At 48.6% G+C, this 70,204-nt stretch overlaps 3 protein-coding genes across 3 annotated transcripts; all 3 read right to left on the bottom strand.

Annotated features, from left to right (window-relative positions):
* Window positions 1-38,937: 38,937 nt before the first annotated feature.
* LOC149912299 (uncharacterized) lies at window positions 38,938-51,725 on the bottom strand. The gene is made up of 8 exons (XM_090130765.1): window positions 51,690-51,725; window positions 48,686-48,879; window positions 47,799-48,291; window positions 47,174-47,240; window positions 46,114-46,278; window positions 44,970-45,157; window positions 42,857-42,947; window positions 38,938-39,856 (listed from the first exon to the last, which is right to left on the bottom strand). Exons 1-6 carry the CDS (start codon window positions 51,723-51,725, stop codon window positions 45,144-45,146), a joined length of 969 nt encoding a protein of 322 aa, XP_089986891.1. The 3' UTR covers window positions 38,938-39,856; window positions 42,857-42,947; window positions 44,970-45,143.
* A 10,194-nt stretch (window positions 51,726-61,919) lies between these two features.
* Window positions 61,920-63,065, bottom strand: LOC149912298 (rho GTPase-activating protein 32-like). Its single transcript, XM_090132471.1, has 3 exons — window positions 62,883-63,065; window positions 62,563-62,708; window positions 61,920-62,374 (listed from the first exon to the last, which is right to left on the bottom strand). The coding sequence occupies exons 2-3, from the start codon at window positions 62,690-62,692 to the stop codon at window positions 61,947-61,949; spliced, it is 558 nt and encodes a 185-aa protein (XP_089988597.1). The 5' UTR covers window positions 62,693-62,708; window positions 62,883-63,065; the 3' UTR covers window positions 61,920-61,946.
* A 2,519-nt stretch (window positions 63,066-65,584) lies between these two features.
* On the bottom strand, window positions 65,585-66,559 carry LOC149912297 (uncharacterized). Its single transcript, XM_090130763.1, has 3 exons — window positions 66,441-66,559; window positions 66,182-66,259; window positions 65,585-65,863 (listed from the first exon to the last, which is right to left on the bottom strand). The coding sequence occupies exons 2-3, from the start codon at window positions 66,230-66,232 to the stop codon at window positions 65,585-65,587; spliced, it is 330 nt and encodes a 109-aa protein (XP_089986889.1). The 5' UTR covers window positions 66,233-66,259; window positions 66,441-66,559.
* Between the last annotated feature and the right edge of the window lie 3,645 nt (window positions 66,560-70,204).

Below are 70,204 nucleotides of genomic sequence, written 5' to 3'. Positions count from 1 at the left end.
TGCATGCCAAGAACCTAGCCATTGTGTGGGCTCCAAACCTCTTAAGGTAAACTTCTGGTTCTGTTTCAACACAACGCTTACATCTGTTCTCCATTTAAAAAAGAAAACAGTGCTCCCTTTTTCTCCATCAAATGTGCTCTTCTCCTGTAAAATCTGTGGCTGACAGAAGAGCAGGAGCCTGAGCTGTTCTCCATCCCCACGGGCACAATGTCTAGGTGACAATTTCTGCAGTCTTGTTGAGATGGGACTGACCTGTCCTTGATCATCCAGGGGAATTTCTGCAGTGGCATCACTGATTACCCACTGCGGAAGTCTCCAGAGCCTCAGCTGAAAGCTTTTGGCTGCAACAATTCAGACTCGGGGAAATGGTCTTGGAGAAATGACTTCTAAAATCTGCCTTTTCTACAGATCACAGCAGAACGAGTCTGCCTGCGCCAGCGGAAGAGCTGCCTGCATGGAGCTGCAGACGCAGTCGGATGTGGTGGAATTCATCATCAACCACACCGACGTCCTCTTCGGCTCCAAATCCGGAGCAGACATTGCAGATGCAGCAGGTGAGTGTCTTCCTCCATTAGCTTGATCTTGACCTGACACTTTGACCAAATGCAGGCCTTCTCTGGGACCTCTGAAAAATGCTTTTGCTTTCGAGGGGACAGCAGACCTCTGGGCTTCCATTAGAATCTGGCATCCTGTTGCTGGATGCTGAGAGTGTCCAAGCCCAAAATCACAAGGAGGAAACCGTCATTATTACGGTTTGCACGCAGGAAAAGCTTGATGCAAGTGTGGCAGCGAAGCTTTCTCAGTTCCCTGCCCCCATTTCCTTGGGTTTTTCCTTGCCTATTTTGATACAGTAAGCTGCTCTTCGTTATGACCGTGTCCTTTGCCATAAACACACCTCTGCCCACATGGTTATTTTGGGCTTCTCTTCTTCCAGTGGCTCGGATAAGCAAGCCTGAGAAAAATACAGCACCTCCCCCAGAACTGTGGTGGCTGTGCTGCTGCTTTCTGATCCTCGCTCTTACCTGTGGTTTTCCCTTACAGGACACAATTCTCTCCCAGGGCCCAAGTCTGTGGGGGTCTCTTCTGCTGCCACAAAGCTGCTCAGCCTGGAGGAGGCACAGGCACAGAGGCGAGGCCACAGCAGCTCTCCTGTTGTGACAGAGAGCAGCCGGGACATGGAAGTGGAAGAAAGCCCTGCAGCTGGACAGGGCAAATTCCACACCGTCATCGACTTTCCATCTGACAGGTAAAGAGGACTTTCTTTTCCAGCACCCAGCATCATTGTTTGGGTGGGTTTTTCTGTTTTTCTGCAGAAACCAGGCAGTGCTAGGAACAAGCAACTGCTGCCAAGAGCTCAGTGCTGCTCTTCCCTCACCCTGCACCACGCACGACTCACAGCATTGGCTGTTTTCTCTCTCCAGGCAAAATCCACCCAGCAAGAGTGAGGAATCACCAGCTAGCAGTTGGTGTTGCTGCTTCAGCCTCAGGAAGCCATCCTCTGGCAGCAAACGCCAACTGCAGCGCAATGCCAGGCAGCCCTCAGAAACAGCAGTGGTAGTCCTGGCAGGTAAGGGTGCAAATGCAGCTTCCAAATCCCTGCTTTTCAGGAACATCGAATTCAAGCTTGCTCTGCACTTCTATCTCCTTCTGGCATTCCAGCCCCTGCCTAGCATCTTCAGTTCACCCCTGATCAAGAACCACTGTCGTCATTCAGCTTGTGAAAGTTTGACACTAACCCCTGTGTATCCTTTCTAGGTGAATCAAGCCCTTGCCAAGCCATAAGATCCAGGGCAAGTAGCGAGGATGCTCTCTCTGCTTCCATCAGTGGAGAGCTCTTAGGAAGCACAAATTGCTGCAGTTCCAACAGCAGCCTTCCATCTAACAACATTAATGGAGAGAAGGAGCTCATCGAAGTCCATGCTCTCATCACACCTGGCTCTGCTGAAGTTGCTGACCTGGGCCTGCAAGACACCACAGTCACCAGCCTGGATTGTAACCAGGAGTCTTTGCAGTGCAGCCCATCCCAAGCACAGTGTGAGTGCCCTGACAGCAGCACCTCCATGCAGGAGCAGGTCAGCATCAGTGAGGAGGAGCAGAGCCTCTTGCAGGGGGACTTTCAATCAGGCCTCCAGTCCCAGGCACCGGACAGCAGCACTGAGAGCTCTGAGCCACTCTCTCCATGACAAGACAGGATGAGTCCCATCTTCACCGTGGACCTCTCACACCCTCCTGTCCTTTATATAATAATAAAAGCACACTCGTGCTCAATCAACGCCTTGACTGCCTCCAGAGTCTTCATTCACACGGACTGGGATGAATGCAGCACACAGCAAGGCACCTCAGCTTGCAATGCTGTGGCTGTGGGGTGCGTGCAGCTCAGCTCCGGGTTTGTTCCTGTTTTGTCTGGCTTTGGGATGTCTGCAGGGGGAGCTCTGCTACCATTTGGCATGGTAGCAAATAATCTCTCGCAGCCTGGATGCTGCTCATGATACTCCCAAGCTTCCTGGCTGTGGCTTTGTGATGCTTTTCAGGGCTTTCTGATGCATTTTGATGCCTTGGATGTTGCTTAACACCTCCCTCCTCCCATCATGTCCTTTCCTGGCTCCCACCTACGAGCTGGCCCTGCAGATCATCTCCAGACCTGTCATCAGCACACTGCAGCAGGAGAAGCTCCCCCTGGCCAACGTCAGGCAGTACTGCTTGGTCTGCAGCTCAGTGGCCATTTCCCTTTTAGGCGGCTCCTGCAGAAGAATCAAGCAGCAGAACCTTTTGCTCACCCTGCAGCACACAAATGCTACGAAAGCAGAAACAACCTGGGAATCTCTGGGTCTGCAAGACTTCACAGACACTCACTGACTGTGTCTGATGGCTCCCTCCCATCCTTGATTTCCTTCTCCCCTTCTCCTCGTCTGATCCCACTGCTGAGCCATGATCAAGCTGCCCAGTGTGGCAGAGCATCGTGCAGAGCCGTGCTGGCACCTCCTCCCCTTCCTCTCCTGCAGCTCAGCGTGCAACCTGAGCAAGTTTTTTTCTGAGAAAGTGACCAGCTCTTTTCCAACCCTTTGCCCCTACAAACAGTTGTCCAGAGGATCTCGTCCAAGAATTCCTGGAACAGCCTGCAGCTGGCTCTCCTGAAGTTCAGGCTCCTGCCTTTGCTTCCTGCCAGGCCCGCATTCCTTGAGATCACCAACTCAAGGAGGGCATGGTCACTGCAGCCCTGACCGCCTCCTGTCGTAACCCCTGGTGTGCACCATGTCCAGCAATGCTTCCCTTCTGCTTGCTGTGCCCAATGCCTGCACCACAGAGTGATTCTCACTGCACTCCAGGAGTCTGTCAGATTGCTTGCAGCCAGCCATGCTGATTTCCCAGACTGACTGGAATCCCCCATCAGGATGAGAGTCAGTGAGTGCGATGCTTCTGCTGGCTGCAGTAAGCAGCTCCCACCAACAGGCTCTCTTTCCAGGCGGCTGTAGCAGACCCTCACCTCCAGAAGCCCTGCACTGCTGCACTTCCTAATTTTACCCACAAGTTCACAACCTGCTCATGGCTCTTCTGAGTTCTTTGCAGTCAACTTCTCATCATAGGGGGCAAATCCCTTGCCTTCCAGAATTCCATAGTATCAATTGTGTCTGCTAATGTCAGGATTTTTTTTCTTTCTTTTCTTTTTCCATTTTCTAGGTAGGAAAATGAATTTCTGAGCCAGGAGAAGCAGAAGTGAAACAGTCTTCCTGGCACTGCTCAGGTTGCAGGAGTTGCCAAGTGCTCCTCAGGTAATGTGTGCTGAAGAGCTGACCTTGGTGGCAGGGGCTGTGGCTGCATTTTGTGCCTGTCATGCGGGAATCCAAGAAAGCCTATTGAGAGCAGGAGCTGCAGAGCGAGATAAACATCACGAGAAGGTAAGGCTGAGAAGCAAGGACACCTCCAGAAAGAAGAGAAAAACTGAGTCAAGTGAGCTGCGTGACGGCCGTGTGATGCTGACCATGATTGGAGGAAGAGCGCATGGCTGGGAATGACTGATGGCTCTGGTTGGATGGGTGCCTGTGTGCACAGAGTTAAGGAGTGTTTGTGGGATGTTTTGCTGGCATCTAACGGCTGTAAGGGGAAGTCAAGAGAGAAAACTTGTGAATGCATAGAAGGGATGTTAAAATCTGGAACAAACTGTTTGGATCATTCACAGCTGAGTCCGTGCCAGATTGCCACACTGCCAGAACCTGGGGCCTAGGATTTTCCTTTAAGAGTGCCAACTGCTCATTTTAAATGATAAAAAGTAACATTGATAGAAGCTTCCCTCCTTGCATTAGAATAAGGCATTGATATTTGATGTTTCTGTCTTTCCATTCCTTTAGCAGCCTGGGTGTTGATGCAGCTGCATGCATCTGCTGCCCTCCCCTTCTGTTTTGCGTAAAAGAACAGTAAAATATGCAATCAGTGTGAGATCTTTCTGAAGTATTTTACTTTATTTGCCCCTAGGCTGCAATGGCTGGGAAATGGCAGTGTCACCCAGGAGCCCACACGGCGACCTGATGTCTCATTGTTGGGGTCTATTGGAAACCACCACGATGACAAAAGAATGCCTGGGATTCCTCCGGCCCAAATGCCAAACCTTGCACTTGGCTGTGCTGAACCTCATGAGGTTCACCCAGGCCCACCTCTCAAGTCTGCTGAGCTCAAACAGATGTCATTTTTCTCGTGTCCTTCCATTCCGAGTCCATCTGTTCCCCAAAGCAAAAGAATTTGGAGGGAACCACCGACAGTTATGTGAGCGATTTCAGCGTCTATTTCTGATCATGGCAACAACTTCAGAGGTCACACTTAATTTACGGTGCCCGTTGTAATTCTGACCAAGGCTGCAGTTGCAGCTGACTTCCCAAGGCTGCAAGACGTGGTGGTGACACAGCCTTGTGCTTCTGCATTGGTGCTCATCCCACGTTTCCTTTCTCTGTCTCGCAGGTCAGCTCCTGCTGGAAGCAGATGGTATCCCAGTGTGAATGAAGGTCAGTGCAGGAGCAGCTGCTGATGGGAGGAAGGAAGTCCATGCTGAAGAGCTCTGAAGCATCTGCAGGTATGGTTCTGGAGGAGGCAGCAGTGATGTCGGAGGGCTCCCCAGCAGGAAGCTGTCTCATCCAAATGCTTGCTGAGTGGTTGGAAGGGAGCTTTCTGCATGACAGCAGCACCAGCTGCTTGCTTCAAATGCTGCAAAGACAAGGATTAGCACGAGTTCCAGTATCTACAGTATCATCACGAATCACGATAGGATTACAATGTGTCCTCATACAAACGCAGCCATTTCTCTCTGAGTCCAGAGGCTGTCCGGAAAGCATCTTTGAGGTCTCTCACACCAAACCACTGCTGTCCGTGAGGGATCTGACTCATTAGGGTATAGGGGTTAGGAACCACAGGCTGTCTTTTGAGAACGGGTTCAGTCATTTCCTTACATCTTGCACCAGCCGATACGTGCCGTCTGCCTTCCGTGCCGACAGGATTGGGGTGTTATAAGGCCACAGACAAGGTTCCAGAAGACCATCCTTAACCACTGTCTGTGTTACAGCTTTTAGACCCACTCTCCCTTCTAAGGCTATGGGATATTGTTGCTGTTTCACAGCTCCACTCCCTCCTTGGGCAGTTATTTGTAAGGGAAAATTGTGAGTCCACCCCAATTTCCTTCCCCTGCCCACATCTTCGGATTCATTTCTGCTCATCACCAGCTGTTAACACATTCATTGACACCTGATATCTGTTTCACAGACTTGCAGCTGTAATCCTCATTTAACTGTTAAATCTCTCCCCCATAAATCGGTCCCTGCTTCAGGCACAGAGAACAATTGCCCTGCAACTATTTTATCTTTCCATTTCAGTTCTGTGGTCTCCAAGAGTGGAGCTGTCATTTCTGATCCCTCAGCCCCAGTTATGCACAACAGCCATATCCAGATACACGTCTGGTACCTCTGAACTAGCTAATGCTGTAGGATGGAATGTTGTTTCTGCACTGGCTATCAAATGTGGGATTGCTCTGAAGCAGTACAGCACCATGTGTTTAGTAATTTGCCCTTAGAAACAGTTTGAAAAAGTAGAAATACTTTATTAGTATTAGTAAAAAGAAGTTATTTCATAACATATTTTAGAAATACAGTTGTTCAATCATGTGATCAATTCTCACTTACAGAACTGTAATAGTTACAAATTGCATGGGTATAGCATCAAGGACCAGAAAGCATGTTGTAAGGCCATTCTGTTTGGATAGGAGAAGCTCAGCAAAAGAAAAACAGACTCCAAAGAAGCCAGGGCCTCCACACAAGGCCGAACTGACTCACTCTGTGGGCAGGTTGGGATGCAACAGGCAGGCATCAAGAGACTCCCCTCTGTCCTCCTTCCAAACTTCTCTCTCTTCAGGGATGAGCAGGTGTCCAGAAATAGTGGCCAAGTGTTGATAAGCAGCTGTCAGGCGTTCAATAATTAGTAGTATACCTGCTGAGCTAGCAACAATTGGTGTTTAGCCAGTCACACACACACACACAGAATGGCACGGGTTGGAAGGAACCTCAAGGATCAGGAATCTCCAACTCCCTGCCACAGGGAGGGCCACCAACCTCTGTACCACTGCACATATGAACATTGCTGGACAGAAACAGCAGTGTGGGAAAAATCTGTATGCTGTGGATGAAAAGGGTGAATCAGAATGGCTTAACAGCTGTCACACAAGGAAAAGCAATCTGTTACCTGCTGTGCCATGCTCATGTCAGTAGTAATGCAGATGCCAGCAGCTGATGCCCACAAGGACTGCCAGCCTGGACTTATTTTCATTACATATCTTTGTCCTGATGTCCTTCCAGAAGCTGGGACATTTCTCCCTCTCAGCAGCAGAGGGCAGGAGAGTTGCAAGGTGAGGGCACACTCTCCCCTGTTTATCTGGCACTCAAAGAGAAAGAGAAAATGAAAACCAGATGTGTTTCCCTGCCCATGGCAAACACCAGCCTTTCCATCCTTACAGTCCTTCCTGACATCAGCACTAATTGAAACAACATCCCACTCACCTTTGCCATGTCTGGCAGAGGTTGCAGCTCTGTCTATTGCATCCCTCTAGCTGTCAAGTCAAGAGCTCCTGTGTCACACAAGGAAAAGCAATCTTTTACCTGCTGTGCCATGCTCATGTCAGCAGCAATGCAGATGCCAGCAGCTGATGCCCACAAGGACTGCCAGCCTGGACTTATTTTCATTACATATCTTTGTCCTGATGTCCTTCTAGAAGCTGGGACATTTCTCCCTCTCAGCAGCAGAGGGCAGGAGAGTTGCAAGGTGAGGGCACACTCTCCCCTGTTTATCTGGCACTCAAAGAGAAAGAGAAAATGAAAACCAGATGTGTTTCCCTGCCCATGGCAAACACCAGCCTTTCCATCCTTACAGTCCCTCCTGACATCAGCACTAATTGAAACAACATCCCACTCACCTTTGCCATGTCTGCCAGACGTTGCAGCTCTGTCTATTGCATCCCTCTAGCTGTCAAGTCAAAAGCTCCTGTGTCACACAAGGAAAAACAATCTGTTACCTGCTTTGCCATGCTCATGGCAGCAGCAATGCAGATGCCAGCAGCTGATGCCCACAAGGACTGCCAGCCTGGACTTATTTTCATTACATACCTTTGTCCTGATGTCCTTCCAGAAGCTGGGACATTTCTCCCTCTCAGCAGCAGAGGGCAGGAGAGTTGCAAGGTGAGGGCACACTCTCCCCTGTTTATCTGGCACTCAAAGAGAAAGAGAAAATGAAAACCAGATGTGTTTCCCTGCCCATGGCAAACACCAGCCTTTCCATCCTTACAGTCCTTCCTGACATCAGCACTAATTGAAACAACATCCCACTCACCTTTGCCATGTCTGGCAGAGGTTGCAGCTCTGTCTATTGCATCCCTCTAGCTGTCAAGTCAAGAGCTCCTGTGTCACACAAGGAAAAGCAATCTTTTACCTGCTTTGCCATGCTCATGGCAAATCCAATGCAGATGCCAGCAGCTGATGCCCACAAGGACAGCCAGCCTGGACTTATTTTCATTACATATCTATGTCCTGATATCCTTCTAGATGCTTGGACATTTCACCATCTCAGCAGAAGAGGGCAGGAGAGTTGCAAGGTGAGGGCACACTCTCCCCTGTTTATCTGGCACTCAAAGAGAAAGAGAAAATGAAAACCAGATGTGTTTCCCTGCCCATGGCAAACACCAGCCTTTTCATCCTTACAGTCCTTCCTGACATCAGCACTAATTGAAACAACATCCCACTCACCTTTGCCATGTCTGGCAGAGGTTGCAGCTCTGTCTATTGCATCCCTCTAGCTGTCAAGTCAAGAGCTCCTGTGTCACACAAGGAAAAGCAATCTGTTACCTGCTGTGCCATGCTCATGGCAGCAGCAATGCAGATGCCAGCAGCTGATGCCCACAAGGACTGCCAGCCTGGACTTATTTTTATAACATACCTTTGTCCTGATGTCCTTCTAGAAGCTGGGACATTTCTCCCTCTCAGCAGCAGAGGGCAGGAGAGTTGCAAGGTGAGGGCACACTCTCCCCTGTTTATCTGGCACTCAAAGAGAAAGAGAAAATGAAAAACAGATGTGTTTCCCTGCCCATGGCAAACACCAGCCTTTCCATCCTTACAGTCCCTCCTGACATCAGCACTAATTGAAACAACATCCCACTCACCTTTGCCATGTCTGGCAGAGGTTGCAGCTCTTTCTATTACATCCCTCTAGCTGTCAAGTCAAGAGCTCCTGTGTCACACAAGGAAAAGCAACCTTTTACCTGCTGTGCCATGCTCATGGCAGCAGCAATGCAGATGCCAGCAGCTGATGCCCACAAGGACAGCCAGCCTGGACTTATTTTCATTACATATCTTTGTCCTGATGTCCTTCTAGAAGCTGGGACATTTCACCATCTCAGCAGAAGAGGGCAGGGGAGTTACAAGGTGAGGGCACACTCTCCCCTGTTTATCTGGCACTCAAAGAGAAAGAGAAATTAAAAACAGATGTGTTTCCCTGCCCATGGCAAACACCAGCCTTTCCATCCTTACAGTCCTTCCTGACATCAGCACTAATTGAAACAACATCCCACTCACCTTTGCCATGTCTGGCAGAGGTTGCAGCTCTGTCTATTGCATCCCTCTAGCTGTCAAGTCAAGAGCTCCTGTGTCACACAAGGAAAAGCAATCTGTTACCTGCTGTGCCATGCTCATGGCAGCAGCAATGCAGATGCCAGCAGCTGATGCCCACAAGGACTGCCAGCCTGGACTTATTTTTATAACATACCTTTGTCCTGATGTCCTTCCAGAAGCTGGGACATTTCTCCCTCTCAGCAGCAGAGGGCAGGAGAGTTGCAAGGTGAGGGCACACTCTCCCCTGTTTATCTGGCACTCAAAGAGAAAGAGAAAATGAAAAACAGATGTGTTTCCCTGCCCATGGCAAACACCAGCCTTTCCATCCTTACAGTCCCTCCCGACATCAGCACTAATTGAAACAACATCCCACTCACCTTTGCCATGTCTGGCAGAGGTTGCAGCTCTTTCTATTGCATCCCTCTAGCTGTCAAGTCAAGAGCTCCTGTGTCACACAAGGAAAAGCAATCTGTTACCTGCTGTGCCATGCTCATGTCAGCAGCAATGCAGATGCCAGCAGCTGATGCCCACAAGGACTGCCAGCCTGGACTTATTTTCATTACATATCTTTGTCCTGATGTCCTTCTAGAAGCTGGGACATTTCACCATCTCAGCAGAAGAGGGCAGGAGAGTTACAAGGTGAGGGCACACTCTCCCCTGTTTATCTGGCACTCAAAGAGAAAGAGAAAATGAAAACCAGATGTGTTTCCCTGCCCATGGCAAACACCAGCCTTTCCATCCTTACAGTCCTTCCTGACATCAGCACTAATTGAAACAACATCCCACTCACCTTTGCCATGTCTGGCAGAGGTTGCAGCTCTGTCTATTGCATCCCTCTAGCTGTCAAGTCAAGAGCTCCTGTGTCACACAAGGAAAAGCAATCTGTTACCTGCTGTGACATGCTCATGGCAGCAGCAATGCAGATGCCAGCAGCTGATGCCCACAAGGACTGCCAGCCTGGACTTATTTTCATTACATACCTTTGTCCTGATGTCCTTCCAGAAGCTGGGAAATTTCTCCCTCTCAGCAGCAGAGGGCAGGAGAGTTGCAAGGTGAGGGCACACTCTCCCCTGTTTATCTGGCACTCAAAGAGAAAGAGAAAATGAAAACCAGATGTGTTTCCCTGCCCATGGCAAACACCAGCCTTTCCATCCTTACAGTCCTTCCTGACATCAGCACTAATTGAAACAACATCCCACTCACCTTTGCCATGTCTGGCAGAGGTTGCAGCTCTGTCTATTGCATCCCTCTAGCTGTCAAGTCAAGAGCTCCTGTGTCACACAAGGAAAAGCAATCTGTTACCTGCTGTGCCATGCTCATGGCAGCAGCAATGCAGATGCCAGCAGCTGATGCCCACAAGGACAGCCAGCCTGGACTTATTTTCATTACATACCTTTGTCCTGATGTCCTTCCAGAAGCTGGGACATTTCTCCCTCTCAGCAGCAGAGGGCAGGAGAGTTGCAAGGTGAGGGCACACTCTCCCCTGTTTATCTGGCACTCAAAGAGAAAGAGAAAATGAAAACCAGATGTGTTTCCCTGCCCATGGCAAACACCAGCCTTTCCATCCTTACAGTCCTTCCTGACATCAGCACTAATTGAAACAACATCCCAATCAACTTTGCCATGTCTGGCAGAGGTTGCAGCTCTTGCTATTGCATCCCTCTAGCTGTCAAGTCAAGAGCTCCTGTGTCACACAAGGAAAAGCAATCTGTTACCTGCTGTGCCATGCTCATGTCAGCAGCAATGCAGATGCCAGCAGCTGATGCCCACAAGGACTGCCAGCCTGGACTTATTTTCATTACATATCTTTGTCCTGATGTCCTTCTAGAAGCTGGGACATTTCACCATCTCAGCAGAAGAGGGCAGGAGAGTTACAAGGTGAGGGCACACTCTCCCCTGTTTATCTGGCACTCAAAGACAAAGTGAAAATGAAAACCAGATGTGTTTCCCTGCCCATGGCAAACACCAGCCTTTCCATCCTTACAGTCCTTCCTGACATCAGCACTAATTGAAACAACATCCCACTCACCTTTGCCATGTCTGGCAGAGGTTGCAGCTCTGTCTATTGCATCCCTCTAGCTGTCAAGTCAAGAGCTCCTGTGTCACACAAGGAAAAGCAATCTGTTACCTGCTGTGCCATGCTCATGTCAGCAGCAATGCAGATGCCAGCAGCTGATGCCCACAAGGACTGCCAGCCTGGACTTATTTTCATTACATACCTTTGTCCTGATGTCCTTCCAGAAGCTGGGACATTTCTCCCTCTCAGCAGCAGAGGGCAGGGGAGTTGCAAGGTGAGGGCACACTCTCCCCTGTTTATCTGGCACTCAAAGAGAAAGAGAAAATGAAAACCAGATGTGTTTCCCCGCCCATGGCAAACACCAGCCTTTTCATCCTTACAGTCCTTCCTGACATCAGCACTAATTGAAACAACATCCCACTCACCTTTGCCATGTCTGCAGAGGTTGCAGCTCTGTCTATTGCATCCCTCTAGCTGTCAAGTCAAGAGCTCCTGTGTCACACAAGGAAAAGCAATCTGTTACCTGCTTTGCCATGCTCATGGCAGCAGCAATGCAGATGTCAGCAGCTGATGCCCACAAGGACAGCCAGCCTGGACTTATTTTCATTACATATCTTTGTCCTGATGTCCTTCTAGAAGCTGGGACATTTCACCATCTCAGCAGAAGAGGGCAGGGGAGTTACAAGGTGAGGGCACACTCTCCCCTGTTTATCTGGCACTCAAAGAGAAAGAGAAAATGAAAAACAGATGTGTTTCCCTGCCCATGGCAAACACCAGCCTTTCCATCCTTACAGTCCTTCCTGACATCAGCACTAATTGAAACAACATCCCACTCACATTTGCCATGTCTGGCAGAGGTTGCAGCTCTGTCTATTGCATCCCTCTAGCTGTCAAGTCAAGAGCTCCTGTGTCACACAAGGAAAAGCAATCTGTTACCTGCTGTGCCATGCACATGTCAGCAGCAATGCAGATGCCAGCAGCTGATGCCCACAAGGACTGCCAGCCTGGACTTATTTTCATTACATATCTTTGTCCTCATGTCCTTCTAGAAGCTGGGACATTTCACCATCTCAGCAGAAGAGGGCAGGAGAGTTACAAGGTGAGGGCACACTCTCCCCTGTTTATCTGGCACTCAAAGACAAAGTGAAAATGAAAACCAGATGTGTTTCCCTGCCCATGGCAAACAGCAGCCTTTCCATCCTTACAGTCCTTCCTGACATCAGCACTAATTGAAACAACATCCCACTCACCTTTGCCATGTCTGCCAGAGGTTGCAGCTCTGTCTATTGCATCCCTCTAGCTGTCAAGTCAAAAGCTCCTGTGTCACACAAGGAAAAACAATCTGTTACCTTCTTTGCCATGCTCATGGCAGCAGCAATGCAGATGCCAGCAGCTGATGCCCACAAGGACTGCCAGCCTGGACTTATTTTTATAACATACCTTTGTCCTGATGTCCTTCCAGAAGCTGGGACATTTCTCCCTCTCAGCAGCAGAGGGCAGGAGAGTTGCAAGGTGAGGGCACACTCTCCCCTGTTTATCTGGCACTCAAAGAGAAAGAGAAAATGAAAACCAGATGTGTTTCCCTGCCCATGGCAAACACCAGCCTTTCCATCCTTACAGTCCTTCCTGACATCAGCACTAATTGAAACAACATCCCACTCACCTTTGCCATGTCTGGCAGAGGTTGCAGCTCTGTCTATTGCATCCCTCTAGCTGTCAAGTCAAAAGCTCCTGTGTCACACAAGGAAAAGCAACCTTTTACCTGCTTTGCCATGCTCATGGCAACAGCAATGCAGATGCCAGCAGCTGATGCCCACAACGACTGCCAGCCTGGACTTATTTTCATTACATATCTTTGTCCTGATGTCCTTCTAGAAGCTGGGACATTTCACCATCTCAGCAGAAGAGGGCAGGGGAGTTACAAGGTGAGGGCACACTCTCCCCTGTTTATCTGGCACTCAAAGTGAAAGAGAAAATGAAAAACAGATGTGTTTCCCTGCCCATGGCAAGCACCAGCCTTTCCATCCTTACAGTCCTTCCTGACATCAGCACTAATTGAAACAACATCACACTCACCTTTGCCATGTCTGCAGAGGTTGCAGCTCTGTCTATTGCATCCCTCTAGCTGTCAAGTCAAGAGCTCCTGTGTCACACAAGGAAAAGCAATCTTTTACCTGCTGTGCCATGCTCATGTCAGCAGCAATGCAGATGCCAGCAGCTGATGCCAACAAGGACAGCCAGCCTGGACTTATTTTCATTACATATCTTTGTCCTGATGTCCTTCTAGAAGCTGGGACATTTCTCCCTCTCAGCAGCAGAGGGCAGGAGAGTTGCAAGGTGAGGGCACACTCTCCCCTGTTTATCTGGCACTCAAAGAGAAAGAGAAAATGAAAACCAGATGTGTTTCCCTGCCCATGGCAAACACCAGCCTTTCCATCCTTACAGTCCTTCCTGACATCAGCACTAATTGAAACAACATCCCACTCACATTTGCCATGTCTGGCAGAGGTTGCAGCTCTGTCTATTGCATCCCTCTAGCTTTCAAGTCAAGAGCTCCTGTGTCACACAAGGAAAAGCAATCTGTTACCTGCTGTGCCATGCTCATGGCAGCAGCAGTGCAGATGCCAGCAGCAGATGCCAACAAGGACAGCCATCCTGGACTTATTTTCATTACATATCTTTGTCCTGATTTCCTTCCAGAAGCTGGGACATTTCTCCCTCTGAGCAGCAGAGGGCAGGAGAGTTGCAAGGTGAGGGCACACTCTCCCCTGTTTATCTGGCACTCAAAGAGAAAGAGAAAATGAAAAACAGATGTGTTTCCCTGCCCATGGCAAACACCAGCCTTTCCATCCTTACAGTCCTTCCTGACATCAGCACTAATTGAAACAACATCCCACTCACCTTTGCCATGTCTGGCAGAGGTTGCAGCTCTTGCTATTGCATCCCTCTAGCTGTCAAGTCAAGAGCTCCTTTGTCACACAAGGAAAAGCAACCATTTACCTGCTTTGCCATGCTCATGGCAGCAGCAATGCAGATGCCAGCAGCTGATGCCCACAAGGACTGCCAGCCTGGACTTATTTTCATTACATATCTTTGTCCTGATGTCCTTCTAGAAGCTGGGACATTTCTCCCTCTGAGCAGCAGAGGGCAGGAGAGTTGCAAGGTGAGGGCACACTCTCCCCTGTTTATCTGGCACTCAAAGAGAAAGAGAAAATGAAAACCAGATGTGTTTCCCTGCCCATGGCAAACACCAGCCTTTCCATCCTTACAGTCCTTCCTGACATCAGCACTAATTGAAACAACATCCCACTCACCTTTGCCATGTCTGGCAGAGGTTGCAGCTCTGTCTATTGCATCCCTCTAGCTGTCAAGTCAAGAGCTCCTGTGTCACACAAGGAAAAGCAATCTGTTACCTGCTGTGCCATGCTCATGTCAGCAGCAATGCAGATGCCAGCAGCTGATGCCCACAAGGACTGCCAGCCTGGACTTATTTTTATAACATACCTTTGTCCTGATGTCCTTCTAGAAGCTGGGACATTTCTCCCTCTCAGCTGCAGAGGGCAGGAGAGTTGCAAGGTGAGGGCACACTCTCCCCTGTTTATCTGGCACTCAAAGAGAAAGAGAAAATGAAAACCAGATGTGTTTCCCTGCCCATGGCAAACACCAGCCTTTCCATCCTTACAGTCCTTCCTGACATCAGCACTAATTGAAACAACATCCCATTCACCTTTGCCATGTCTGGCAGAGGTTGCAGCTCTGTCTATTGCATCCCTCTAGCTGTCAAGTCAAGAGCTCCTGTGTCACACAAGGAAAAGCAATCTTTTACCTGCTTTGCCATGCTCATGTCAGCAGCAATGCAGATGCCAGCAGCTGATGCCCACAAGGACAGCCAGCCTGGACTTATTTTCATTACATATCTTTGTCCTGATATCCTTCTAGATGCTTGGACATTTCTCCCTATGAGCAGCAGATGGCAGGAGGGGTCCAAGTTGCAGGCACACTCTGCTTTATTTTTCTGGCAATCAAAGAAATAGAGAAGATGAAAACCAGATGTCTTTCCCTGCCCATGGCAAACACCAGCCTTTCCATCCTTACAGTCCTTCCTGACATCAGCAGCAATGGAAACAACATCCCACTCACCTTTGCCTAATCTGGCAGGGAGGTGATGCTCTTTCTATTATATCCCTCTGGCTTTGAATTCACCAGTGCTTGTGTCACACAAGGATATGCAATATTGCAGCTGTTCTGCCATTCCCATAGCAACAACTATGCAGATGCCAGCAGCTGATGCCCACAAGGACAGCCAACCTGGACTTATTTTCATTACATATCTTTGTCCTGAAGTCCGTCTAGAAGGTTGAACATTTCTCCATCTCTGCTGCAATGGTCAAAAAGGGTCCAAGTTTAGGGCATTCTCTCCTCATGGCCTCTTGCACTCAAAGACAAAGGGAACATGAAAACCAGAAGTGTTTCTTTGCCCATGGCATACACTAGCCTTTCCATCCTTACAGTCCTTCCTACAATCAGCTGGAATTGAAACAACATCCCCCACATCTCTTTTTTGAACTTATTCATGCTTGAATAATAATAATGAGAATTTTTCTGTAAATCTTATTTCTGCATGGAAACGATCTGATAACCGGAGCTTTTTTCTCTAAAACAATCCAGGAAATTTGCATTGCTTATCTGTGTACGCAAAATGTTTTTGCCATTCATCTCAAATATCAATTCATCTGGCCAAATAAGATAGAAAAATTATTTACAGACATTTTTGGACATTGATTACTTCTGGTCAAGTGGGAAAGAATCCCTAAGCTGCAATCATGAAATTCTTTTATCAGTTTCTCTGATTTAGCCAGTGTTACTAAAAGGGAAATAAGACACAGGCTTTTGATAGCAGCTGCCAATTTAAGAACGATAATAACTTTTATTATTGTTGGCTAAGATCAAAGTCCTGCATTTCAGGATTATCTCCAGCTCATCAAGTATAATTAACAGTTTTGGATAGCCACATTATTATATAGCAATATTGTCTTCCTGCAAGGAATTTCATTGTTTTGACACGTGCCACAGGTTGTTAATAGATTGCCTGATTAGCATTTATTTTTTTTATTGGCTTATGATGACTACAGAAAATTATACAGCAGCACCATAAAAACTTTAAATCCTATCCCATGTATCTGCATTCATACGAAAATCATATTGGAAAGCATTGGTGAAACTAAGATTACAAAATGAAGCAGAGGACAATTTCAGTGAAAGCCTTCAGGTTTTACAGCTCTGCCCATTTCAACCCCCTGAAGACATCCACGGGTTTCCTGCTGTGGGACACAGGCACTCACCTGCAGCTCAGCACTGCCTGCTCATGCCTGCGCACACCTTCAGGCTGGAACCAAGGAAATCCTCAGCAAAGACATCAGTACACTTTTGTTATGATGACTTTCCTAAAGAAGCATCAAATATTTCTTCACGAGAAATACTGCAAGTCCCTTTGACACTAGCCCTTATTTTAAATGTTTAGATTTATGCTTCATTCAGGCGTGCTGTCACTCCCAAAAAGATTTTTATTCCTTTTCATTCTGAGGAACACAGTGATTTCTGCCTTGTTTACTGACTGTAGGCACAGCAATACTCCTGCACCTTCAGGGAAACAGCAAATCCATCTCTTTCACACCCTACTTCTATCAAGCTCATTCACCTTACAAGGTATTTATTGCAAGCAGCTCTTCCAGAAATGGAGATTAACAGAACCTGCAACCCAGGACACCTCAGTAAGCCAGTACTTTTCATCTCCTGAAGGTGTAGGTAGACACAGAGCTGGAACATCTTTTCCAGAGCTGTGTGATGCTATCTCATCTATGTTCCTTTACTGTGCACTCAGTTTCACTTCTTATCTAACCTGGTTGCATCCCAGGATTTCTGGTGCCAAAAATAAACTGACAGCTTTCATCACTAGTTAAAAGGAAACTGCAATAGGAAAAGCAATTTTTCTGATTTCTCTGTTGATCAAAGATGCTTCCTGCAAGCCTGATGCGGTAGAAACAATATCAGCTTTAGAATGACAGTCATTAGAGCAGAATCCTTTCACTGATGAAATCCCACAGTCCTGATTCATACAACACTGACACTGGAGGACACAGTAGTTTAGATGAGAGCGCATTAAAAATGACTAAGTTAAGGTCTCAGAAATAGCAAAGAGTGACAAGTATGAAAAAAAGAGGTTGCAGAAACTGCTTCAGTTTGGCACTCTGGCATAAAGTATGACAACACACAACCTGCCTGTGCAGTTCCAGAAGCAGAAAAAAGCCGTCAACCAGGACTTGTTCTCATCTGCTCTGAAAGTCCACTGGGACAAGGCCACTTTTCTCTGACGTGCTTCCAGAAGTATCACTTCTGAGCACTGTGCCAGGGAGTTACAAGATACTGTTTGTGTGCACAAAGGAGAAAAAGACGTCTGTCTGGAAACAGACTTGGTGAAGGAGAAGCAGCATTTCCAGAGTACTTCAGAAAGAACTGAGCACTGCCCCAAGAGCTTCAGAGCGGCAGGCTGTCACAGTGTGCCAACCAGCTCAGCTGTGAGTTGGCACTGAAGCTGCACCACAGGGAGAACAAAGCCCCCTGTGCACCCTTGGAGAGCCAAGGGTTGGAGATTCATGAACCTTGAGCTCCTTTCCAACCCGGGCCATGCTGTGATTCTGGGATTCTCACCTTTGCCTCATCTGGCAGAGGGAGGCAGCTCTTTCTCTTGTCTCCCTATGGCTGTCAGGTCACCAGGGCCAGTGTCACACAGGGAACTGCAAACACTGTGTGTGCTGTGCCCTGCCCATGGCAGCACAGAGGCAGCTGCCAGCAGCTGATGCCCACAAGGACAGCCAGCCTGGACTTCCTTTGATTCCTTCCCTTTGGATCAGCGTCCTTCAGGAAGGCGGAACATCTCTCCAGCTGAGCAGCAGAGGACAGCAGGGCTTCGTTGTCTGGGCATGTTCTCTTCTGGCCCTCTGGCCCTCACAGACACAGGAGGAGGACACAGAGGCTGCTGTAACACAGCCAGCCCTGCCTCTCAGGTCAGCTCTCAGGCCATCCTCTCTCCCCTCAGCAGCAGCTCACTGTTCTGCACTCCTCTGGCCTGGGCTGGCAGAGGTGTGCAGCAGTTCTGCTGATCTCCCAGTGCTGGCCATGTCTGCAGTGCCTGTGTGAAAGACACAGGAAGCTGCCAGCATTGCACTGCTCTGCTGTGCCCCTGCCATCACCGAGTTTGCTGTCAGCAGCTGCTGCTACACGTCCATTCAGGCACAGGCCTTTCCTTCCTGGCCCTCTTTCCCCCCTCTCTCCTCTGCTCTCTCTCGTGCTCCCCTTTGGCCTGGGCTGGCTGAGCAGTGCAGGCCTTGTTGTTGCTCCCTGGGCCAACTACGTCACGGTTCCCCGTGACTCTGCCAGCTGCTCTGACACAGCGACTGCGTCCTCAGTGTGGATTCCAGAATGCGACAGACGTCCAGAGAAGACTTCCAGGGCTGATTGGAACATGCTGCCATCAAGAACGGCCATGGCTCAGGCCCCCTGGGAATCTGCTCACAGCGAAAGCTGCTGTCACTCTGTGTGGGCACAGCCTTGTCTGTGTAGGCCTGCTCACACTGCAGCCCCTGTCTGCACCAGAACCGTGCCGATCCACCTTCTCTTGGCCTCCTTGCCTGCATGGAAAAGGGCAGCTTGGGCTGAAGTCCCTCAACTTTCCGATGGCCGAGTGAAGTCTCTGAGCCCTGGTGACCCACTCAGCTCTTCAGCCTGCTGACCTGCTCTGCTGGGGCTGTCTTAAAAGGCAGAGGGCACGTTATCCTAATGTCCCCACATCCATCCCTCTTAGCATACTGTAGGCCAGTTCCTAAAAGGACACCTGCACAATCTCTCTGAATGTTAATCAACACGTACTTGGTCTGTGCACTGCAGAAATTGCACCTAGGTTTTCAGTGGTGATTAGCTATGTGTTTAGTCAGAGGTGCAATGGTTCTAATGGTGAGAGAAAGACATTCCCAGTTGTCATCAGGTGGAACACACTTCAGACTGGAATCCTCAAGCAGACTGCAGTCAAGCTTTCTTAATCATTCGTTGTTGTTATCAATTCAGACGCATCTCTGAATTCCTGCTTGAATGAACATTTTGTAATAATCTGCTGAGACAGTGCAAGGCTTGACAATGAGACTATAGTTTATGAAAGCAGCACTTTTTACTTCCTTTACAAGTTCTTATCTGAATGCTAAATACAACATCAATTCACTTCTCACTGGGTTGAACGTTTTAAATATTTGGTAAACATAATGGTTCTAATTCTGACATTTAATATGAAAATATTAAAATTCCTTGTAAGTACTTTTTTGTTAGAATGCCAGATGCTAAAGGGATGAAGTGGCACAAGAAAGCACAATGTCTCTGCTGATGGCAGGAAGGACTGTAAGGATGGAAAGGCTGGTGTTTGCCATGGGCAGGGAAACACATCTGGTTTTCATGTTCTCTGTCTTTGAGTGCCAGAAAAAGAGTAGAGTTTGCCCTCACATTGGAACTCTCCTGCCCTCTGCTGCTGAGATGGAGAAATGTCCCAGGTTCTAGAAGGACATCAGGACAAAGATATGTAATGAAAATAAGTCCAGGCTGGCTGTCCTTGAGGGCATCAGCTGCTGGCATCTGTGGGCATCAGGAAGGATGGAAAGGCAGATGTTTGCCATGGGCAGGGGAACACATCTGGTTTTTCTCTTCTCTTTGTCTTTGAGTGCCAGAGGCCAGGAGGATTCCTGTTTCCATGGGCTATCATCAAATTGTCTTTCACTTTGGCGATCACACATTCCTCTGGACCCTGAGGATCCACCTGACAGTTTGCCCATAGTTCAGACTAGACAAACACAGATTGAAGAATCTCTCAGTTTTCAGCAGGTCCTCATCAGGTGGAACTTTGGTCCTCTCCTCCCGGCTGCATGACATCTCTGGAATATTACGAGAAAGTGAAAACCCAAGTAAGTTGTGGATGCCCCACTCCTGTATGCATTCAAGGCCAGGCTGGATTTGGCTCTGGGCAGCCTGGTCTAGTGGTTGGCTGCCCTGCACAGAGCAGGGGGTTGAAACTAGATGATCATTGTAGTCCTTTTCAACGCAGGCCATTCTGTGATTCTATGATTTAATCAGAATGTAAATGCTGTAGTATCTCCTCATAGGATGCCAAAAATCAGTCAGCAAGTCCTGCAGTACTCCAGAATAAACACTGCAAATACACTGCAGTTCATTTAATCCAGCCAGTTATTCAGTGCACTCTTTTTCTAGCCAGGCTACTTGGTCCTCTACAGCTTCTGGTCTTCTGAAAAACATCAGTGTTTTGTTATTCATTTGGAAGCTCAGTGTTACGTCCTGTGACCTCTCTAGATTTCTCCATGAGAATATGTAGAAATCTGTAAAGCTCTGATGCCCCTCAGTTCACTACACACAATTTAAGGGCAGTGCCAAATTCCGTATATCTAGTTCATCCTGCAGAATGATGCCATTTTTTTATCTCAGTGAAAAGTATAGCAGTCAAAACAGGACTGGATTTTTGTTCCAGCGCAGACCAAATTTCCTGCCTACCTTCAAGAAAAGCTCATCGTGTGTAGCTACAGTTACGTACAGATGCAGCTCCTCTGTTAAAATGCACAGAGAGAATGTTCTCTAACCTTGATATGAGATATTTACTGATCTTGTAGCATGAGTGACCTCCTGATTCTTCACGCCTGACAATAAATAATGAGAAATAAAAACACATATTTTTCAAAACAGGTATAGAGATTGACTTACAAAAAAAATGTTTATCTTGAATAAATCATACACTCACCATTGCAATAAAAAAAAAAAAGAAAAAAAAAAAAAAAGAAAGAAGAAAAGCCACATTCTTACAGTGGCATTTTACAGTATTGTAATTCTGTTGTGTGAAATCAAGGTTCTCTCATCGTGAAATAATGACCATGTTCTCTTTTCATATCTAAACATACATACAAATGCTAAAGGCAGCAGTGCTGTTCAAGAATACATTACCAGCTCAAACACTGCTTTGGCTATAAAACTGAAGGTAGTAAGGAATTTTATCAAAGAATCACAGAATTGCCAGGGTTGGAAGGGACCTCAAGGGTCATGAATCTCCAACCCCCCTGCCACATGCAGGGCCACCAACCATTCCACCTAATGCTAGACCAGGCTGCCCAGGGCCCCATCCAATCTGGCCTTGAACACCTCCAGGGACGGGGCATCCACAGCCTCCCTGGGCAGCTGTTCCAGCACCTCACCACTCTCTCCGTAAAGAATTTCCCCCTGACGTCCAACCTAAATCTCCCTTCCCTCAGCTTAAAACCATTTCCCCTTGTCCTGCTGTCACTCACCCTTTCAAAGAGTTGATTTCCCTCCTGTTTGTAGGTTCCCTTTAGGTACTGAAAGGCTGCCATGAGGTCACCCCGCAGCCTTCTTTTCTCCAGGCTGAACAAGCCCAGCTCCCTCAGCCTGTCCTCATAGAGGAGGTGCTCCAGTCCCCTGATCATCTTTGTGGCCCTCCTCTGGACCCTCTCCAACAGCTCCCTGTCTTTCTTGTACTGGGGGCTCCAGACCTGGACGCAGTATTCCAGATGGGGCCTCACAAGAGCAGAGTAGAGGGGAACAATCACCTCTCTGTCCCTGCTGGCCACCCCTCTGCTGATGGAGCCCAGGATCCCATTTGCCTTCTGAGCCGCAAGGGCACACTGCTGGCTCATGTTAAGTTTTTCGTCTACCAAGACCCCCAGGTCCTTCTCCACAGGGCTGCTCTCAAGGACCTCTCCTTCCAGTCTGTAGGGATGCTTGGGATTCCTCCGGCCCAAGTGCAAAACTCTGCACTTTGCCGTGCTGAACCTCATCAGGTTCACCCGGGCCCACCTTTCCAGCCTCTCGAGGTCCCTCTGAATGGCATCCCGTCCTTCAACCGTGTCAACCACACCACTCAGCTTGGTGTCGTCAGCAAATTGCTGAGGGTGCACTCGATTCCGTCATCGATGTCATTGATAAAGATGTTAAAGAGCACCGGTCCCAAGACAGACCCCTGGGGGACGCCGCTCGTTACCAGCCTCCACCTGGACATGGAGCCATTGATGACCACCCTCTGTCTGCGGCCTTTCAACCAGTTTCTTATCCATCGAGTGGTCCACCCATCAAATCCACATCCCTCCATTTTGGAGAGAAGGATGTGGTGGGGGACCATGTCAAAGGCCTTGCTCAAGTCCAGGTAAAATAATTTGTATCAGTAATTAAAAGTACTTGCTTACTGCTTACAAAGAAGTACATAACTTACAAAGTACATTCGCCAGATGAAAAACAAGGCATCAATACACCTGCATTACTAGAAGCAAATATATTGCACTGACACTTGTAAACCATTTTACCTGTCTCACAGTAATTTTCCAATAAGAAAACAAAGGAAGAAGAAGTATAAAGGCTCCTTGTGCTGCTGGTATGTAAATCACCCAAGCAATCACAAGTGAAGATGAGAATGGTGAAAGCTCACTGCTGATGTACCGAAATCTTCATGTGCTATATCAAACCTGCAAGGAATGCAATGGACAAATGACAAGCTCACGTCTCTCTTCTGACAAGGTTTTGGCTGCAGTGACAGCCTTCTTTCTCAGTCAAATCTTACCATCCTCCCAGCAACAAGCTCTACCTGCTGAATGGCATATTGCTGGGAGCATCCTTCCACAATCCAGTAATGGTCGGAACAGAACTGTGAGCTTGATTTCTTGGAAAATCAGGCTGTGTCTGAATGTATTCCAGCACAGAGCAGGAGAAGAGACGGTACTGAGCAGCATGGCAGCAGGTAAACAAGGCATCGTGTGCACTTTAGAAAGTAGAGCTTTCCTGTGATGGACAAGGGAGCAAGATGGGGGAAGATGGAGAGAATCAAAGACTGCAGCCCTTGGTGGGAAGGGAAAAGCTAACTTCAGTGTGGGACACAAGCAATAAGGACAGGATTTGGAGAGTTTTCTGCTTTCTATTGAGGTGTTCAGCACCTCACCACTCTTAGAATTTTTCTCCTAGTATCGGATCTGACTTTGTGGGTTCCAAATGCCCCAGGCAGAGGAATAACTCACTTTGGATTCCTCTCACATGTAGTAGAAGAGGGCAAAGGAAAGGCAATCTGCAGACACCATCTCCTCCAGCAATTTGTAAACCTAGCAGATCTGCCCCATGCTTTATTTATGAGTGAGTGCAATATAACATTTGGCCTTGTGTCAGCTGGAGGAGCTGACTGCTGCACTCAATGGAAGATTTCAGTTCACACTTCAGACTGGAATCCTCAAGCAGACTGCAGTCAAGCTTTCTTAATCATTCGTTGTTGTTATCAATTCAGACGCATCTCTGAATTCCTGCTTGAATGAACATTCTGTAATAATCTGCTGAGACAGTGCAAGGCTTGACAATGAGACTATAGTCTATGAAAGCAGCACTTTTTACTTCCTTTACAAGTTCTTATCTGAATGCTAAATACAACATCAATTCACTTCTCACTGGGTTGAACGTTTTAAATATTTGGTAAACATAACGGTTCTAATTCTGACATTTAATGTGAAAATATTAAAATTCCTGTGTTACAGTACTTTTTTGTTAGAATGCCAGATGCTAAAGGGATGAAGTGGCACAAGAAAGCAAAATATCTCTGCTGATGGCAGGAAGGACTGTAAGGATGGAAAGGCTGGTGTTTGCCATGGGCAGGGAAACACATCTGGTTTTCTTGTTCCCTTTGCCTTTGAGTGCCAGAAAAATAGAGGAGAGCGTGCCCTCACCTTGGACCCCTCCTGCCCTCTGCTGCTGAGATGGAGAAATGTCCCACCTCCTACAAGGACATCAGGACAAAGATAAGTAATCAAAATATTTCCAGGCTGGCTGTACTTGTGGGCATCTGTTGCTGGAAAATTTAATGGCAGTAAACTGCCTAGATAATGACAGAATGAGGGTGACGATAGAATGGTACGTAATCAATGTGCAATGAAAAAAGTATGCAGGGTGCAGGAAGGGAGGTGTGGACATTCTGAGTTGCAACTCTGTATTTGCTCCAGAAAGCTCTATCAGAATGGAAGACTGAAGGAAATACTGTGAGTGTTTTTTTAATGTGACTGGATGAAAGATCCATGTGGCAAATTGAATAACTGAGTGGTAAAGGGACATAGATACCTCACTGTTTCATGGAACCTTTCCATTAAGCACCTGAGCACTGCGTACAGGACTTGGGAATATAAGTATTAGAGGATCATGGAATATCTTTATTTGGAAGGGACCTCGAGGATCATGTATTCCACCTCCTGGTTCCACACCGGACCTCCTATGGGTCAAGCCCTGTGTCTGAGAGCATTGTGCAAATGCTCTTTGGCCTTTGTCAGCTCAGTGCCAAACCACTGCCCTGGGGAGCCAGTGCCAAATTCCATGTATCTAGTTCATCCTACAGAATGATGCCAAGAACAGTTATAGAGATCGACTTACAAACAAAATTCTTGTCTTGAATTAATGGTACACTCACCATTTAAAAAAAAAAAGAAAAAAAAGAAAAAGAAAAAAAAATCAAAGCCACATTCTTACGTTCTTACATATTACAGTATTGTCAGATTTTTGTAATTCTGTTGTGTCATATAAGATTCTCTCATCATGAAATAATGACCAAATTCTCTTTTCAGATCTAAACATACAAATGCTAAAGGCAGCAGTGCTGTTCAAGAGTACATTACCAGCTCAAACACTGCTTTGGCTGTAAAACTGAAGGTAGTAAGGAATGTTATCAAGGAGTTGGAAGAAAACATGTAAGTGTAGATTTAAAAGCAACCTGTATTGTTACTTAGAGTTTGATATAGTGTAATCCAATGCACAGTACTTGTAACGTGTGTTTTACAAAATGCTTTGCAATGTAGGCATCTATTAAGATAAATGCTGCAAGTTCTAATATGTCCATGACCTTTTCAAACTGTTCCTTACTCCTACACATCACTACGAGTAGTTCTTCTGTCAGGAAGGATCACATGAGTAATTAACCTGTGACCTTAAGTTTGGAATTAACTGCATACAGTGGAAGTAAGAGCTGTGGGTTATTTTGCTCTTTCAGTGTTGAACAGCCAAGGTGTTTTGTTTTGGAGGGTGGATAGTGATGGGACACGTGGGGAATGGCTTTAAACTGAGACGGGGGGTGTTGAGGTTTAGGTTGGATGTGAGGAGGAAGTTTTTCAGCCAGAGGGTGGTGAGGCACTGGAACAGGTTGCCCAAGGAGGCTGTGGATGCCCCATCCCTGCAGGCAGCCAAGGCCAGGCTGGATGTGGCTCTGGGCAGCCTGGGCTGCTGGTTGGCAGGTTAGAAAGCCCACAGGACTTTATTGCAGCCCCGGGTGCAGGGGGATCACTGCTCCTAGCATGCACACAGAAGAGCTGGAGCACACAGGTGATGTACATTCCACTTGTGAACATTCCTGCAATTCCAGAGAGCGTGCGCCTGTTCCAATACGGTGCACCTCTTCAAGGCTTTGCAACACTGAGACTCTGCACTTGGGCTCCAGACATCCTGCTGCACCAAGAGGTTATTCTAGCTTTGGTGTCTTGCAACTTTGTCTATAACTACATCACTGTAATCATAAATGTCTAGGAGCATGGAGATGGAGAAATTAATCTTCCTGTAATTCTCTGTACTGCAACCCTGTGGTTGTCAACACCTAATGCAATATTGAAATTTCAGTTGAGAAAATGAAAGCTGTCCCTAACAAAAAAACATCTGCATTTGTTATTGAAATCACACTAAGGATCAGTAAATCCAAATGCTTCTAGCATAACCACGATTACAGGCAGTGTTTAGACAAGCTCTTACAGGAAAACCATGAACACAAGGCTAAAGAGAGACTAAGTGATGCACTCTGCAGGAATACTCATGGAAGTCTTCACAGTGCAGGAGTCTGATCTGATTACAGATGCTGTGCTTTAAGTACCCCTTATCATATCTTTTTTTTCACTGTTGTGCAGGGGTTGGACTCAGTGATCTCTGGAGGCTGGAGATGCTGTTTGCTAATGGCAGATGGAGAGAGGAAAAGCAAGTCCAAGGCATGCTGTGCATAGCCACCACATGGCATCTGCACCATTTCCCCCTGCACAAAGGAGGAGCAGCTCACAAGCTTGGCCTGGGCCAGGGAAGGGAGCAGACAAACATCTGGACCGACCCCAAACGAGCTGGTTCTGCAGGTTGGGTGTCTTCTGCTGCTTGTCTCACATCCTGCTGCTCAGCGGTAGATTTGTTCCTGCTCAGTGCTAACAGGAAACTCACACAGCATTTCTGTTTCAGCTGTGCCAACGCTTTGATCCCTTGCTGCTTGGATGGGGCGTTTGAAGAATGATGCCTGTGCTGATGTCCAGCCAGGCTGTGGGGATGAGTCTCCACACCAGGGTCCGTCTGACAGGACTGAGGGTTGGGGATCCAGCCAGGTCGAGTCCAGCGTGCTTTGCTCTTGTTCTTAGTGCTTGTTTTTGCTCAGGAGGGCAGGAGGTGAACCTCGTGAACCAATGCCTGCAGACGGGGTTTGCAGAGAAAGAGGTCCTGCAGGCCTTGTGTGACAGCCACGGAGCTGCAGCGAGGCTGCATCAGTGTAAAACACCAGAGATCCACGGAGGTGTGAAGGGGAGCTGTGGGCTGCAGTCACGCAGGAAGGGATGTGCATGCTCGGGGTTTGGTTGTTGTGTGTGTGTTAAGTGACTGTGATACCACTGCTGGGTCAGTGTGAGTGTACGGAACAAGTGTGACAGCCTTTTTGATGGAGCCCTGTGAAAGGATTCCTATGGACTTGAGATCCAACTATCAGCCCGTGGACATCATCCAGGAGTTGGGGTAGGGGATGAGGCAAGGGAAGTTGGGCTGAGAAAGGGATAAAGCAGTCTGGCAGTAGTTCTGTGTTTCTCCCATCTCCTGCTTTATTTCCTTCCAGGTGAAATAGATGGGTGCTGCAACATGCCCTTGAATGTAACAAAAGCCACTCTAGTGTGGATTTGACATGGGCCCAGCACTGCAAGGTACGCTGCTGGGAGGAAGCGTCCATCTGGCTGAGGGCAGGAAGGCCCTCCAGAGGGATGCACTGAGGCCAGTTGTGCGAGGCTCAACAAGAGCAAGCGCCAGGTCCTGCGCTTTGGTCATGACGACCCCGTGCCAGCTTCTCCAGGATTTGGCTGGGGTAGAATTCCAAGCAGCCCCTGATTCCAGAACGTTGGGCTGGGCTGTTGGAATCTTCTGCCCTTGTGACTGGTCTTGCCTCCCCACCCTGTCCGTCGTGGTGGAGCAGCCTGGTGGCCCTCAGTGATGTCATAAGGGCTAGAATGAGGGGAGGAGCAGTGCGTGCTGCGTCCCTTCATTGGAGCGCTGGAGCTCTGACTGAGCAGCTCGCTTGTTGCACTTGTGCACCGACTGCGTCCCTTTGTCTTCACACCGTCCTGTGCAGCACCTTGTAGGTAAGCTGAGACAGTGTGGGAGAGACGGGGGGACAGTGAGTGCTGAGAACTGCTGGCTGGCGGAGCTCATAGGATCACATTATCTCCATCAGCAGAGGGGTGGTCAGCAGGGACAGGGAGGTGATCGTCCCCCCCCTGCTCTGCTCTTGTGAGTCCCCATCTGCAGTACAGTGTCCAGAAAGACAGGGAGCTGTGTGAGAGGGTCCAGAGGCGAGCCACAGAGATGATCAGGGGACAGGAGCACCTCCCCTGCAAAGACAGGCTGAGGGAGCTGGGCTTGTTCAGCCTGGAGAAATGAAGGCTGTGGGGTGACCTCATGGCAGCCTTCAGTACCTAAAGGGAGCCTAAAAAGAGGAGGGGAATCAACTCTTTGAAAGGGTAGATAACAGCAGGACAAGGGGAAATGGTTTTAAGTTGAAAACTTACGTTTTTAAGTTGAGGGAGGGCAGATTTTGGTTTTTCCCTCGTAGTCTTTGCTAAACCGTGGAAGCAAACTGACCTGCTCTTTCTCTCTCCTCTCTCCACCCTCTGCCTGCTTCCCTGGTGCAGCTTTTGCTCGTGGAAGATCAGAGCAAAGTGACAAGGAACGGCTGCGGATTCGTGAGATTTCTCTCCCTCGTTCTGATCTCTTGCCAGGTACCTGCCATGGTTTGTCCCCCCACATGCTTTAGCAGCCCGCAACGCCCTGTGTTTAGTAACACAGCCTCATCCAGCTTTGATGGGACGCTGGTCACGTGTGGGTTTTCTCCACGTGCTCTGCAGCTCAGCCCTCAGAAGGATGCTGTCTGTGGTGCTGTGACCAGCTGGTCTACAGGAAACCAATCCCTTAGGCAAAGAGTCCCAGCCCCAGCTTGTGCAGAGCTGCACAGCATCACCAGGGACACCAGCAGGCGTGCTTGGGCTGTGTGAGTGTGCCCGACAGCTGTAGGGAGCACAGCAGAGATGTGAACAGAGAAGATAAAAGTGTGTTTCTTTTCAGTTCCAGCTTGTCACACCTACGCTGATGGCTGTGGCGTGCAGCGAGATCAGCTGTGGGCCTGACCTGGCATGGACAGAGGTAGAGTATGAAGCTCTGATTGGTCTTTGTTCCCTGACTGCAGCCAGCAGAGTGAGCCGCAGATGTGCTCTCCTGCTTTCCAAGAGAGCTCCTCTGTGGCAAGACAATATTGCACGCGTGGCAAGTTTATAAAAGTACCCGAGCCATCTCGGCTGTGGTGTTTGTCCTCTATTGACTTTTCCCTTGAAATGGCTGCAGAAACAACAATCATTCTCTGCTCTGTTTGGCCTCGCTGTTGGTTGGACTGCTCAAGAGAGCTGCTTGGTGCTTGCAATGGCACTGTTTGCACCTTGTAACTGCAGCCGTAGCTTTGGTTTCCCTCTTCACGGTCTCCTAGCATCTTAAACAGTCAGCCTTCCTGCACAAAGAGCGCAGGAAAGGATGTGGCAAAATGGACAAGGCCACCTGTCTGTGTCAGTGCCATTGCTGATTAGTCTGGGTGGGGAGAGATGCATCTTTGCATTGCCTGGCGTGTGCCTGCTGCACACCAGGGAGAGAAACAGCCGTTATTAGACTTGCAGTTCCTTCTGAAGTGCCCATGATAAGGACCGAGTGCATTTCCTGCAGCTTTCTCTGCAGATGTGCTCCTCACCTTGAAATCCTCCTTGTTGGTTCCCAGCTCCTCACCGTGGCCTGTGCTCTCTGTTTCAGGCTGAGAACAAGGGGAAGCCCCTGCTGGACCATGAGGTGGCACCCGTGAATGTTCCAGCTATTGCTGCTGCCCATGTCGTTAAGAGATACGTTGCCCAGGCAGCGGATGAACTCTCCTTTGAGGTAAGCAGTTCAAGGCGTTCCTTGTTGCTCAATTTTAGAATGGCAAATGCCCTCAGACCTGCACTGGTGCAAGTGCTCTCAAGCTCGGCGATGTTTGGCAGTGCAGAAGAATGCAGTCATTTGAGCTGTGCTTTCCTCCCAGCCGTGCTGAAGCTGGGATTGACACTGCAATCTCTTGCAGGTGGGAGACATCATCTGTGTCATCGACATGCCACCAAAGGAGCTGACCCCCTGGTGGAGAGGCAAGCTCGGCTTCCAGGTAGGCACAAGCTTCAGACTGGAGAGTGCAACTGCAGTAAAGGCAGGAATCTCAGCTTAGAGCTGCTCTGCCTGCACAGGATGCCTAGTGGACATAAACAGTTTCCCTATGTCGGTGGCCGAGGACCTTGCCTTTGGCTGCAAATGTTGAAAAATTATGACCTTTATGCTGTGAACTATGGCCATTTTCTGCTGGATAGTCTTATGGAACGTCAGGCAATCACGTTCCGAGGGAAATGTTACGTGGCTTCTGGTTTAACAGTTCAGATCTGAGAAATGCTGCATGCAATAGTTGGCCTCTCTTTTCTTCTTGTTACAGGTTGGATTTTTCCCAGGGGAGTGTGTGGAACTCATTAATAAGAACATTCCTGAGGCACTCATCAACTCAGTGCCAAAGCCAGGTATGGATGTTACATTTGATGGTGTGGGAAAGCAAAATGAAGTCTTTTTTGGTGTGGTTCCGTGCTTAATACCTCCTTTATCCATCCCACATTGTCATCTGGATTGATGATCCTTCATGCATACCGTGGGGCAGAGATTTGGCCCAATCCTCCTGTGTTTATGATTGGACTTGGGGAAACTATAGAATCTTCATAGAATGGCTTGGGATGGAAGGGACCTCAGGGATCATCATGCTCCAACCCTCCCGCCTCAGGATGGTCTCCCAGCCCCCACATTTAATGTGAGACTAGATCAGGCTGCCCAGGGCCCCATCCCACCTGGCCTTGGGCTCCTCCAGGCATGGGGAAAATCCCTTTTTGTATGTACTGGTTGGTAATGTTCTTCCCGTTCTGACGTGCCCTGTAGAATGTGCTGTGCTCGGCCTCGTCCAACGGAGCCAGACCTGAAATGACCTGGTTTCTTCCTTTTGTTGTGCAGTGCCCAAGAAACGCAGCAAGATCCTCACCTTCCTTCGTTCCTTGGTGAAGGCCCGCCCAAAGAAACCGACCGAGCGGGAGGTGGAGAAGGAAAGGGTGTTTGGCGGTGACCTGGGAGAGCATCTTCTCCACTCCGGTCGTGATGGTAAGGAGCTGCCCATTCCTGAGATCTTCCTCTGCTGGGCATCTAAAGAAGATGAAAGGGAGCTCATATCTAGCAGGGGGCAGGCTGATAGCCGTGGAGACACGTGTATTGGGAGTTGATGGCTGAAGGATAAAGTGAGGCGGATGCTCCTAAGAGACAAGCACATCTGTATTTGCTTCAGCCAAGCCTGGCTGGGCTTAGTGGATGGGATGTGACTCCCGGGAGCACAGCCTGCAGCACGATTGAATCAGGAGCTCCACTGACGGCTGGCACGTGTTCTTCAGTCCCCCAGGTCCTCCAGAGCTGCGCTGAGTTCATTGAGCAGCACGGCGTGGTGCAGGGGATATACCGCCTGTCCGGCGTCGCGTCCAACATCCAGAGACTGCGGTAAGAGTGCTGCGACTGACACAGCCTGAGTGCATCTGGTGTGGCTTTGGGCTTGCCTTCCTCTCGCTCAACCGGGTTTGCGTCCCTCTCTCCAGGCAGGAATTTGAGTCGGAGCAGATTCCTGAGCTCACCGTCCGCGACATTCACAGCGTGAGCTCCCTCTGCAAGATGTACTTCAGGGAGCTCCCGAACCCTCTGCTCACCCACCAGCTGTACGGCAAGTTCTCGGTAAGCACAAGGCCACGTCTTTCATTTCCCTCTTCCTGGGCCTCTTGGCAGATGGCTGCAGCAGTGCCCCAGCTCGGAGGCCCTTTTGCTGTCAGCCCCACGAGGTTTACTCGCAGTGGTGTACTAGCCTGATTGGTGTCTCGCTCCCTTTCTGCACTACTCCAGGATGCTGTTGGTGCCGCTACAGAGGAGGAGCGGCTGCTCAGAATGCAGGACGTCATCCAGCAGCTGCCCGCTCCTCACTACAGGTCAGTGCTGCCCTCAGCCTGCTGAGCTCAGCCCTGCTGCATTGCAGAGGGCAACGATGCTGTTCCAGCCTTTGTCTTTCTGAATTGCAGCACGGCATGCTCGTTGGTGCTGAACGTTTGCCTCTCTTGTTTTCCAGGACTCTGGAGTATCTGATGAGACACTTGGCGTGTCTGGCTGGGAGCTCCACCATTACAAACATGCACGCCAAGAACCTAGCCATTGTGTGGGCTCCAAACCTCTTAAGGTAAACTTCTGCTTCTGTTTCAACACAACGCTTCATCTGTTCTCTAGTAAAAAAAAAAAACAATCCTCCCTTTTTCTCCATCAAATGTGCTCTTCTCCTGTAAAATCTGTGGCTGACAGAAGCGCAGGAGCCTGGGTTGTTCTCCATCCCCACGGGCACAATGTCTATGTGACAATTTCTGCAGTCTTGTTGAGATGGGACTGACGTGTCCTTGATCATCCAGGGGAATTTCTGCAGTGGCATCACTGATTGCCCACTGCGGAAGTCTCCAGAGCCTCAGCTGACAGCTTTTGGCTGCAACAATTCAGACTCGGGGAAACGGTCTTGGAGAAATGACTTCTAAAATCTGCCTTTTCTACAGATCACAGCAGAACGAGTCTGCCTGCGCCAGCGGAAGAGCTGCCTGCATGGAGCTGCAGACGCAGTCGGATGTGGTGGAATTCATCATCAACCACACCGACGTCCTCTTCGGCTCCAAATCCGGAGCAGACATCGCAGATGCAGCAGGTGAGTGTCTTCCTCCATTAGCTTGATCTTGACCTGACACCTTGACCAAATGCAGGCCTTCTCCAGGATGTTTGAGATACTCTTTTACCATCAAGGGGACAGCAGACCTCTGGACTTCCATTAGGGTATGGCATCCTGTTGCTGGATGCTGAGAATGTCCAAGCCCAAACGTCACAAGGAGGAACCAGTCATTATTATGGTTTGCACGCAGGAAAAGCTTGATGCAAGTGTGGCAGCGAAGCTTTCTCAGTTCCCTGCCCCCATTTCCTTGGGTTTTTCCTTGCCTATTTTGATACAGTAAGCTGCTCTTAATGATGACCGTGTCCTTTGCCATAAACACACCTCTTCCCACATGGTTATTTTGGGCTCCTCTTCTTCCAGTGGCTGGGATAAGCAAGCCTGAGAAAAATACAGCACCTCCCCCAGAACTGTGGTGGCTGTGCTGCTGCTTTCTGATCCTCGCTCTTACCTGTGGTTTTCCCTGACAGGGCACAATTCTCTCCCAGGGCCCAAGTCTGTGGGGGTCTCTTCTGCTGCCACAAAGCTGCTCAGCCTGGAGGAGGCACAGGCACAGAGGCGAGGCCACAGCAGCTCTCCTGTTGTGACTGAGAGCAGCCGGGACATTGAAGTGGAAGAAAGTCCTGCAGCTGGGCAGGGCAAATTCCACACCGTCGTCGACTTTCCATCTGACAGGTAAAGAGGACTTTCTTTTCCAGCACTTAGCATCATTGTTTGGGTGGGTTTTTGTGGTTTTTTTTTCCCAGTATTTCTAGTGCCAAAAGTTGCTGAAAGTAAGTTAGGCTAAGGTGGGATTTTCCAGATGTCAGGGCCACGTGCCTGAAACCAATTCCAGTTCTCCTCTAAGCAGAGCAGTTGGTCAGACTTGCTGGCACTAGAAATTAAACATGGCAGTGAGATGAGGCTGATGAGGTGCTAATGTAAGAGTCACAGATGCTTCTGAACTTCCTTTATGGCTGCACGGTTCCTCAGAAAGCAGTTACACCTGCCAGCTCCATCAAAGCCATCCCTCAGATGCTGTGCTGTACAGCTGTGGAGCCTTTGCTCACATGCTCTGCATCTTGCTTGACAGAGTTGAGGGGAATTTAGCCAGCAAGACTTCAGGGCTGAGCTATAGGAATGGAGCCATCCTCAACTGCTGGAAACAGAGCGAATTTCTAAGTTGTGTTTCTGCAGAAACCAGGCAGTGCTAGGAACAAGCAACTGCTGCCAAGAGCTCAGTGCTGCTCTTCCCTCACCCTGCATCACGCACGACTCACAGCGTTGGCTGTTTTCTCTCTCCAGGCAAAATCCACCCAGCAAGAAGGAGGAATCACCAGCTAGCAGTTGGTGTTGCTGCTTCAGCCTCAGAAAGCCATCCTCTGGGAGCAAACGCCAACTGCAGCGCAATGCCAGGCAGCCCTCAGAAACAGCAGTGGTAGTCCTGGCAGGTAAGGGTGCAAATGCAGCTTCCAAATCCCTGCTTTTCAGGAACATAGAATTCAAGTTTGCTCTGCACTTGTATCTCTTTCTGGCATTCCAGCCCCTGCCTAACGTCTTCAGTACACCTCTGATCAACCACTGTCGTAATTCAGCTTGTGAAAGTTTGACACTAACCCCTGTGTATCCTTTCTAGGTGAATCGAGCCCTTGCCAACCCATAAGATCCAGGGCAAGTAGCGAGGAAGCTCTGTGTGCTTCCATCAGTGGAGAGCTCTTAGGAAGCACAAATTGCTGCAGTTCCAACAGCAGCCTTCCACATGAAAACAGTGATGGAGAGAAGGAGCTCATCGAAGTCCATGCTCTTATTACACCTGGCTCTGCTGAAGTTGCTGACCTGGGCCTGCAAGACACCACAGTCGCCAGCCTGGATTGTAACCAGGAGTCTCTGCAGTGCAGCCCATCCCAAGCACAGTGTGAGTGCCCCGACAGCAGCACCTCCATGCAGGAGCAGGTCAGCATCAGTGAGGAGGAGCAGAGCCTCTTGCAGGGGGACTTTCAATCAGGCCTCCAGTCTCAGGCACCGGACAGCAGCACTGAGAGCTCTGAGCCACTCTCTCCATGACAAGACAGGATGAGTCCCATCTTCACCGTGGACCTCTCACACCCTCCTGTCCTTTATTTAATAATAAAAGCACACTTGTGCTCGACCAACGCCTTGACTGCCTCCAGAGTCTTCATTCACACGGACTGGGATGAATGCAGCACACAGCAAGGCACCCCAGCTTGCAATGCTGTGGCCGTGGGGTGCGTGCAGCACAGCTCCGGGTTTGTTCCTGTTTTGTCTGGCTTTGGGATGTCTGCAGGGGGAGCTCTGCTACCATTTGGCATGGTAGCAAATAATCTCTCGCATCCTGGATGCTGCTCATGATACTCCCAAGCTTCCTGGCTGTGGCTTTGTGATGCTTTTCAGGGCTTTCTGATGCATTTCCATGCCTTGGCTGTTCTTTAACACCTCTCTCCTCCCATCATGTCCTTTCCTGGCTCCCATCTACGAACTGGCCCTGCAGATCATCTCCAGACCTGTCATCAGCACACTGCGGCAGGAGAAGCTCCCCCTTGGCCAACGTCAGGCAGTACTGCTTGGTCTGCAGCTCAGTGGCCATTTCCCTTTTAGGCGGCTCCTGCAGAAGAATCAAGCAGCAGAACCTTTTGCTCACCCTGCAGCACAAAGATGCTACGAAAGCAGAAACAACCTGGGAATCTCTGGGTCTGCAAGACTTCACAGACACTCACCGACTGTGTCTGATGGTTCCCTCCCATCCTTGATTTCCTTCTCCCCTTCTCCACGTCGGATCCCACTGCTGAGCCATGATCAAGCTGCCCAGTGTGGCAGAGCATCGTGCAGAGCCGTGCTGGCACCTCCTCCCCTTCCTCTCCTGCAGCTCAGCCTGCAACCTGAGCAAGTTTTTTTCTGAGAAAGTGACCAGCTCTTTGCCATCCCTTTGCCCCTACAAACAGTTGTCCAGAGGATCTCGTCCAAGAATTCCTGGAACAGCCTGCAGCTGGCTCTCCTGAAGTTCAGGCTCCTGCCTTTGCTTCCTGCCAGGCCCGCATTCCTTGAGATCACCAACTCAAGGAGGGCATGGTCACTGCAGCCCTGACCGCCTCCTGTCGTAACCCCTGGTGTGCACCATGTCCAGCAATGCTTCCCTTCTGCTTGCTGTGCCCAATGCCTGCACCACAGAGTGATTCTCACTGCACTCCAGGAGTCTGTCAGATTGCTTGCAGCCAGCCATGCTGATTTCCCAGACTGACTGGAATCCCCCATCAGGATGAGAGTCAGTGAGTGCGATGCTTCTGCTGGCTGCAGTAAGCAGCTCCCACCAACAGGCTCTCTTTCCAGGCGGCTGTAGCAGACCCTCACCTCCAGAAGCCCTGCACTGCTGCACTTCCTAATTTTACCCACAAGAAAGCCTATTCAGAGCAGGAGCTGCAGAGCGAGATAAACATCACGAGAAGGTAAGGCTGAGAAGCAAGGACACCTCCAGAAAGAAGAGAAAAACTGAGTCAAGTGAGCTGCGTGACGGCCGTGTGATGCTGACCATGATTGGAGGAAGAGCGCATGGCTGGGAATGACTGATGGCTCTGGTTGGATGGGTGCCTGTGTGCACAGAGTTAAGGAGTGTTTGTGGGATGTTTTGCTGGCATCTAACGGCTGTAAGGGGAAGTCAAGAGAGAAAACTTGTGAATGCATAGAAGGGATGTTAAAATCTGGAACAGACTGTTTGGATCAGTCACAGCTGAGTCCATGCCAGATTGCCACACTGCCAGAACTTGGGGCCCAGGATTTTCCTTAGAGTGCCAACTGCTTATTTTAAATGATAAAAAGTAACACTGAAAAAAGCTTCCCTCCTTGCATTAGAATAACGCATTGATATTTGATGTTTCTGTCTTTCCATTCCTTTAGCAGCCTGGGTGTTGATGCAGCTGCATGCATCTGCTGCCCTCCCCTTCTGTTTTGTGTAAAAGAACAGTAAAATATGCAATCAGTGTGAGATCTTTCTGAAGTATGTTACTTTATTTGCCCCTAGGCTGCAATGGCTGGGAAATGGCAGTGTCACCCAGGAGCCCACACGGCGACCTGATGTCTCATTGTTGGGGTCTATTGGGAACCACCACGATGACAAAAGAATGCCTGGGATTCCTCCGGCCCAAATGCCAAACCTTGCACTTGGCTGTGCTGAACCTCATGAGGTTCACCCAGGCCCACCTCTCAAGTCTGCTGAGCTCAAACAGATGTCATTTTTCTCGTGTCCTTCCATTCCGAGTCCATCTGTTCCCCAAAGCAAAAGAATTTGGAGGTAACCACCAATAGTTATGTGAGCGATTTCAGCGTCTATTTCTGATCATGCCAACAACTTCAGAGGTCACACTTAATTTACGGTGCCCGTTGTAATTCTGACCAAGGCTGCAGTTGCAGCTGACTTCCCAAGGCTGCAAGACGTGGTGGTGACACAGCCTTGTGCTTCTGCATTGGTGCTCATCCCACGTTTCCTTTCTCTGTCTCGCAGGTCAGCTCCTGCTGGAAGCAGATGGTATCCCAGTGTGAATGAAGGTCAGTGCAGGAGCAGCTGCTGATGGGAGGAAGGAAGTCCATGCTGAAGAGCTCTGAAGCATCTGCCGGTATGGTTCTGGAGGAGGCAGCAGTGATGTCGGAGGGCTCCCAGCAGGAAGCTGTCTCATCCAAATGCTTGCTGAGTGGTTGGAAGGGAGCTTTCTGCATGACAGCAGCACCAGTTGCTTGCTTCAAATGCTGCAAAGACAAGGATTAGCACGAGTTCCAGTATCTACAGTATCATCACGAATCACGATAGGATTACAATGTGTCCTCATACAAACGCAGCCATTTCTCTCTGAGTCCAGAGGCTGTCCGGAAAGCATCTTTGAGGTCTCTCACACCAAACCACTGCTGTCCGTGTGGGATCTGACTCATTAGGGTATAGGGGTTAGGAACCACAGGCTGTCTTTTGAGAACGGGTTCAGTCATTTCCTTACATCTTGCACCAGCCGATACGTGCCGTCTGCCTTCCGTGCCGACAGGATTGGGGTGTTATAAGGCCACAGACAAGGTTCCAGAAGACCATCCTTAACCACTGTCTGTGTTACAGCTTTTAGACCCACTCTCCCTTCTAAGGCTATGGGATATTGTTGCTGTTTCACAGCTCCACTCCCTCCTTGGGCAGTTCTTTGTAAGGGAAAATTGTGAGTCCACCCCGATTTCCTTCCCCTGCCCACACCTTTGGATTCATTTCTTCTTCATCACAGCTGTTAACACATTCATTGACACCTGACATCTGTTTCACAGACTTGCAGCTGTAATCCTCATTTAACTGTTAAATCTCTCCCCCATAAATCGGTCCCTGCTTCAGGCACACAGAACAATTGCCCTGCAACTATTTTATCTTTCCATTTTAGTTCTGTGGTCTCCAAGAGTGGAGCTGTCATTTCTGATCCCTCAGCCCCAGTTATGCACAACAGCCACATCCAGATACACGTCTGGTACCTCTGAACTAGCTAATGCTGTAGGATGGAATGTTGTTTCTGCACTGGCTATCAAATGTGGGATTGCTCTGAAGCAGTACAGCACCATGTGTTTTGTAATTTGACCTTAGAAACAGTTTGAAAAAGTAGAAAGACTTTATTAGTATTAGTAAAAAGAAGTTATTTCATAACATATTTTAGAAATACAGTTGTTCCATCATGTGATCAATTCTCACTTACAGAACTGTAATAGTTACAAATTGCATGGGTATAGCATTAAGGACCAGAAAGCATGTTGTAAGGCCATTCTGTTTGGATAGGAGAAGCTCAGCAAAAGAAAAACAGACTCCAAAGAAGCCAGGGCCTCCACACAAGGCCGAACTGACTCACTCTGTGGGCAGGTTGGGATGCAACAGGCAGGCATCAAGAGACTCCCCTCTGTCCTCCTTCCACACTTCTCTCTCTTCAGGGATGAGCAGGTGTCCAGAAATAGTGGCCAAGTGTTGATAAGCAGCTGTCAGACGTTCAATAATTAGCAGTATACCTGCTGAGCTAGCAACAATTGGTGTTTAGCCAGTCACACACACACACACAGAATGGCACGGGTTGGAAGGGACCTCAAGGATCAGGAATCTCCAACCCCCTGCCACAGGCAGGGCCACCAACCTCTGTACCACTGCACATATGCACATTGCTGGATAGAAAGAGCAGTGTGGGAAAAAACTGTATGCTGTGGATGCAAAGGGTGAATCAGAGTGGCTTAACAGCTCAAATCATGAATGTATTTTCACCTTCACATTACCCATACAATGTCTGAGAAGGAGCTGTGTGTCAGATTGTTTTTTTATGCTCCCTTTCTTTCACCAGCCCTCATGTGAAGTGCCTAGCTGATGGCAGTCCTGCTCAGCCTCAGAGAAAGGTGACCCCAGCCAGCATTTCTGTGCTTTGTGTCCTGTGTCAGCAATAACTCTGAGTAACTAATGCATTCAGGAAAACCAGGGTCTGTTCGTGGACCATGTGCAAACATAAAGAGATGCCAAAACCGAATGGATAACTGACCTGTTATGAATGATTATCCCCACCTCTTCTGTTTGCAGCTCAGAGACTGTGGGCAGCCAGTCGAGCCAATGCACACCCCAGAAACATCAGACAAGGCACTTCTGACCTCGTTCTTCCTGTGACCTTACAGCACTGCCCTGCAGAATGAATGTGTGTCTTCAGAGATCTCTCTTGGCATGACTTCAAGAGCAGCTCAGTCAGTAGTTCACAACTTCACACCCATCTGGCTGTTAGATCTACCAGGGAACTGTTGATGTCAGAGCTAGAACATTGCCAAGCTGCAACAAAAGCTGCATGGCACAAGTGCCTGTGGGACCTTTTTCATGGCCTGATGGAAATCACTGCAGTTGTTTTCTCTTCCATTTGCTCAAGTAATGTCACAGTACTTGTGGTGCCACCACAGCCAGAAGCACTGCTGAGGAAGAAGGTCCATTGCTCAACTATACTGTTAGACACAGCTCCCAGAAGCTTACAAACTAAGGTTCTATCTCCATAGCATACTGGAAAATAGACAGATTTTTGTGCACCCTCTTGGTCCTTCCTTTTCAAAAGCAGTGGGAAAGACAGAGCCTCAGTTAGCACAAAGTTAACCCGGGGTTAAAGGCAAGGTAATCTAATGGGGTTTCTGCCCTGCAGTATGACTGTATTGCTCCCTCTCAGTTTAAAGCCTGATAGCCATCCAGAAGTACACTGCATTGACAGAGTATTTGATAAGAGAAACAAAAACAAAAAAGAAAAAGAAAAAAAGAAAAAGAAAGAAGGGGAAGATATAAGAATGAATGTGGTTTATGGGTCAATTTATGTGGTATCATGAGGGCTGATGCACAAAATCTGTGTTTGGACATCTCTCCACATTCCTGTTCCATTGGTGCCACAGAAGAAATGCTCCCGAGGGATTTGGCATAACAACGTATGATCTTCCATGTCAGTGTAGGAAGGTCTTTTCATTCTGTGGGAGCAAAGAGAAAGAAAAGCTATGAGAAGAATAGCATCTCTACTGTGCTGGAATCCTTGTTCCCAGTTTGACCAAACACTAAGTCATTATGAAAAGAATAAAATGTGACAAGAAATTCTACATTTGTCCCTGTATTCAGACTTTGGAAGTCATCTAAATGCTCATGCTGTCCTTCACAGAGTAATTAAGGATGTGCACTGACTCTCAGCCCCAAGATGAAGAGGTGTTTTCTAAACATTTCCTTATTTTTCCCACTGGGCCCATTGCTCTAACTTAAAATACATCCTCAAAGCACTTTTCCTCTCATGGATGTTTCCAGCCAGCTTCCCAGTCTATGACATTTAGGGATGTGATCCGATCTGAACCTTTACGTAAACCTTTTGAGACTTGCCCATCACTGCTTCCATTGCTGTTTCTGAAAAATAACCTCAAGGCTATGTAATTAATCGTTCCTTGTTTTAATCTCCAAACCCAGGTAGATTAATGCCTACGCTGACCACAGATCAGTGATTTCTGGAGTCTTCTGCAGAGCAGCACATCTGTAGTTACAAGTTCTGAGTTTCCTTAGGAGGAAAGAAAGAATGAACAAAAGAAGGAAGGAACAAACATATTCTCAGGAGGAACTTTTCAGGGACCAACTCACAAGCAAAGGAAAACATGCTGTTCTCAGCAACCAAACAATGTACTTTACGCTGCCACAGGGATTGATAACACGCTACAGCTAGAGCATATTTAAAGGGCTCCATCACTGCTAGGCCAAAAGCTGACCCGCTTTAAATCCTTACAATATGGCAAGAAATGCTCTGACAACTTTTTCAAACTTGAAGAAACAAAGGTAAGCTGTTGAATTGCCACCAATGATTTTCTCCACAAGAAAACCATCACTGTGAAGAGCACCCAAAAAATATGGCAGAGGTTTAGCAGGGCAGCACTCATTACATCCTCAGTTACACTTCATAGCATCCATGTGTTGAGTTGAGCAGAGGGAAAACTGTGAACCTGAAGTGCTCAGCCAACGAGGAACCGGGGAGGGAAGGAGAAGCATCGGGTAACAGGGCATAAAAGATGTGATGCTGTTTCTGCAGGTGCCCTTCTGCTTGCAGGACACCCAGCTCTGCAACCGCAAATAAATCTGCTTTTATCAGAGATACCATCCTGATACATCACCTGGGTATTTCCAGCAGCGCTCAGCAAAACAGACTTGGTCTGATGTTTAGCATGCTTGTCTGAACAACACTTGCTTTCACAAAACCAGCTACTGCTAAGCAAAACACACCCTGGCTCTGCTGATAAGCAAAACATCCTTCAGCTACTCAAGAAGCCCAGTGTATCATTTTTACCTAAGTCAGTGTGGGGGCCCTGTCCAGTAGATCACTATGAAAGTACCAACCTGGAGCATCTCAGCGTGCTCTGGGATGCCCCAAAGGCCTCCCCTTGTGCCCTAAAGGACTCCCAAGATACCCTGCTGCACTCTAGGCCACACTAGAGCTCTCCCAAAGCCTCTTATTGTCTGCTAGGGTGCTCCAGTGTCCTCCCAATACACACTACAGGCTTCCCAGTGCTACCTGCTGTTTTGTAGGGCACCCTGAAGTCCCTGGGTGCCCTAAGATGCTTGCAAAATGCTCTCACTGCATTCCGGGGAACATTAAGAGCACTCCCAGAGCTCCTCAGTGGTTACTTGGCTGCTCTTCAGCTGGCACAGCGTGCCCTAGAAGCTTCCAGGGACATTGCACTGGACCTGAGCACACTCTGAAGCACTCCCAGATCCTAGCAGCCTACTTGTGAAACCTGCAGGCTTCCTGGGGACACCCAGTTTCTAAGTCCCCCTCGTTGATGGAGGGCACCCTAGGCACTTCCCAGAGTGCAATACATCACAGAATCACGGAATGACAGGGATTGGAAGGGACCTTCTAAGATCACCTCGTGCAATCCCCCTGCTGAAGCAGGAACACCCACATCTGGTCACACAGCAACGCATCCAGGCACGTTTTGGATGGCTCCAGAGGAGACCCCACAACCCCTCTGGGCAGCCCATTCCAGTGCTCTCTCACCCTCACCGTGAAGTTTTTCCCCACATTTCTGTGGAACCTCCTCTGCTCCACCTTGCACCCACTGCCCTTGTCCTACCACTGCATGTCACTGAGAAGAGCCTGGCTCCATCCTCCTGCCACGCACCCTTCACATAGTTACAAACTGTGATGAGGCCACCCCCCAGTCACCTCCAAACTCAAGAGCCTCCAAGAACCCCCCAGTGTACTGCAGCTCACAACAGCATCCTACCAAAACTCCTCAGTGCCCTCCAGGATGCCCAAGAAGTTCCCAGGTTAATCCCAGATGCTTCCAGGGCCACCCTAAAGTGCTCCCTGCGCCAGTCTGTGTCCTCTTTTGGCAGCACCTGCCTTCAGACTGAGAATTTTGGTCTTCTGCCCCTTTTGACATGGTGATCTTTTAAACTCCAGTGCTCAGCATCACACTGGGTGTTGTAAGAGCGGAGTGCTGACCGTCACGTCTCAAGCCAAGAGCTTCAGACTGAGCTGCAGTGCCAACGCACTGACACTGCCAGCCAACCTGATGGGGCCACGAGGAGGAGGAACTGCAAGCCAACCAGGACCATAGCAACCTGAATTTCAAGCAAACAAGAACCAACACTTGCACTTCCTAGCTCCAAAAATGAAACTAACAATTGCAAAGGAACCTGATGCAGCCATCTGACAATCTGACATGCCCTGGAAATCAGTCTGCAGCACTTTCAACTGCCCTACACCAACTTCCAGCTTCTGCTTGCCGCTCCCTAAAGGAAGCAAGCAGCCAAAAGCAGGAATTTGTCGGGCTGGCTTCACCTGGCAATGAGCAGTCCTTAGTGAATGAGAATGGAAAAAGCCAACTGGGTATTACCATCTCATCTGTTCCTCCCAGGGTTTTACTGTCTCCTCACATCTATCAGAGGAGCCTGTGTGAGATAAAAGAATGCTACAAAAACCAGTCAGCATGTACCTGTCACGGTGGATCAGAAGGGAGTCCAGGAGGGCTCCATCCCCTCTGATGCAGTCAAGGTAAAGTAAGGAGAACACCTCAGATGCCATTCCTGTATCAAGACAAAAAGAAGAAACAAAAACAAGCACGAGCTCTCAAAATCTCAGACCAAAAGCTACTAACAAATGGCCAGAGCAAACAAGGCACAAATGAAACTGGCTCCGCAGTATTTCCAGCAATGGCCAAAATCAGAAGCCTAAAACTGCATCTGAGAAAGAACAAGTCTGTACAACCTCTCCTAACTCTCAGAAATACACAGCCCAGGGATTCCCTGCTCCATCAAATAGCTCTGGGTGGTTTTCTCATTCATGAGCCATCCAGCTGCTCTTTAAACTCACACACACATTCTACAGCAACGAGTTCCACAGCTGTACTGTAAGTTGCATGATGAATGCTCTTCTTCGGAAGCAGCTTCCCTTTTTGCTGCCAGCTGTGATCATACAAAGGGCTGAAGGCTGTATACCAGAGGGATGGAGATTCCCCAGAGGTCACGAAATATGACTGACCCTACAGAAATCAGAAGTGTTCAAAGATACAGCCCGGCCTCTGCTGTCTGACCATACCTAACCATGATTTCCATCTCACTGTGCAATCTCTCAGAGGCAAACAGCACAAGCAGAGCCCTGCACAAGGCGCCAGCAGCAATACTAGAGGTCACCTGGCTTTGGTGGACGTTGAGGAACTGAGTGTGTTCACTACCAGGGGACTGAATGGATTCACCCCGCTGTGTGACAAGGCGGCCTGAACAAGAAATTTAAAGTGCAAAGGAATAACAGCATCAACATCACGAGCCCAAATTTCATCTTAGGTGAAGATGAATCTTTTGCAAAATGGCATAAAATGTAAATACTGGACATTTAAGAGTTTGCTTTCCCACTTTCAGAGACATTTCCTTCCTCTACAATACTTGCTGTGAACACTGCTACACCACTGTGCTCATCTCCAGAATTTCAGCTAACGATTTTGTTCACGATGCCTGGTGGCAAAGCAAACACAACCACATTCCACTGTTCTCATACTGCAGGCTGTTACACTTCTAGAATTGGAAACAGAGAACCACAAGGCAGAACGAGAAACATCCAGTGATTATCTTACACAACACTTACCTCAAAGTTACTCATTGTCCCTGCTTTATCTTCAATCCTACACTTCTGACACTTGCAAATTTGCCAGCAGTTAACATGAAAAATGGCACAGAATACAGTCACAGCTAAAACTCAGTCATTATTACAGGAATGGCTACAAAACACTAACAGCCCAGGGAAATGCAAGAGCAGCATGCACTCCCTCCAGAAATGCTCCCACACATCTGCAGGTCAGGAACCTCACACCAGGCATACTTTCCAAGTATTCAACGAATCCTCAATGCATTTCTGCACTGAAAGAATTGCAACTGGAGCACTTGCAAATTGTCAGGGTCAGCAATAGCCTTTACAACAGCAGCTACTCTGCAGTGCTGAGATTGCCTCCCTAAGATATCTCCAACTGAGCAAGGAACACCAATCTTCTCTTACACAGAAGAGTCTTCTTTCAGTGCTGACAAGGATTACCTCATGTTCATCAGAAGGCTCCAGAGCCTGCACTCTGTGTTGCTCATCTTCTGGAACACAGCAGGTGAAACACTCGCTCACATCCGTGACGCTGCACTCAGTCCAGCCCTAAAACAGAAATCCCTCCAGATGATTCCTTCTGGAAGAAAAGACTCACTTCCCACAACACAACAAAGACCCTCCATGAAGCATCTGCATGGGGGGTCTTTAAAACTGCCCAGCTGGAAAGAAGCAGCAGCTCAAAGTCTGATGAGATGTCTTGCCTAAACATTTCTACAGAATACCTAAGATGAAAAGCCTCAGAGGAACCCATACATTGCCTTATCCCACACCAGCAAACAGGCTGCTTCTTGGCGAGGGACCTTCAGATGACTAGCCACATCAGCAGAGCAGGCAGCAGCTCTGCCTCGGCCCTTTTTGCTTCAACCCAGCTGGCCCAGCTGGCGACTTCTGAAATTACCTGCAGTTACCCCTTCTGCAGGTAATTTCAGTTTCCCATGGCTCTGAGGGCTGCAGGTACTCACTTTTCCAAAAAGCTCTTCTGCTGTGCTTCACAATCAGGCTTGGAGACAAAGAACAAAGTGCAGAGTCCAGCTGGCTGAAATGCTGTTGCATGACACGTCCAAAGGGGTCCTCTGGGTGCATCTGCTCATAGAGCAGAAAGCATGCATGAGAGAAATGCTCTGCTGCCCACTGAATCAAGGCTCCTGACCTGTCGGGAGACGGACGTACGGATAATTAAATACCCGTGGGACCACCTCTTATAGGACAGGTGCAGCTTAAGGCATGCTATTCAGGCATCCTGACAGATAACATACAAAAGAGAAACCCGTACTGGGGATCTATGGAAGTCTCATCCATTCATAGAGGGAGTCTGGGATGAGAAGACCCCAAAATTTTAAAAACAAACAAACAAACCCACAGTACTTCAGGTTCTTCTTTGTATTTTTCTAACCTCCCTTTTAGGTTCACAGTACAGATGAGATTGGAGAAACCTCTGGACGCCATCTGCTCCAACCTCCTACACCAGCAGAACCACCCAGAGCTGCCTACCCAGGACCATGGCCAAGTGGAGTCATAGCACGGCCTGGGTTGCAAAGGACCTCAGAGATCATCTGGTTCCAACCCCCTGCTGTGTGCAGGTCGCCAACCAGCAGCCCAGGCTGCCCAGAGCCACATCCAGCCTGGCCTTGGATGCCTGCAGGGATGGGGCATCCACAGCCTCCCTGGGCAACCTGTTCCAGTGCCTCACCACCCTCTGGCTGAAAAACTTCCTCCTCACATCCAACCTAAACCTCAACACCCCCTGTCTCAGTGCAAAGCCATTCCCCCTTGCCCTATCACTCCACCCCCACAAACAGCTCTGGAAGATCTGCAAGGAGGGAGACTCCACAGCCTGTCTGGGCAAGCTGTGACAGTGCCCATCACTCACACAGTCCAGAAGCGTTTGCAGATGTTCAGACAGAAGCTCCTGTGTTCCAGCTGTGCACACTGCCTCCTGTTATGATGCTGTGGGAATCAACTGCTCCCTCATTCCTACAATGCAAGGAGCTGTTTGGAGCCTGCACAGAATCCACGAGGCTTTAGTTTTAAGACACAAGGCTCCCATGACTTGCAATGAAGCCTCTGCTTCTCATTTCACAGCCCAGCTAACCAAGGACAGCTCACCTGAGCTGCTGTTTGCCATGGAGGTGAGCACCACCTCTGCTATGGAAAGGGTGGGGACATCACTGTCCAGTCCTGCTTCATCTACAGCTACGCTCAGCTTTGGCAGCTCTGATAAATCCACTCCCAGCCACCTGTGATCCTTTCCACAAAAGGCGGTGGTGACTCCTGTGGGACAAAAGCAATGCTAACTCACTGCAGTGGCTGTGCAGGACTGAGACCAAGACCAGGAAAATCAGTACCACCAGCAATCACTCACAAGGCCCAACTCAGTTCTTCTGTGAAATGAACAAGAAAATCCCAAAACTGGATGAACCATAATAGGGTAGCATCCAGAAGCATCAGGAAAAGACCCAATAAACTCAGAACTGAAACTCCATTATTCCTAGCATAAATTTCAACTACTGACTTCCAAGAGTTGTATTTACTATACGAACACAACTTTGTCACCTTTACTTTAACAACATTCTTATATCACTGCTCTCATTTACAGACATTTCAATTCAAGGTAAGAAAATGCCACTGCTTTGACAAAATAGTTTCTCTCACATCTACCAAATCATTATCAGATTTGTTTGTGGGTTTGTGTATTTTGTGTTTTTTAATCTCAAAAAAAAGATTTCATTTCCGTAAGATGGCTTTGGATTCTGAACCACGAGAACTCCCTGCAAACATGAGCACTAGTCCTGCAGAGCACTGTTCTCACAAACAGGTCCCAGCTTATGATCTGCAAGCATTATGCAGGCATGCTTCTCATGACTACCATCACTCATAAGCTGCTTCACTCTCTTCTGCCAAAATCAGACTGTAAATAACTAGGCAGTAAAGTAGGTCTGTATGGGCACTGCTCTGTTGCCTCTACGCCAGAGAAATCCAGCACCTGTCCCTGTCCTGAGATTTGTTCATCTGCACGCTTCTCAAAGGCAGCCATCACCAAAAACTGAGTGGCCTCCAGCAGTCGCCCATCCCAGTGTTTCCTCTTATGTTCTTCTAACATCTCAGTCATCTCACCACTTCTTCTGGACACAGAGAACAGGATATTCCCATCTCCTCTGACACCCACCTTTGGCTTCAAGTGCTTGGAAGGTTATTGGTACGGACAGAATCCTTTTCCACAGGATGCTGTACATCTATAAAATGTGGACAGATTCAACAGGAAACCAAACCAGCACTCCTACCCCCCCGCCTTCCTTCCCCCTTCCTTCCTACTGCCTTTCTTCCCTCCCCCCCTTATTTCCCTCTTCCTTCCTTCCCCCTTCCTTCCTTGCCCCCCCTTCCTTCCCCACCTTCTTTCCCCTCCCTCCTTCCCCCCCCTTCCTCCCCCCTCCTTCCTTTCCCCTTCCTTTCCCCCCTGCTTCCTTCCTTCCCCCACCCTTCCCCCGCCCTTCCCCCCCTTCCTAAGCCCCCATCCTTCCCCCTTCTTTCCTTGCACTCCCTTCCTTTTTGCCCCCCCTTCCTTCTGCCTTCCTTCCTTCCGCCTTCCTTCCTTCTGCCTTCCTTCCTTCCCCTTTCCTTCCGCTTTCCTTCCCCTTTCCTTCCCCCCCTTCCTTCCCCTTTCTTTCCCCCCCCCTCCCCCTTCCTTCGCCCCCCTTCCTTCCTCCCTTCTTCCAGCCCCCCCCGTTCCTCCCCCTTCTTCTCCCTCCCTCCCCCCCCCCGGTCCTTCCCCCTTCCTTCCCCCCCCTCCTTACCCTTCCTCTCCTCTCCTCCGTGTCCGTGACGGGGGCACAGCCCCGGGAAAAGGACAAACAACCGCAGGGCTCGCAACGCTTTGCCGCGAGCCGGCCGGCCCCGGGCCGCGTGCGCTCCGGGAGAGGGGGAAGGGCAGAGAGCGAGCAGATCGTTGGAAGCGAGAGAAAACGCGACGGCAGCGAGCCGAGGAGGAACGGCGACTCGCCGCACGAACCCGATCCGGCAAAGCGAGAGACGCGAGAGCGTCCGGAATGCCGGTCACAGCGCGGCAGTGCGAGGGAAAGCGCCGCTCTGCTCCGCGGCGAGCTGAGACGGCTGAGCCGGGCCGGAGGGAGAGGGGCAGCCGCTCGGGTCCTGTGCGGAGCTGCACCCCGCTGCCTCTGCCCGCCAGCTCCTCGGGGGGGCCGCCCCTTCCCCAGCCCCCGCCGTCCCCCCCCTTCTTTCCTCCTCCTCCCCCCCCATTCTATCCCATCCCCCCCCGCCCCCCCCGCCCTGTCTAGGAAATGTCACATAAAATATTACTTTCATACTTCAGCTTTTCCAGCCTGCTCTCCTCTGTCCAGCTTTTATTTTAAACGACACGTCTGCACTTGATGCACTGTTTGCACACACAGAGTTGCTCTCCGGCTCTCATTCTTGCACCTGCCACAGCTGTTTGTGTAACTGCTGTAAAAATGTGACAGCGTGTTTAAAACTACTGGAATTCCTGCAAAGAAAGGAAAAAATAGATGTAATGGGAACCGTGCTGTTGGATTATTGACTGTGGCTGTGTCTGTTCTGTGAAACAAATACAGGCCAAATGAAGGAAAAATGTATTTCTGCAGAGTTTAATGTCGCTGCAGAAGAAGGCAGTACGTGACAAGTGGTTCATTTGTTCACATCTCACTCTTTCACTAACACTGCAAAATCCAGTGCTTTGTTTCTCAGCTGCCGACTGCTTAACCCTGCCAAATACAGAAATGATGTATCAGTCTTTAATGTAAAAGCTGGTTGGTAGTTATTCTGGTCAGTTTTTGTAATTTTCACGTAGACTTCATGGGTTTCCTCATTGTTCAGGTTAACGTAGACCTTGTCAGCAATCTGTATCAGTGGCCGTATGTTCAGTTTTTATGATTACAGATCATGTGGAACACCCTTTTTATTCAATAAAAATGCACAGATTACTTTTTAATCCTCACAGCAGTGTGTTCAGCTCCAAGTTAAACTCAGGGAACTGGGATTGCTTAGTCTGGAGAAGAGGAGGCTCGGGGGAGACCTCGCTGCCCTCCTCAGCTGCCTGAAGGGAAGTTCTGGAGAGCTGGGGGCCGGCCTCTTCTGCCACGTCAGCAGGGATAGGACCAGAGACAGTGGCCTGAAGTCGCCCCAGGAGAAGTTCAGATTGAACACGAGGAGAAATTTCTGCTCAGAAATAGTGGTGAGGCATTGGCACAGGCTGCCAGGGAGGTGGTGCAGTCACAGTCCTGGGGGTGTTCAGGAAACGTGGAGATGTGGCACTGAGGGATGTGGTTTAGTGGGCATGGTGGAAATGAGACAATGGCTGGACCAGATGATCTTAGAGGTCTTTCCAACAGCTTCAGAAAACCTGTTAGTGTACTAGAACGAGGTTTTTAGGCACTTTTTCCTTCCTAATAGAATTACAGCTCTTTCCCCATACAGAAAGCTTCCCAGCTGCCATTTTTCAGGGCTGTGAGTATGGTCTCCATTGCCCTGACAACACCCTGGCCATCAGCCACTCTCATGAGAGCTGCCTGGTGCTGTAGGGTCGCTTTACTTTCTTGGTGTTTGCCTGGCAAAGGAAACCCCTAAAAGTCCCTTACACCTCCAGATCAGCTGCTCTGTCCTGGCATGTATGTCCTGTGATGTCCTGTGATGTATGCCCTCCTGCCCACATAAGCAATCAGTGAAGGCAGTCAGGCTTGTCAAATATGATGTGCTCTTAGTAAAACCTTGCTGAGTGCAGTTCCTGAGTGCATTCTTGTCCTTTGCATCTCTGAAGAAGTGTTATAATCAAGTGCAAGCTGTGATGCTCCTATTGACTGACTGACAAGCTTATAGCCTACAGCGTTTGATTCCTGATTTGATCACCTCTCACTGTTTTAACTGTGTTCAAGTGTATTTCTCTAAATGCAAATCTGATGGCAGCGGCATTTATGGAGCAGTGTATTAGGAAGATACAAACCAGGCATATAATGGAAAGGGAGATGGACTGAAGAAAGTATTTGAGATCTACCTGCAAGAGAAGGAGCAACAGACACAAAGCCCTGAGTCACTTGACATAATGACAGATTACCAATGGCTGCTCAGCTTGCCACGAGCTACACTTTGTGCTTATTGTTTAGTTTTTCAGCACATGAATGGCTGTTTACCTGCAGTCCTTCACAAAGAAGGAATCTGAAAAACTCTTCCTGTGGTTGTCAAGGATCTGCAATGATAACTGGGTTCCAAGGTATTTCTAAGCCAACTTCAGAGTCACGTCTGTGTGGTTTCTGCCTGCTTCAAGGGAGTGCATAGCTTTGAGTGCAAACTTATCTTGTGGAAACATCATTTGGAGACAGGAGAATATGTTACTCCTAAATAAGTGAAATGAAGAAACGTCAGGCTCAGGCCATGATCTCTGCAGATAAAGGGAACATTCACAGCTAGTGGAGGTGTTGTGTAAATCAAGCTCAGTATGACTATGAGGTTAACTACAGGAACTGTACAAATACTGCAGAGAAATATCTGAAAATTCAGGTGGAATATTGGCTATTGGAAATATTGGATGAGAAATGCCAGATTTAAAGTTTAAAAGCTAAAGAAAAATACTAAGCATTTAAAGAAAGAAATCAAATGATGGAAGGCAGGGAAGAGAAGTTCTGGAGGTGACAGAATTTATATAACCAGCCTTTTACCCCTCATAGTCTGCAACTTCTGCTTTTTGTGCATTAAGTTAGAATGTGCCACTGTCATCTCATACTTTCCCAAGGCTTCCCCACATCCCATATGAATAAAAAGCAAGGTGTGAGGAATATCCCAAAGTGCTCCATTCTTGGTGAACTGGGAGAGGACAAATCTGTGCTTTGTAGGAGATTTTGCCTGAGGGCGCAAAGCAGTCATCACAACAGAACACATCTCAGTGTAGGAGTAATGAGAAGCAATTTCTGCTCTGAAGCCAGAAATGCTGTGGGAGGCTGTGGAAAGAAAGCTAATTGTCCTGCTCCAGCATCAGAGCCAACAGTTTTATCTACATGCAATTGGGAACAAGGAGCTGAGAAGAGTTCAGCCAACTAAAACATACCTTTGCATCTTCAGATTTCCTCCAAAAAAACGCGTATGATGAACCTTTCTGCAAAGAAGAAGACAAGGCAGTGGAAAAGATGTGCCTCTATGGAGGTGCATCATTGGCTGCACCTTGAACGTTGTTCTTCCCATCTCACAAGCCATCCAGAAGGATGTGAGTGAGTTCAGAGGAGGACTCTAGGGATGATCAGATTGTAGAACAACTTTCATACGAAAAACAGTAAGTAACCAAAGGCAATTCAGGCCAGAAAGCAGACAACCAAGAGTATGACTGGCAGAGTTTAACAGGGAACCACTGATCTCTGATTCTTCCATTGTAAGACCAGAGGACATGGAATTGCACCAGCAAAGAAAAGTTTCAGAGCAAATGAACAAAGGCATGCAATGCACAGCTCAGCTGTAGAACACTCTCACAGGAGATGATGGAAGGTACAGTTTTACATAGGTTCCCAAATCCCTTCATGCCTTCTGGCACTGGCCACAACTCCTTCATCTCTGTGACTCTGATGAAATTTGGTTGCATTGCTACCCTTTTTGCTCACATCTAGCAAATAGCATTCTTCAAAACACCTCTGTTCTGTAGTCACTGAGGTTTGTGTGACTGTACTCACTTCCATCAGTTTATAATATTTGATTCTAGTTGTCATTTTGGTCAGGAATGGCACATGCTGAGAGGTTCTTTTGGATGGCTGGTGATAATGCATTGTTGTTAAGGACCAACAAAAAGTTTTATATTTAGCCTTACAGTCAAGACAGATTTAATTCTTACCGTGCACTATTTTGGGATAACTGTAGCATTAGATTCCTATTAAAACTGAGGGTTGTGTGAGAACCTCTGCATTTCGTTTTGCCTTAATCTAACCAGAGGCATCCCCAAATCTGGCCATCCCTTCCACTCTCACACACAGATGTGATAGCTGCCTGCAGAGCTGTGAGGTTAACCAAGGATAATGCAAAGCATGTGCAAAGAACTAAGAGGAATACAGCCTGTCCACAAGAGCACCAAGGTATGAACCAAAATTACAGGGATCACTGCATTTCCTAGGGAAGCAGAACCGAGTGTGTGAATCTCACCTACCAGCACTGCCTGTGGGGGGCAAAGAGGGGATCTGCCCATTGGCTGCTCCCAGGGTCAGAGCTGTTCTCCTACTTGCCTGCAAAACTACCTTCCCTCATCTTCCCCCTGTCCTTATCCATGTTCATACTATTTGCTGTTCCACAGGTGAAGCTGGAGTCACTCCAGTGATTACATGGCTCTGTTCTGATTGGTGTAAACTTTCCTCACATGGCTTTAAAAGGTACGGGTTAAAAACATTTGGTGTGCATGCTCAGTGAGAGGCTGTCACCCCTTGGAGGCTGGTAGCTTTCGGGATGGAGATGTGTTTTGATGTTATAATGAGCAGAATTCCCCAAAGGCATTTTGTAAAAAAGGTGAGTCTTCGGCTCCGAGAGAGGCAGGGAAGCACTTTGGCACCACCAGGTCCTCATCCCAGCATCCTTATTCTGTTTGTAGTCCTGATGTTGCTGACTCCTCAAGTTGCCCGGGGAGCTGCAACAGATCACAGAACTCTGATGCAGTCCCTGCTCTGCTGCACCCTCCATGCCACCTGGTGGCACACAGGCTGCGCTCTGCTTCTGTACCCTTATGAACAGCCTGCACCTTCATTTCCAGTGAGCAAAGCTCAGTGAATTAAAGTCTCCCTTCTTTGAGCCAATTCTGCACTAACAGCATGAATTGAACACCTGCTGTTACCTTGCATCAGAGCACCAGCCCATCTATTAGCTTCACTCACGTTCTGACAGGTGTGATACAAAGCAATCACAGTGCAACAAACCCTCCTGCATTGCGCGTGTTTTCTAGGTACTGGTCAGTAGTGGCAGCATCTGGTTCAGCTTCTCAGTTACACCTGAAAGATATGGAAACATTTATGTTCAGATATAGAACATCTGATCTGTTTACATCCTTTTTTTGTTTCAGGTCAGATGGGTTACTCTGCCAATTCCTGCAAAAGAAGAAAGAATTATTGATGGGGAGCAGAGTGCTTTTGCAGGCCCTTTCTTGGCTGCCCTTAATGTCCAAAACATATTTTCAATAATAGACCTTTAGAGCATTACTTTAGGCATGAATTGAAGCAGTGCATTTCAGAAGACACACATTTCCAGTCGCAAGCCAGATAAGTGTCTGTGTTTTGTGATTACAGAACTCTGCCAAATGCAGAACAATGCTTTTACCAGGTGTGTTACTCCTCCATCTACATTTTAACCATGTAAGCCAATGTTAGTGGTTTTGGTTTGTTTGTTTGTTGTTTTTTTTTTCCCCTATTTTATAGCACTCTGGAGACATCCACGACAGTGAAATCATTAAAACATAAAAAATGCAGAATGTCAGCAAATAACCACAACACTTCTTTGTAATTCTTCTGGTTTCTTTTCTTTCCCAGAAGCTTCAGAATACTGATTTCTGTGTGACAGAGTTATCCTCCTACCATTTCAGCCTCTACATCATTTGTTTGCCAAACAGAAAACAAGAATTCCTAATTGCTGGTTGGATTTCTTTTTCTCCCAAAGGTTTTACAAAGATTGTAAATGGCACGCATGCAAATTTAAAACATCTGCAATTATTCACTTTCATTTTTTTCCTTTGCATAACATCTTTTCCTATGTTCTGACATCATGTATTGCTTTCTAGAGTAATATCATTCTTCCTACCTTGCTAATCTTTCCTTATGTGACTGAGTTATCAGGTCCTGCTGCTCCACCTCCAGAGCTTTCTATAAAGGAGCTCTGTGAACAGTTCCACAAATCGAGTCCTAAACAGAGATCTGCAGACTGTGTCACAAAGTATGTGATGAAAGCATCTCCAAATGCACTCTTTGAACACATACTGCTTCAGCACAACCAAATGAGCATCAGAATATTGCCTGTGAGAGCTGCTGCTACTCAGATACATATATGTATATAAAATATATCAGGGCTGCTCCAAAAGTAATGCCTCCTGTTTTCTGATGCAGGCCCATGATATCAGAGGTGCCTGTTGGTGGTACGGCAGCAGAGGCTGAACCTTCCTACAAATACTCCATTACGTTTTGTTGTCGTGCCAGCAGATGGCAGCAGAGCTGCAGTTTCCATCGAAATCAACAGCAGGCATTACTTTTGGAGCAACGTGTGCGTGACATTCAGCATTTTGGTCTCTTATCTACTTATCTGTTGGTAAAACGTGTGAGTGTTTCAAAAACATGTCTAAAGACAGAATTAGTTATGCCAAGGATGAATACACAGCTGGAAGGCCTATTTCTTCCTCCATTAGTTTTGGGCTTGTTATGATACATCCTTCATGAGACAAGTGCTCACAGCAGAGTTCTGGCAGTGTCTATTTCTTCATTTTCTCTCCGTTTCCTAGTACCCAGAGCAGCTGTTTTCTCAAATCATTACATTTGGACTACATGTTGTCTTCCATCTGACCACTATGCACTGAACAATCAAGACTTAACCAAGAGGAAATCAGCTTCTCCATGCTCGTGCATGACCTGAGATTTGAGCTGTCCTTTTCAAGACATTCACAGATGTCACTTACAGTCAGGATTCTGGTGCAGACCTGCTTAAACAGCAAAGCAAGGTGTGCTTAAATGCCTGCTTATCAATGCCTCTAATAGAATGCATTCCTATATTTAAATATGCACAAAAATGTTTATGGATTTTTAATAGTTTGTATGTATTCACGTATATTTCATGGATTTATAATATATAATTACATATAAATTATGTAATTAAGTGTAATTTATATAATTATATAATTAATGTATTTATAGTATATGCATACATGTACTAATTCTCTCCTCCTTCTACTGACCAGGGATAACTACATACTGGAAAATACTCACAAGTCTGCCAGCAGACTGCTGCTCACAAGGTCACATCCAACCCCGCAGTTCAGGTGGACAATGCAGTCGTGACAGCAGCAGCAGAGGAGCTGCTAAGGTGGAAACTCGACCAGCAGTCACATTTCAGCTTGGATCCATCTCTAGAAGAGAGACACCAGTGATACTATCAACACAGAATGAATGCATGGGCAGTCACTGCAATGGTCTGTGATGGCAGCTGAGCTCCAGGTGTGAAAGGTTTATCTATTGCATTTCTTAATTAATTATTATGTGAATATTATTGACAGGTTTTGAATTGCAGATTTTGGTTTCAGCTGTTCAGAAGGTCAGTGCTCCCAAACACTGAACCTACAAGCACAAACTGTGAGATGGTTTTGATACCTCCTATGGGCTCTCTGTACATGGAAACAAACAACAAATGGGCCCTGCAGGTAAACACAAACCTGCTTTTAGCACCATCCATCCCTGTGCCGAACATCAGAGGGGATCTGCTCTGTGTCCCACATGCAGAAAGGCAGTCTCTTGTAGGCATCTGGAGAACTAGATGCTCCAGGAAATCCATCCATTCCTTCTTTCTGCAGTTCTTTTGGCTTAAAAATGGTCTTTCCAACAGAACAGCTAGGTAACTTGTGTCGCTATTTCATTCATTTTGCCCTTCCTTTTGCTCTCCTTTTCGTGCTGAGTCAAAATTCCCAGCAGAATTAACTTTCTGTTTCTAATGATCAGTGAGAAATTAGCTGGTAACACATCTGAGGAGCTGCCAATCTGGGTTTGTCCAGCTAGCTCAGCACAGGTGATACCAGCAAGCAAGCAATGACATAAAAATACTCAGCATGAAGTGCCTTTTGCAAAGAGTTGCCAGAGCATTTCAGATCAGCACAGACTGTTGGGAAGTTTCTATCAGTGCTGTACTATTTCATCAAGGATTAATGTAAGTGTAGTGCCATCATTGCCCTCCATTTACTGAAGGTGCCTCCACACATTCTGGTTGTTGGCAGACACTCAAAGATGTGGAAGGTTTGATAGGTAAAAGAGCAGCTCCCTCCTTTTCCGTGACAGCTCTTTGTTCCTTAAACATCTGTATGTGATCTGTTATACTTTTCAGTCAGTCAAGAGAAAGTCAAAAGGGTTTTTTTTCATTTTCAGAATATAGAGGTTGTTGGTGCGTTTTTTTGTTGTTTTGTTTTGCTTTGTTTTATTTTCCCATAACTGAATGTCTTAAAGAAACGCAAATAGTTTGAAGACCATTCTTCCCAGAATGCATCTTCCAGTTGAGAGGAATAACATTTCTTACTTAGCCTGGAGCTTGAAAGGATGGATAAGGGAACTGGCAGCTCTACACTTTCTTATTTAAAAAAAAACATACAGCTGAAAGGAATCATGTAGTACGTAATGCAGCTATCAATATATCTGGGTGCTTTTTTTTTTTTTTTTTTTGGTCATTTATTGATCTTTCCTGTATTTCAGATTGATCAAGCAATCCACCAGCTTTGCAGAATTATGCCTACCCCGCAAGCCAGAAATGCTTCAAACCCATCAGAAGACATCTGTAAATACCTTGGCACAGCCCTTCTCCAGATCAGCCCAGTGGGGGCTGAAATAACTCATGATTCCAGCTGACAACGTGCTGCTTTCTAACAGACGTTTTGCAGGAAGGGTTCTTTCCTTTGTCATTTGGCACAAACCTTTTCCTGCAGAGAATTAAAAATAAATTTCACTGCCGGAAAGATGTGGAGATCATCAACACTGCGTTGCCATGCAGCTTTTGTTGCAGCTTGGCAATGTTCTAGCTCTGACATCAGCAGTTCCCTCGTAGATCTAACAGCCAGATGGGTGTGAAGTTGTGAACTACTGACTGAGCTGCTCTTGAAGTCATGCCAAGAGAGATCTCTGAAGACACACATTCATTCTGCAGGGCAGTGCTGTAAGGTCACAGGAAGAACGAGGTCAGAAGTGCCTTGTCTGATGTTTCTGGGGTGTGCATTGGCTCGACTGGCTGCCCACAGTCTCTGAGCTGCAAACAGAAGAGGTGGGGATAATCATTCATAACAGGTCAGTTATCCATTTGGTTTCTGCATCTCTTTATGTTTGCAAATGGTCCACGAACAGACCCTGATTTTCCTGAATGCATTAGTTACTCAGAGTTATTGCTGACACAGGACACAAAGCACAGAAATGCTGGCTGGGGTCACCTTTCTCTGAGGCTGAGCAGGGCTGCCATCAGCTAGGCACTTCACATGAGGGCTGGTGAAAGAAAGGGAGCATAAGGCCCAAATGCAGGAAGCTGAGAGACAGAGAGAGCCATCGTTAGAAGGTCTGCAGCCTTTTGACCTGTTATGAGCTACGTGCCACAGCTTGATCTTTGGCAACAGTCACTCTGGAGAGATGATGTCTGCTTTGTTTCAGTCTTCTTGGGTGTTTTTCCAACATCTGGCTGCTGCCTTTGCTGCTCTTGCCTCCCCTTTTGATCTCATTTTCTTGCCACATCTTTTCAACTAGCAGAGTAAGTTTTGGCTACAAAAAAATCTGACAGCTCCTTCTCAGACATTGTATGGGTAATGTGAAGGTGAAAATACATTCATAAGTTGAGCTGTTAAGCCATTCTGATTCACCCTTTGCATCCACAGCATACAGTTTTTTCCCACACTGCTGTTTCTATCCAGCAATGTGCATATGTGCAGTGGTACAGAGGTTGGTGGCCCTGCCTGTGGCAGGGAGTTGGAGATTCCTGATCCTTGAGGTCCCTTTCAACCCAGGCCATTCTGTGTGTGTGTGTGTGACTGGCTAAACACCAATTGTTGCTAGCTCAGCAGGTATACTGCTAATTATTGAACGTCTGACAGCTGACAACCTGCCCACAGAGTGAGTCAATTCGGCCTTGTGTGGAGGCCCTTGCTTCTTTGGAGTCTGTTTTTCTTTTGCTGAGCTTCTCCTATCCAAACAGAACGGCCTTACAGCATGCTTTCTGGTCCTTAATGCTATACCCATGCAATTTGTAACTATTACAGTTCTGTAAGTGAGAATTGATCACATGATTGAACAACTGTATTTCTAAAATATGTTATGAAATAACTTCTTTTTACTAATACTAATAAAGTCGTTCTACTTTTTCAAACTGTTTCTAAGGGCAAATTACAAAACACATGGTGCTGTACTGCTTCAGAGCAATCCCACATTTGATAGCCAGTGCAGAAACAACATTCCATCCTACAGCATTAGCTAGTTCAGAGGTACGAGACGTGTATCTGGATGTGGCTGTTGTGCATAACTGGGGCTGAGGGATCAGAAATGACAGCTCCACTCTTGGAGACCACAGAACTAAAATGGAAAGATAAAATAGTTGCAGGGCAATTGTTCTCTGTGCCTGAAGCAGGGACCGATTTATGGGGGAGAGATTTAACAGTTAAATGAGGATTACAGCTGCAAGTCTGTGAAACAGATATCAGGGGTCAATGAATGTGTTAACAGCTGTGATGAGAAGAAATGAATCCAAAGCTGTGGGCAGGGGAAGGAAATTGGGGTGGACTCACAATTTTCCCTTACAAAGAACTGCCCAAGGAGGGAGTGAAGCTGTGAAACAGCAACAATATCCCATAGCCTTAGAAGGGAGAGTGGGTCTAAAAGCTGTAACACAGACAGTGGTTAAGGATGGTCTTCTGGAACCTTGTCTGTGGCCTTATAACACCCCAATCCTGTCGGCACGGAAGGCAGACGGCACGTATCGGCTGGTGCAAGATGTAAGGAAATGACTGAACCCGTTCTCAAAAGACAGCCTGTGGTTCCTAACCCCTATACCCTAATGAGTCAGATCCCACACGGACAGCAGTGGTTTGGTGTGAGAGACCTCAAAGATGCTTCCGGACAGCCTCTGGACTCAGAGAGAAATGGCTGCGTTTGTATGAGGATACATTGTAATCCTATCGTGATTCGTGATGATACTGTAGATACTGGAACTCGTGCTAATCCTTGTCTTTGCAGCATTTGAAGCAAGCAACTGGTGCTGCTGTCATGCAGAAAGCTCCCTTCCAACCACTCAGCAAGCATTTGGATGAGACAGCTTCCTGCTGGGGAGCCCTCCGACATCACTGCTGCCTCCTCCACAACCATACCTGCAGATGCTTCAGAGCTCTTCAGCATGGACTTCCTTCCTCCCATCAGCAGCTGCTCCTGCACTGACCTTCATTCACACTGGGATACCATCTGCTCCCAGCAGGAGCTGACCTGCGAGACAGAGAAAGGAAACGTGGGATGAGCACCAATGCAGAAGCACAAGGCTGTGTCACCACCACGTCTTGCAGCCTTGGGAAGTCAGCTGCAACTGCAGCCTTGGTCAGAATTACAACGGGCACCGTAAATTAAGTGTGACCTCTGAAGTTGTTGCCATGATCAGAAATAGACGCTGAAATCGCTCACATAACTGTCATGGTTACCTCCAAATTCTTTTGCTTTGGGGAACAGATGGACTCGGAATGGAAGGACACGAGAAAAATGACATCTGTTTGAGCTCAGCAGACTTGAGAGGTGGGCCTGGGTGAACCTGATGAGGTTCAGCACAGCCAAGTGCAAGGTTTGGCATTTGGGCCGGAGGAATCCCAGGCATTCTTTTGTCATCGTGGTGGTTTCCAATAGACCCCAACAATGAGACATCAGGTCGCCGTGTGGGCTCCTGGGTGACACTGCCATTTCCCAGCCATTGCAGCCTAGGGGCAAATAAAGTAAAATACTTCAGAAAGATCTCACACTGATTGCATATTTTACTGTTCTTTTACACAAAACAGAAGGGGGGGGCAGCAGATGCATGCAGCTGCATCAACACCCAGGCTGCTAAAGGAATGGAAAGACAGAAACATCAAATATCAATGCCTTATTCTAATGCAAGGAGGGAAGCTTTTTTCAATGTTACTTTTTATCATGTAAAATAAGCAGTTGGCACTCTTAAAGGAAAATCCTAGGCCCCAGGTTCTGACAGTGTGGCAATCTGGCACGGACTCAGCTGTGAATGATCCAAACAGTCTGTTCCAGATTTTAACATCCCTTCTATGCATTCACAAGTTTTCTCTCTTGACTTCCCCTTACAGCCGTTAGATGCCAGCAAAACATCCCACAAACACTCCTTAACTCTGTGCACACAGGCACCCATCCAACCAGAGCCATCAGTCATTCCCAGCCATGCGCTCTTCCTCCAATCATGGTCAGCATCACACGGCCGTCACGCAGCTCACTTGACTCAGTTTTTCTCTTCTTTCTGGAGGTGTCCTTGCTTCTCAGCCTTACCTTCTCGTGATGTTTATCTCGCTCTGCAGCTCCTGCTCTGAATAGGCTTTCTTGGATTCCCGCATGACAGGCACAAAATGCAGCCACAGCCCCTGCCACCAAGGTCAGCTCTTCAGCACACATTACCTGAGGAGCACTTGGCAACTCCTGCAACCTGAGCAGTGCCAGGAAGACTGTTTCACTTCTGCTTCTCCTGGCTCAGAAATTCATTTTCCTACCTAGAAAATGGAAAAAAAAAGAAATAAAAAAGATCCTGACATAAAGCAGACACAATTGATACTATGGAATTCTGGCAGGCAAGGGATTTGCCCTCTATGATGAGAAGTTGACTGCAAAGAACTCAGAAGAGCCATGAGCAGGTTGTGAACTTGTGGGTAAAATTAGGAAGTGCAGCAGTGCAGGGCTTCTGGAGGTGAGGGTCTGCTACAGCCGCCTGGAAAGAGAGCCTGTTGGTGGGAGCTGCTTACTGCAGCCAGCAGAAGCATCGCACTCACTGACTCTCATCCTGATGGGGGATTCCAGTCAGTCTGGGAAATCAGCATGGCTGGCTGCAAGCAATCTGACAGACTCCTGGAGTGCAGTGAGAATCACTCTGTGGTGCAGGCATTGGGCACAGCAAGCAGAAGGGAAGCATTGCTGGACATGGTGCACACCAGGGGTTACGACAGGAGGCGGTCAGGGCTGCAGTGACCATGCCCTCCTTGAGTTGGTGATCTCAAGGAATGCGGGCCTGGCAGGAAGCAAAGGCAGGAGCCTGAACTTCAGGAGAGCCAGCTGCAGGCTGTTCCAGGAATCCTTGGACGAGATCCTCTGGACAACTGTTTGTAGGGGCAAAGGGATGGAAAAGAGCTGGTCACTTTCTCAGAAAAAAACTTGCTCAGGTTGCACGCTGAGCTGCAGGAGAGGAAGGGGAGGAGGTGCCAGCACGGCTCTGCACGATGCTCTGCCACACTGGGCAGCTTGATCATGGCTCAGCAGTGGGATCAGACGTGGAGAAGGGGAGAAGGAAATCAAGGATGGGAGGGAGCCATCAGACACAGTCAGTGAGTGTCTGTGAAGTCTTGCAGACCCAGAGATTCCCAGGTTGTTTCTGCTTTCGTAGCATCTTTGTGCTGCAGGGTGAGCAAAAGGTTCTGCTGCTTGATTCTTCTGCAGGAGCCGCCTAAAAGGGAAATGGCCACTGAGCTGCAGACCAAGCAGTACTGCCTGACGTTGGCCAGGGGGAGCTTCTCCTGCCGCAGTGTGCTGATGACAGGTCTGGAGATGATCTGCAGGGCCAGTTCGTAGATGGGAGCCAGGAAAGGACATGATGGGAGGAGAGAGGTGTTAAGCAACAGCCAAGGCATGGAAATGCATCAGAAAGCCCTGAAAAGCGTCACAAAGCCACAGCCAGGAAGCTTGGGAGTATCATGAGCAGCATCCAGGATGCGAGAGATTATTTGCTACCATGCCAAATGGTAGCAGAGCTCCCCCTGCAGACATCCCAAAGCCAGACAAAACAGGAACAAACCCGGAGCTGTGCTGCACGCACCCCACAGCCACAGCATTGCAAGCTGGGGTGCCTTGCTTTGTGCTGCATTCATCCCAGTCCGTGTGAATGAAGACTCTGGAGGCACTCAAGAAGTTGATTGAGCACGAGTGTGCTTTTATTATTAAATAAAGGACAGGAGGGTGTGAGAGGTCCACGGTGAAGATGGGACTCATCCTGTCTTGTCATGGAGAGAGTGGCTCAGAGCTCTCAGTGCTGCTGTCCGGTGCCTGGGACTGGAGGCCTGATTGAAAGTCCTCCTGCAAGAGGCTCTGCTCCTCCACACTGACACTGACCTGCTCCTGCATGGAGGTGCTGCTGTTGGGGCACTCACACTGCTCTTGGGATGGCCTGCACTGCAGAGACTCCTGGTTACAATCCAGGCTGCTGACTGTGGTTTCTGGCAGGCCCAGGTCAGCATTTTCAGCAGAGCCAGGTGTAATGAGGGCATGAACTTGAATGAGCTCCTTCTCTCCATCACTGTTGTCATGTGTAAGGCTGCTGTTGGAACTGCAGCAATTTGTGCTTCCTAAGAGCTCTCCACTGATGGAAGCACACAGAGCATCCTCGCTACTTGCCCTGGATCTTGTGGGTTGGCAAGGGCTCGATTCACCTAGAAAGGATACACAGGGGTTAGTGTCAAACTTTCACAAGCTGAATTACGACAGTGGTTCTTGATCAGGGGTGAACTGAAGATGCTAGGCAGGGGCTGGAATGCCAGAAGGAGATACAAGTGCACTGCAAGCTTGAATTCGATGTTCATGAAAAGCAGGGATTTGGAAACTGCATTTGCACCCTTACCTGCCAGGACTACCACTGCTGTTTCTGAGGGCTGCCTGGCATTGCGCTGCAGTTGGCGTTTGCTGCCAGAGGATGGTTTTCTGAGGCTGAAGCAGCAACACCAACTGCTAGCTGGTGATTCCTCATTCATTCTGGGTGGATTTTGCCTGGAGAGAGAAAACAGCCAATGCTGTGAGTCGTGTGTGGTGCAGGGTGAGCGAAGAGCTGCACTGAGCTCTTGGCAGCAGTTGCTTGTTCCTAGCAATGCCTGGTTTCTGCAGAAAAACAGAAAACCCACCCAAACAATGATGCTGGGTGCTGGAAAAGAAAGTCCTATTTACCTGTCAGATGGAAAGTCGATGACTGTGTGGAATTTGCCCTGCCCAGCTGCAGGGCTTTCTTCCACTTCAATGTCGTGGCTGCTCTCTGTCACAACAGGAGAGCTGCTGTGGCCTCGCCTCTGTGCCTGTGCCTCCTCCAGGCTGAGCAGCTTTGTGGCAGCAGAAGAGACCCCCACAGACTTGGGCCCTGGGAGAGAATTGTGCCCTGTAAGGGAAAACCACAGGTAAGAGCGAGGATCAGAAAGCAGCAGCACAGCCACCACAGTTCTGGGGGAGGTGCTGTATTTTTCTCAGGCTTGCTTATCCCAGCCACTGGAAGAAGAGGAGCTCAAAATAACCATGTGGGCAGAAGTCTGTTTATGGCAAAGGACATGGTCATCATTAAGAGTGCTCACCCCTAGATAAAAGGGGCAGGGAACTGAGAAAGCTTCGCTGCCACGCTTGCATCAAGCTTTTCCTGCGTGCAAACCATAATAATGACGGTTTCCTCCTTGTGAAATTTGGGCTTGGACATTCTCAGCATCCAGCAACAGGATGCCATACCCTAATGGAAGCCCAGAGGTCTGCTGTCCCCTTGATGGTAAAAGAGTATCTCAAAGGTCCCGGAGAAGGCCTGCATTTGATCAAGGTGTCAGGTCAAGATCAAGCTAATGGAGGAAGACACTCACCTGCTGCATCTGCAATGTCTGCTCTGGATTTGGAGCAGAAGAGGACGTCGGTGTGGTTGATGATGAATTCCACCACATCCGACTGTGTCTGCAGCTCCATGCAGGCAGCTCTTCCGCTGGCGCAGGCAGACTCGTTCTGCTCTGATCTGTAGAAAAGGCAGATTTTAGAAGTCATTTCTCCAAGACCGTTTCCCCGAGTCTGAATTGTTGCAGCCAAAAGTTGTCAGCTGAGGCTCTGGAGACTTCCGCAGTGGGCAATCAGTGATGCCACTGCAGAAATTCCCCTGGATGATCAAGGACACGTCAGTCCCATCTAAAGAATAGAGCACAGTTGTCACCTAGACATTGTGCCCGTGGGGTTGGAAAACAACCCAGGCTCCTGCTCTTCTGTCAGCCACAGATTTTACAGGAGAAGAGCACATTTGATGGAGAAAAAGAGAGCACTGTTTTTTTTTTTACTGGAGAACAGATGAAGCGTTGTGTTGAAACAGAACCAGAAGTTTACCTTAAGAGGTTTGGAGCCCACACAATGGCTAGGTTCTTGGCATGCATGTTTGTTATACTGGAGCTCCCAGCCAGACACGCCAAGTGTCTCATCAGATACTCCAGAGTCCTGGAAAACAAGGGAGGCAAACGTTCAGCACCAACGAGCATGCCGTGCTGCAATTCAGAAAGACAAAGGCTGGAACCGCATCGTTGCCCTCTGCAATGCAGCAGGGCTGAGCTCAGCAGGCTGAGGGCAGCACTGACCTGTAGTGAGGAGCGGGCAGCTGCTGGATGACGTCCTGCATTCTGAGCAGCCGCTCCTCCTCTGTAGCGGCACCAACAGCATCCTGGAGTAGTGCAGAAAGGGAGCGAGACACCAATCAGGCTAGTACACCACTGCGAGTAAACCTCGTGGGGCTGACAGCAAAAGGGCCTCCGAGCTGGGGCACTGCTGCAGCCATCTGCCAAGAGGCCCAGGAAGAGGGAAATGAAAGACCTTGTGGCCTTGTGCTTACCGAGAACTTGCCGTACAGCTGGTGGGTGAGCAGAGGGTTCGGGAGCTCCCTGAAGTACATCTTGCAGAGGGAGCTCACGCTGTGAATGTCCCGGACGGTGAGCTCAGGAATCTGCTCCGACTCAAATTCCTGCCTGGAGAGAGGGACGCAAACCCGGTTGAGCGAGAGGAAGGCAAGCCCAAAGCCACACCAGATGCACTCAGGCTGTGTCAGTCGCAGCACTCTTACCGCAGTCTCTGGATGTTGGACGCGACGCCGGACAGGCGGTATATCCCCTGCACCACGCCGTGCTGCTCAATGAACTCAGCGCAGCTCTGGAGGACCTGGGGGACTGAAGAACACGTGCCAGCCGTCAGTGGAGCTCCTGATTCAATCGTGCTGCAGGCTGTGCTTCACATCCCATCCACTAAGCCCAGCCAGGCTTGGCTGAAGCAAATACAGATGTGCTTGTCTCTTAGGAGCATCCGCCTCACTTTATCCTTCAGCCATCAACTCCCATTACACGTATCTCCACTGCTATCAGCCTGCCCCCTGCTAGATATGAGCTCCCTTTCATCTTCTTTAGATGCCCAGCAGAGGAAGATCTCAGGAATGGGCTGCTCCTTACCATCACGACCGGAGTGGAGAAGATGCTCTCCCAGGTCACCGCCAAACACCCTTTCCTTCTCCACCTCCCGCTCGGTCGGTTTCTTTGGGCGGGCCTTCACCAAGGAACGAAGGAAGGTGAGGATCTTGCTGCGTTTCTTGGGCACTGCACAACAAAAGGAAGAAACCAGGTCATTTCAGGTCTGGCTCCGTTGGACGAGGCCGAGCACAGCACATTCTACAGGGCACGTCAGAACGGGAAGAACATTACCAACCAGTACATACAAAAAGGGATTTTCCCCATCTCTGGAGGAGCCCAAGGCCAGGCTGGATGGGGCCCTGGGCAGCCTGATCTAGTCTCACATTAAATGTGGGGGCTGGGAGACCATCCTGAGGCAGGAGGGTTGGAGCATGATGATCTCCGAAATCCATTCCAACCCAAGCCATTCTATGAAGATTCTATAGTTTCCCCAAGTCCAATCATAAACACAGGAGGATTGGGCCAAATCCCTGCCCCATGGTGTGCATGAAGAATCATCAACCCAGAGGACAATGTGGGATGGATAAAGGAGGTACTAAACATGGAACACACCCCAAAAAAGACTTCATTTTGCTTCCCCACACCATCAAATGTAACATCCATACCTGGCTTTGGCACAGAGTTGATGAGTGCCTCAGGAATGTTCTTATTAATGAGTTCCACACACTCCCCTGGGAAAAATCCCACCTGTAACAAGAAGAAAAGAGAGGCCAACTATTGCATGCAGCACTTCTCAGATCTGAACTGTTAAACCAAAAGCCACGTAACATTTCCCTCGGAACGTGCTTGCCTGACGTTCTATAAGACTATCCAGCAGAAAATGGCCATAGTTCACAGCATAAAGGTAATAATTTTTCAACATTTGCAGCCAAAGGCAAGGTCCTCTGACACAGACACAGGGAAACTGTTTATGTCCATTAGGCATCCTATGCAGGCAGAGCAGCTCTAAGCTGAGATTCCTGCCTCTACTGAAGTTGCACTCGCCAGTCTGAAGCTTGTGCCTACCTGGAAGCCGAGCTTGCCTCTCCACCAGGGGCTCAGCTCCTTTGGTGGCATGGTGATGACACAGATGATGTCTCCCACCTGCAAGAGATTGCAACGTCAATCCCAGCTTCAGCACAGCTGGGAGGAAAGCACAGCTCAAATGACTGCATTCTTCTGCACTGCCAAACATCGCCGAGCATGAGAACACTTGCACCAGTGCAGCTCTGAAGGCATTTGCCATTGTAAAACTGAACAACAAGGAACGCCTTGAACTGCTTACCTCAAAGGAGAGTTCATCCGCTGCCTGGGCAACGTATCTCTTAATAGCATGGGCAGCAGCAATAGCTGGAACATTCACAGGTGCCACCTCATGGTCCAGCAGGGGCTTCCCCTTGTTCTCAGTCTGAAACAGAGAGCACAGGCCACGGTGAGGAGCTGGGAACCAACAAGGAGGATTTCAAGGTGAGGAGCACATCTGCAGAGAAAGCTGCAGGAAATGCACTCGGTCCTTATCATGGGCACTTCAGAAGGAACTGCAAGTCTAATAACGGCTGTTTCTCTCCCTGGTGTGCAGCAGGCACACGCCAGCAAAGATGCATCTCTCCCCACCCAGACTAATCAGCAATGGCACTGACGCAGACAGGTGGCCTTGTCCATTTTGCCCCCTCCTTTCCTGCGCTCTTTGTTCAGGAAGGCTGACTGTTTAAGATGCTAGGAGACCGTGAAGAGGGAAACCAAAGCTACGGCTGCAGTTACAAGGTGCAAACAGTGCCATTGCAAGCACCAAGCAGCTCTCTTGAGCAGCCCAACCAACAGCGAGGCCAAACAGAGCAGAGAATGATTGTTGATTCTGCAGCCATTTCAAGGGAAAAGTCAGTAGAGGACAAACACAACAGCCGAGATGCCTCTGGTACTTTTATAAACTTGCCACGCTTGCACTACTGTCTTGCCACAGAGGAGCTCTCTTGGAAAGCAGGAGAGCACATCTGCGGCTCACTCTGCTGGCTGCAGTCAGGGAACAAAGACCAATCAAAGCTTCATACTCTACCTCTGTCCATGCCAGGTCAGGCCCACAGCTGATCTCGCTGCACGCCACAGCCATCAGCGTAGGTGTGACAAGCTGGAACTGAAAAGAAGCACACTTTTATTTTCTCTGTTCACATCTCTGCTGTGCTCCCTACAGCTGTCGGGCACACTCACACAGCCTAAGCACGCCTGCTGGTGTCCCTGGTGATGCTGTGCAGCTCTGCACAAGCTGGGGCTGGGACTCTTTGCCTAAGGGATTGGTTTCCTGTAGACCAGCTGGTCACAGCACCACAGACAGCATCCTTCTGAGGGCTGAGCTGCAGAGCACGTGGAGAAAACCCACACGTGACCAGCGTCCCATCAAAGCTGGATGAGGCTGTGTTACTAAACACGGGGCGTCACGGGCTGCTAAAGCATGTGGGGGGACAAACCATGGCAGGTACCTGGCAAGAGATCAGAACGAGGGAGACAAATGCCTTGAATCCGCAGCCGTTCCTTGTCACTTTGCTCTGATCTTCAACGAGCAAAAGCTGCACCAGGGTAGCAGGCAGAGGGTGGAGAGAGGAGAGAGAAAGAGCAGGTCAGTTTGCTTCCACGGTTTAGCAAAGACTACGAGGGAAAATCCAAAATCTGCCCTCCCTCAACTTTAATACTTAAGTTTTCAACTTAAAACCATTTCCCCTTGTCCTGCTGATATCTACCCTTTCAAAGAGTTGATTCCCCTCCTCTTTTTAGGCTCCCTTTAGGTACTGAAGGCTGCCATGAGGTCACCCCACAGCCTTCATTTCTCCAGGCTGAACAAGCCCAGCTCCCTCAGCCTGTCTTTGCAGGGGAGGTGCTCCTGTCCCCTGATCATCTCTGTGGCTCGCCTCTGGACCCTCTCCAACAGCTCCCTGTCTTTCTGGACACTGTACTGCAGCTGGGGCCTCACAAGAGCAGAGCAGGGGGGGACGATCACCTCCCTGTCCCTGCTGACCACCCCTCTGCTGATGGAGATAATGTGATCCTATGAGCTCCGCCAGCCAGCAGTTCTCAGCACTCACTGTCCCCCCGTCTCTCCCACACTGTCTCAGCTTACCTACAAGGTGCTGCACAGGACGGTGTGAAGACAAAGGGACGCAGTCGGTGCACAAGTGCAACAAGCGAGCTGCTCAGTCAGAGCTCCAGCGCTCCAATGAAGGGACGCAGCACGCACTGCTCCTCCCCTCATTCTAGCCCTTATGACATCACTGAGGGCCACCAGGCTGCTCCACCACGACGGACAGGGTGGGGAGGCAAGACCAGTCACAAGGGCAGAAGATTCCAACAGCCCAGCCCAACGTTCTGGAATCAGGGGCTGCTTGGAATTCTACCCCAGCCAAATCCTGGAGAAGCTGGCACGGGGTCGTCATGACCAAAGCGCAGGACCTGGCGCTTGCTCTTGTTGAGCCTCGCACAACTGGCCTCAGTGCATCCCTCTGGAGGGCCTTCCTGCCCTCAGCCAGATGGACGCTTCCTCCCAGCAGCGTACCTTGCAGTGCTGGGCCCATGTCAAATCCACACTAGAGTGGGTTTTGTTACATTCAAGGGCATGTTGCAGCACCCATCTATTTCACCTGGAAGGAAATAAAGCAGGAGATGGGAGAAACACAGAACTACTGCCAGACTGCTTTATCTTTTTCTCAGCCCAACTTCCCTTGCCTCATCCCCTACCCCAACTCCTGGATGATGCCCACAGGCTGACAGTTGGATCTCAAGTCCATAGGACTCCTTTCACAGGGCTCCATCAAAAAGGCTGTCACACTTGTTCCGTACACTCACACTGACCCAGCAGTGGTATCACAGTCACTTAACACACACACAACAACCAAACCCCGAGCATGCACATCCCTTCCTGCGTGACTGCAGCCCACAGCTCCCCTTCACACCTCCGTGGATCTCTGGTGTTTTACACTGATGCAGCCTCGCTGCAGCTCCGTGGCTGTCACACAAGGCCTGCAGGACCTCTTTCTCTGCAAACCCCGTCTGCAGGCATTGGTTCACGAGGTTCACCTCCTGCCCTCCTGAGCAAAAACAAGCACTAAGAGCAAGAGCAAAGCACGCTGGACTCGACCTGGCTGGATCCCCAACCCTCAGTCCTGTCAGACGGACCCTGGTGTGGAGACTCATCCCCAAAGCCTGGCTGGACATCAGCACAGGCATCATTCTTCAAACGCCCCATCCAAGCAGCAAGGGATCAAAGCGTTGGCACAGCTGAAACAGAAATGCTGTGTGAGTTTCCTGTTAGCACTGAGCAGGAACAAATCTACCGCTGAGCAGCAGGATGTGAGACAAGCAGCAGAAGACACCCAACCTGCAGAACCAGCTCGTTCGGGGTCGGTCCAGATGTTTGTCTGCTCCCTTCCCTGGCCCAGGCCAAGCTTGTGAGCTGCTCCTCCTTTGTGCAGGGGGAAATGGTGCAGATGCCATGTGGTGGCTATGCACAGCATGCCTTGCACTTGCTTTTCCTCTCTCCATCTGCCATTAGCAAACAGCATCTCCAGCCTCCAGAGATCACTGAGTCCAACCCCTGCACAACAGTGAAAAAAAAGATATGATAAGGGGTACTTAAAGCACAGCATCTGTAATCAGATCAGACTCCTGCACTGTGAAGACTTCCATGAGTATTCCTGCAGAGTGCATCACTTAGTCTCTCTTTAGCCTTGTGTTCATGGTTTTCCTGTAAGAGCTTGTCTAAACACTGCCTGTAATCGTGGTTATGCTGGAAGCATTTGGATTTCTTGATCCTCAGTGTGATTTCAATAACAAATCCAGATGTTTTTTGTTAGGGACAGCTTTCAATTTCTCAACTGAAATTTCAATATTGCATTAGGTGTTGACAACCACGGGGCTGCAGTACAGAGAATTACAGGAAGATTAATTTCTCCATCTCCATGCTCCTAGACATTTATGATTACAGTGATGTAGTTATAGACAAAGTTGCAAGATACCAAAGCTAGAATAACCTCTTGGTGCAGCAGGATGTCTGGAGCCCAAGTG

The sequence above is a fragment of the Phasianus colchicus genome, chromosome Z (genome assembly GCF_987193195.1).
Source record: "Phasianus colchicus chromosome Z, bPhaCol1.hap1.1, whole genome shotgun sequence".
Lineage (NCBI taxonomy): Eukaryota > Metazoa > Chordata > Aves > Galliformes > Phasianidae > Phasianus > Phasianus colchicus.
Note: the sequence above shows the minus strand (reverse complement) of the source record. Positions and strands in the feature narration are given on the sequence as shown.

Bases quoted from the DNA above. Each gene is read 5' to 3' on its own strand.
- LOC149912297 (XM_090130763.1), bottom strand. From the start codon at position 66,232: ATGCCACCAAAGGAGCTGAGCCCCTGGTGGAGAGGCAAGCTCGGCTTC. The intron at 65,864-66,181 runs GTAGGCACAAGC...TTCTTGTTACAG, and splicing joins GAGGCAAGCTCGGCTTCCAG to GTGGGATTTTTCCCAGGGGA.
- LOC149912298 (XM_090132471.1), bottom strand. From the start codon at position 62,692: ATGAATGAGGAATCACCAGCTAGCAGTTGGTGTTGCTGCTTCAGCCTC. The intron at 62,375-62,562 runs GTAAGGGTGCAA...TATCCTTTCTAG, and splicing joins AGCAGTGGTAGTCCTGGCAG to GTGAATCGAGCCCTTGCCAA.
- LOC149912299 (XM_090130765.1), bottom strand. From the start codon at position 51,725: ATGACAACTAGAATCAAATATTATAAACTGATGGAA. The intron at 48,880-51,689 runs GTGAGTACAGTC...CCACTGATACAG, and splicing joins AATATTATAAACTGATGGAA to ATTGCTGACAAGGTCTACGT. The intron at 46,279-47,173 runs GTGGGTGTCAGA...TTTGTCCCACAG, and splicing joins CCAAGCACTTGAAGCCAAAG to GAGTCACCACCGCCTTTTGT.